At 55.3% G+C, this 62,916-nt stretch overlaps 5 protein-coding genes across 8 annotated transcripts in view; 3 read left to right on the top strand and 2 right to left on the bottom strand.

The window, feature by feature from the left end:
- The first annotated feature begins 6,477 nt into the window (after window positions 1-6,477).
- On the top strand, window positions 6,478-7,838 carry LOC138100453 (C5a anaphylatoxin chemotactic receptor 1-like). The gene is made up of 2 exons (XM_068998292.1): window positions 6,478-7,565; window positions 7,598-7,838. Exons 1-2 carry the CDS (start codon window positions 6,478-6,480, stop codon window positions 7,836-7,838), a joined length of 1,329 nt encoding a protein of 442 aa, XP_068854393.1.
- Window positions 7,839-21,973: 14,135 nt separating this feature from the next.
- On the top strand, window positions 21,974-26,019 carry LOC138100452 (leucine-rich repeat and fibronectin type III domain-containing protein 1-like protein). Its single transcript, XM_068998291.1, has 2 exons — window positions 21,974-23,394; window positions 25,566-26,019. Exons 1-2 carry the CDS (start codon window positions 21,974-21,976, stop codon window positions 26,017-26,019), a joined length of 1,875 nt encoding a protein of 624 aa, XP_068854392.1.
- A 7,107-nt stretch (window positions 26,020-33,126) lies between these two features.
- On the bottom strand, window positions 33,127-41,246 carry YIF1B (Yip1 interacting factor homolog B, membrane trafficking protein). Of its 4 annotated transcripts, none has more exons than XM_068998363.1 (9): window positions 41,190-41,246; window positions 40,853-41,109; window positions 40,622-40,726; window positions 37,577-37,655; window positions 36,718-36,775; window positions 36,451-36,606; window positions 36,282-36,375; window positions 33,680-33,722; window positions 33,127-33,392 (listed from the first exon to the last, which is right to left on the bottom strand). In XM_068998363.1, the coding sequence occupies exons 1-9, from the start codon at window positions 41,206-41,208 to the stop codon at window positions 33,235-33,237; spliced, it is 969 nt and encodes a 322-aa protein (XP_068854464.1). In that variant the 5' UTR covers window positions 41,209-41,246; the 3' UTR covers window positions 33,127-33,234. The 4 variants fall into 4 exon arrangements, with proteins under 4 accessions (XP_068854464.1, XP_068854466.1, XP_068854467.1 ...); XM_068998366.1 differs by lacking the exon at window positions 33,127-33,392 and adding an exon at window positions 33,416-33,558; XM_068998365.1 differs by lacking the exon at window positions 33,680-33,722 and having other exon boundaries at window positions 33,127-33,390.
- Window positions 41,247-45,754: 4,508 nt separating this feature from the next.
- LOC138100451 (potassium channel subfamily K member 6-like) lies at window positions 45,755-52,428 on the top strand. Its single transcript, XM_068998290.1, has 3 exons — window positions 45,755-45,926; window positions 49,238-49,633; window positions 52,211-52,428. Exons 1-3 carry the CDS (start codon window positions 45,755-45,757, stop codon window positions 52,426-52,428), a joined length of 786 nt encoding a protein of 261 aa, XP_068854391.1.
- Window positions 52,429-53,331: 903 nt separating this feature from the next.
- Window positions 53,332-62,916, bottom strand: part of LOC138100449 (latent-transforming growth factor beta-binding protein 4-like) — a 51,136-nt gene continuing 41,551 nt past the window's right edge. The window contains exons 24-28 of the mRNA XM_068998289.1: window positions 62,156-62,308; window positions 58,929-59,065; window positions 58,613-58,727; window positions 57,154-57,282; window positions 53,332-53,486 (exon numbers count right to left, since the gene is read on the bottom strand). Coding sequence (XP_068854390.1) covers window positions 53,332-53,486; window positions 57,154-57,282; window positions 58,613-58,727; window positions 58,929-59,065; window positions 62,156-62,308 — 689 coding nt within the window. The remainder of the gene's footprint in view (window positions 53,487-57,153; window positions 57,283-58,612; window positions 58,728-58,928; window positions 59,066-62,155; window positions 62,309-62,916) is intronic.

Raw genomic sequence — 62,916 nt, 5'->3', positions numbered from 1 at the left:
CTAAATCACCCCAACCCCCCCCCCCTAAATACCCACATTACCCCAAAATCACCCCAAAAAAACCCAAAATCATCCAAAATCTCCCCCCAAACCCCAAAATCACCCCCGGGACCCCTCGGATTCCTCCCCAAACCCCAAAATTGCCCAAAATCACCCCAACTTTTCCCCCCAGGACCCCCTCAAACCCCTCCAAAAAAACCCCAAAATTCCCCCTGGGTGCCCCAAAAACCCCAAAATTCCCCCCAAAAACCCCAAAATTCCCCTCAGGACCCCCCGGGTTCGGGTCAGTCCCTCCCCCTTCTCCTGGAGCTGCTGGAATGGCACAGCTGGGCACAGCTGGGCACACCTGGGCACACCTGGGGGCACCTGAGACACACCTGGGCACACCTGGGGGCACCTGAGATCACTTGGGATCACCTGGGCACATCTGGGCACACCTGGGGGCACCTGAGATCACTTGGGATCACCTGGGCACATCTGGGCACACCTGGGGGCACCTGAGACACACCTGGGCACACCTGGGCACATCTGGGCACACCTGGGGGCACCTGGGCACACCTGGGGACACAACTGGGCACAGCTGAGGGCACCTGAGCAAACCTGGGGCACACCTGGGGGCACCTGGGATCACCTGAGTTCACCTGGGGGTACCTGGGGCACAGCTGGGGGCACCTGGGCACACCTGGGCACACCTGGGCACACCTGGGCACACCTGGGCGCTGCTGCTTCGCTCTGGGGGGGTCCCTGAGGGGTCTCGGGGGCTCTTTTTGGGGTCTCGGGGGGTCTTTGGGGGCTGTGGCTGCCTGGAGCTGCTGGACTGACTCACCTGGGCACACCTGGGGGCACCTGAGACACACCTGGGCACACCTGGGCACACCTGGGAGCTGCTGCTCGCCTCGGGGCTCTCGCCTGGGCACACCTGGGGGCACCTGGGGGCACCTGGGGGCACCTGGGCACGGCTGCTTCGCTTTTGGGGGGATTCTTTGGGGGCTGTGGCTGCCTGGAGCTGCTGGACTGACTCACCTGGGCACACCTGGGCACACCTGGGGGCACCTGGGAGCTGCTGCTCGCCTCGGGGCTCTCACCTGGGCACACCTGGGGGCACCTGGGCACACCTGGGGGCACCTGGGCACGGCTGCTTCGCTTTTTGGGGTCTCTGGGGGAATCTTTGGGGGCTGTGGCTGCCTGGAGCTGCTGGACTGACTCACCTGGGCACACCTGGGCACACCTGGGGGCACCTGAGACACACCTGGGCACACCTGGGGGCACCTGGGATCACCTGAGTTCACCTGGGCACACCTGGGGGCTCACCTGTGCCCAGCTGGCAGCTGCTGCTCGCCCCGGGGCTCTCACCTGAGCTCACCTGGGCACACCTGAGCTCCCCTGTGCCCACCTGTGCCCAGCTGTGCCCAGCTGGCAGCAGCTGCCGGGTGCCCCGGGGCTCTCACCTGTGCCCACCTGGCTGTACCTGTGCCCACCTGAGCTCCCCTGTGCCCACCTGCATTAAACTCCTCCCGCCCCCGAGCGAGCCCGGGCCTGGTTTTGGGGCTGGGGGGGCTCCAGACTCACCTGGGGAGGGGTCAAAACCCACCTGGGGGGCACCTGGGGGACCCCAAATTCACCTGGGGGGCTCCAAATTCACCTGGGGGGCACCTGGGGGACCCCAAATTCACCTGGGGGGGGTCAAAACCCACCTGGGGGGCACCTGGGGGACCCCAAATTCACCTGGGGGGGGTCAAAACCCACCTGGGGGGCACTTGGGGGACCCCAAATTCACCTGGGGGGCACCTGGGGGACCCCAAATTCACCTGGGGGGCTCCAAATTCACCTGGGGGGCACCTGGGGGACCCCAAATTCACCTGGGGGGGGTCAAAACCCACCTGGGGGGCACCTGGGGGACCCCAAATTCACCTGGGGGACCCCAAATTCACCTGGGGGGCACCTGGGGGACCCCAAATTCACCTGGGGGGGGTCAAAACCCACCTGGGGGGCACCTGGGGGACCCCAAATTCACCTGGGCGGCACCTGGGGGACCCCAGACTCACTTGGGGGGCACCTGGGGGACCCCAGACTCACCTGGGGGGGGGGTCAAAACCCACCTGGGGGGCACCTGGGGGACCCCAAACTCACCTGGGGGGCCCCTGTGTGCCCCTCCCCCCCCCCCCGCAGGTAGGGCCCTTCCTGGATTTTGGGGGGGGGGGATGGGGGGGATCCCCTTTTCCCGGGATTTTGGGATTTTTTTGGGGGGGGGGTCTCCAGCCCCTCACTCCCCTCTCCTTCCCCCCCCCCCCCTTTTCTCTCTCTCCCCCCCACAGGAGGACCCAGCGACCCCCCCCAGGTGTGACCAGGGGGGACCCCAAAACCTCCCCGAGCCCCCCCAGGTGTGACCGGGACCGGGGGGGGGAACCCCAAAAAAACCCCCCCGGGGGGGCGGACCCCAAAAAATCCCCCGGGGGGGACCCCAAAAAACCCCAAAATCCCCCCGGGGGGGACCCCAAAAAACCCCCCCGGGGAGGACCCCAAAAAACCCCAAAAAGCCCACGGGGGGGACCCCAAAAAACCCAAAACCCCCCGGGGGGGACCCCAAAAAATCCCCCTGGGGGGACCCCAAAATTCCCGCCCCCCCCCCCCCGAAGGGGATTTTGGGGTCCCCCCCCCCCAAATTTGTCTTTGCCAAAATAAAAGTCCCGAAATGTCTCCGGCCTCGTCCTTGATTTTTGGGGTTTTTTACCTCCCCCCCCCCCCAAAATCCTAAATTTCGGGGTTTTTTCCCAAAAAAAGCTCAATTTTGGTTAATCCCACCCTCCCGAAAAAAACCCCCCACCAAATTTCGGGGTTTTTTCCCAAAAAAAAAAGCTTAATTTTGGTCCATGCCCCCCCCCCAAAAATACCCCAAATTTCGGGTATTTTCCTCAAAAAAAGCTCAATTTTGGTTAATCCGCCCCCCCAAAAAAAAAACCCCAAATTTCGGGTATTTTCCCCCGAAAACCCTCAATTTTAGTTAAACCTCACCCCCCAAAAAAACCCCCAATTTTTGTTTTTTCCCCCAAAAAAGCTCAATTTTACTTAAACCCCCCCCCCCCCAAAAAAAAAACCCCAAATTTCGGGTATTTTCCTCAAAAACCCCCTCAATTTTGTTTAAAACTTGCCTCAAAAAAACCTCCAAATTTCGGGTATTTTCCCCAAAAAAGCTCAATTTTGGTGAATCCCCCCCCCCAAAAAAACCCGCAAATTTCGGGTATTTTCCTCAAAAAAATCTCAATTTTGGTTAATTCCCCCCCCCCCAAAAAAACCCCAAATTTCGGGTATTTTTCCCCCCAAAAAAGCTCAATTTTAGTTAAACCCCCCCCCCAAAAAAAACCCCAGATTTCGGTTTTTTCCCCTAAAAAAGCTCAATTTTAGTTAAACCCTTCCCCTCAAAAAAATCCCCAAATTTCGGGTATTTTTCCCAAAAAAAGCGCTCAATTTTAGTTAAACCCCAGCACCAAAAAAAGCCCAAATTTCGGGGGTTTTTCCCCTCAAAAAAGGTGAATTTTAGTCCACCCCCCCCCCAAAAAAAAGCTCAAATTTCGGGTATTTTCCTCAAAAAAAAGCTCCATTTTGGTTAATCCCCCCCCCCCGGAAAACCCCAATTTCGGGTATTTTTTCCCCCCAAAAAACCTCAATTTTGGTTAAACCCCCCCTCAAAAAAAACCCCAAATTTCGGGGGTTTTTCCCCCCAAAAAGCTCAATTTTAGTCCACACCCCCCCCCCAAAAAAAACCCCAAATTTCGGCTATTTTCCCCAAAACCCCTCAATTTTAGTTAAACCCCCCCCAAAAAAACCCCAAATTTCGTGTTTTTCCCCCCAAACCCCCTCCATTTTATTTAACCCCCCCCAAATTTCGCAGTGGGGGGGTCCCTAAACCCCCCCTCCCCCCCCCCCCGGTTTTTTGGGGGTTCCCCCGCCCCCTCCGGCCCCTCCCCGCCCCCCCCTTTTTGGGATTTCCTGCTCCCCTCCCCCCCCCGGGATAAAACCGGGGGGGCCCCGCCCGGAGCGGCCGCGGCGGCTCCAGGTGAGGGGGGGGGGGGAAAGGGGTTTGGGGACCCCTCCCGGACCAATTTTGGGGGGTCCCAGCCCCATTTTGGGGGGGGTCTCGGCTCAAATTTGGGGGTTCCCGCTTCGTTTTTGGGCTCTTTTGGGGGGGGGGGGTTTTGCTCTCTGCTCTCCCCGGGGGGGGGGGTTTGGAGACCCGGAGACCCCCCCCCCTTCCGGCCTGGAATTTGGGGGGGGGGGGGTCTCCAGATCAGTTTGGGGGGGTCCCAGCCCGAATTTGGGGGGGCGCTCAGCCAAAATTTGGGCATTTCCAGCCCGAATTTGGGCATTTCCAGCCCGAATTTGGGCATTTCCAGCCCGAATTTGGGCGTTTCCAGCCCAGTTTTGGGGAGGTTTTGTTCTCCTGGGGGGGCTGAGGGGACCCCTCCCAGTCCGGCCCAGTTTAGGGGGGGTCTCCAGACCAGTTTGGGGGGTCCCAGCCCAATTTTTGGGTTCCCCAAACCCGTTTTTGGGGGGTTTCCAGCCCCGTTTTTGGGGCTTTCCAGCCCCGTTTTGTCCTCCTGGGGGGGGCTGAGGGGGCCCCTCCCAGTCCAGCCCAATTTTGGGGGATCCCAGCCCCATTTTGGGTGGTCTCAACCCAATTTTTGGGGTCTCTGCCCCGTTTTTGGGGGGTCTCACCCCCATTTTTGGGGTCTCTGCCCCAATTTGGGTGGTCTCAGCCCCATTTTTGGGGTTCCCAGCCGCATTTTGGGGTCTCTGCCCCGTTTTTGGGCGGTTCCAGCCCCATTTTTGGGGTTCCCAGCCGCATTTTGGGGTCTCTGCCCCATTTTTGGGCACCCAGCCCAATTTTTCGGTCTTTGCCCCATTTTTGGGGTTCCCAGCCCCGTTTTTGGGGTCTCTGCCCCATTTTGGGGTTCCCAGCCCCATTTTTGGGGTTCCCAGCCTCATTTTGGGTGGTCTCAGCCCAATTTTTGGGGGTCCCAGCCCCGTTTTTGGGGTCTCTGCCCCATTTTTGGGGGTCCCCACCCCGTGGGGGAAGGGTGGAGCTGCCCTTCCCCTCCCCCCGTTTCCTCTCCCAAATTCTTGCGCCATAGGGGGGGGAGGGAGGTGAGGAAACGCCACTTCCGGGGTGTCCGGGGAGGGGCCGGGACACCCCCAGGAGGGTGGGGACACCCAAAAATGGGGCTGGGGACCCCAAAAATGGGTCTGGAGACCTCAAAATGGGTCTGGAGACCCCAAAATGGGGCTGGAGACCTCAAAAATGGGGCTGGGGACCCCAAAAATGGGTCTGGAGACCCCAAAATGGGGCTGGAGACCTCAAAATGAGGCCAGGGACACCCAAAAATGGGGCTGGAGACCCCAAAAATGGGTCTGGGGACCCCAAAAATGACAGTGGGGACACCCAAAAATGGGTCTGGAGACCCCAAAATGGGGCTGGAGACCTCAAAATGGGGCTGGAGACCCCAAAAATGGGGCTGGAGACCCCCCAAGACACCTTGGTCACCTGGCGGGGTGGGGTTGGGGTCTTTTGGAAAGGTCTTTGCACCCCAAAATCCCCCTTGACCACCTGGACAGGTGAAAGCCCCACCTTGACCAAGGCGTGGTTGGGTTTGGCCACCTTTGGGAAGGTCCTTGACCACTTGGACAGGTGGGAGGTGGCCCTGACCAAGGCGTGGTTGGGTTTGGCCACCTTTGGAAGGTCCTTGACCACTTGGACAGGTGGGAGGTGGCCTTGAGCAAGTTGTGGTTGGGTCAAGGGGTCTTTTGGGAAGGTCCTTGACCACCTGGACAGGTGAAGGCCCCACCTTGACCAAGGCGTGGTTGGGTTTGGCCACCTTTGGAAGGTCCTTGACCACTTGGACAGGTGGGAGGTGGCCCTGACCAAGGCGTGGTTGGGTTTGGCCACCTTTGGGAAGGTCCTTGACCACCTGCACAGGTGGGAGGTGACCTTGAGCAAGCCATGGTTGGGTTTGGTCATCTTTGGAAGGTCCCAGGTGAAGACCCCCCACCTTGACCAAGCCATGGTCAGGTTTGGCCACCTTTGGGATGGTCCTTGACCACCTGCACAGGTGGGAGGTGGCCTTGACCAAGCCATGGTCGGGTTTGGTCACTTTTGGGAGGTCCTTGACCACCTGGACAGGTGAAGGCCCCACCCTGGGGTGGGTTCAGGGGTCTTTTGGGAGGTCCTTGACCAGGTGGCCTTGACCAAGCCATGGTCAGGTTTGGCCACCTTTGGGAGGTCCTTGACCACCTGCACAGGTGAAGGCCCCACCTTGACCAAGCCATGGTTGGGTTTGGCCACCTTTGGGATGGTCCTTGACCACCTGCACAGGTGAAGACCCCCCCCACCTTGACCAAGTCAGCTTTGGTCACCCAACCAACCCCTTGACCCCTTGACCACCACCCCGCCCCGCCCCGCCCGCAGGTGTCCCCGGCCTCGCCATGGCCGCGCTGCCCACGCCCTTCTCCTACACCTGGGACAGCAGCTGGAACGACCCCTGGAACGACCCCTGGAACAACACCGGCAACGACACCTGGAGTGACCTCTACGACCTGGACGTGGCCGAAGTGCCCCTCGGCCACCGCTTCGTCCTGGCCCTCTACGCCCTCATCTTCCTGCTGGGCGTCCTGGGCAACGGCGCCGTGCTCTGGGTGACCGTCACCGAGCTGCGCCGGACGGTCAACGGCGTCTGGTTCTTCCACCTGGCCCTGGCCGACCTCCTGAGCTGCCTGGCGCTGCCCTTCCTGGCGCTGCCGCTGACCACTGACCACCACTGGCCCTTGGGCCGCCTGGCCTGCAAGGTGCTGCCCTCGCTGACCGTGCTGGCCATGTTCGCCAGCGTCCTGGTGCTGACGGCCATCAGCGCCGACCGCTGCGCGCTGGTCACTCGGCCGGTGTGGTGCCACAACCGCCGCACGCCGGCGCTGGCCAGAGGGGCTTGCGCCGGGGCCTGGGCTCTGGCCGCGCTGCTGACCGTCCCCTCCTTCATCTTCCGCACCGTCCGCCTCGACCCCTTCTCGGCCAAGGCCACCTGCGTGCTGTCCTACGGCGCCGTCCGGCAGCACCAGCGCGGCACCGAGCTGACCACGGCCGTCATCCGCTTCCTCTGCGGCTTCCTGGGACCTTTCGTGGTCATCTCGGGCTGCTACGGCCTCCTCTTGAGCCGCGTGCGGGCGCGGGGGCTGGGCCGCTCCCAACGGGCCACCAGGACGGTGCTGGTGGTCATCGTCAGCTTCTTCGTGTGCTGGCTGCCCTACCACGTGGTGGGGCTGGTGCTGGCGGCCAGCGCGCCGGACACCGCGGCCTTCCGGGGCGCCCAGGCCGCCGACCCCGCCGTGGCCGGCCTGGCCTACGTCAACGGCTGCGTCAACCCGGTCATCTACCTGGCCATGGGGCGGGGCCTGGGCGCGCAGGTGAGGCGCTCGTGGCGGGCGCTGCTGCGGGGGGTGCTCAGCGATGACCCCCCCAGCACGGCCACGGACGGCCGGGGCCGGAGCGTGGCCACCACCGAGGAGGGCAGCGAGGCCGGGTGAGGGCGGGCGGCGTCGGCGGCGTCATCGTCATTGCCATCATCATCATCGTCGTCATCATCATTGTCATCATTGTTGTTATCATCATCGTCGTCGTCATCATCATCATCATCATCGTCATCATCATCATCATCGTCGTCATCATCATCGTCGTCATCATCATCATCGTCGTCGTCATCATCATCATCATCATCGTCATCATCATCATCGTCGTCGTCATCGTCGTCATCGTCGTTGTCGTCATCATTTTGGGGGTTCCACCACAGCGGTGAAAAAGGTGCGAGGGTGGGAGGAAGGTCAGGTTGTCGTCATCTTCATCGTCGTTGTGGTCGTTGTTGTTGTCTTCTTTGTCACCGTCATCATCTTCAACGTCATTGTCATCGTCTTCATCGTCATTGTTATCATCTTCATCATCACCATTGTCATCATCATCACCATCATTGTCATCATCTTCATCATCACCATGGTCATCATCATCACCATCATTGTCATCTCCATCATCATCCCATCATCTGCATCATCACCGTCGTCATCATCTTCATCATCATTGTCATCATCTTCATCATCACCATTGTCATCATCTTCATCACCATCGTTGTCATCTCCATCATCATCCTCATCATCTGCATCATCACCGTCGTCATCATCTTCATCACCATTGTCATCATCTTCATCATCACCATTGTCATCATCTTCATCACCATCGTTGTCATCTTCATCATCATCCTCATCATCTGCATCATCACCGTCGTCATCATCTTCATCATCATTGTCATCATCTTCATCGCCATCATCTTCGCCATCATCTTCGTCATCTTCATCATCACCACCATCATCCTCATCATCCTCATCCTCATCTTCATCATCGCCATCGTCATTTTGGGGGTTCCACCACAGCGGTGAAAAAGGGGTGTGAGGGTGGGAGGAAGGTGAAGATCATCATCATCTTCATCATCGTCGTCATTGTCATCATTGTCGTCATCTTCCTCATCATCGTCATCATCTTCATCCTCATCGTCATCATCTTCAGCATCCTCGTCCTCGTCATCTTCATCATCGTCACCGTCATTTTTGGGGTTCCACCACAGCGGCAGCGCTGGGGCGCGAGGGTGGGAGGAAGGTCACCTCGTCATCGTCATCATCCTCCTCCTCATCTTCTTCATCACCACCTCCTCCTCTTCCTCCTCATCTTCATCACCTCCTCCTCTTCCTCCTCATCTTCATCACCTCCTCCTCTTCCTCCTCATCTTCACCACCTCCTTCTCATCTTCCTCACCTCCTCATCTTCATCACCTCCTCCTCCTCATCTTCATCACCTTTTCCACATCTTCACTACCTCCTCCTCTTCCTCCTCATCTTCATCACCTCCTCTTCTTCTTCTTCGTCACTTCCTCCTCATCTTCTTCATCACCTCCTCATCTTCATCACCACCTCCTCCTCTTCTTCTTCACCTCCTCCTCCTCTTCATCAACTCCTCCTCATCTTCATGACCTCCTCATCTTCCTCACCTCCTCCTCATCTTCTTCTTCATCACCACCTCCTCCTCTTCATCAACTCCTCCTCATCTTCATGACCTCCTCATCTTCCTCACCTCCTCCTCATCTTCTTCTTCATCACCTCCTCATCTTCCTCACCTCCTCCTCCTCATCATCTTCTTCACCTCCTCATCTTCATCACCTTTTCCTCATCTTTTTCACCTCCTCCTCCTCATCTTCATCACCTTCTCCTCCTCATCTTCCTCCTCACCTCTTCCTCATCTTCATCATCTTTTCCTCATCTTCCTCACCTCCTCCTCCTCATCTTCCTCACCACCTCCTCCTCATCTTCTTCATCACCTCATCTTCATCACCTCCTCCTCTTCCTCCTCATCTTCCTCACCTCCTCCTCCTCATCTTCTTCATCACCTTTTCCTCCTCTTCCTCACCTCCTCCTCCTCACCTGGGGTCCCCCCCTCCCGTGTCCCCCCCCTCCCCCCTCAGGTGACCCCCCCCCCATCCCCGTGTCCCCCCCTCTTCCCCCCCCCAATAAATGCGGAACTGCCCCGCCCCCACTTCCCCATTTTTGGGGCTTTTTCGGGCGTTTTCGGGGCAGGAATTTCGCTGACTCAGCGGATCCGGGGCTGCCGCAGGAAACGTCCCGGAAAGGGGGGGAGGGGACAATGCGGGGGGGGGGGGGGGAGGGTGGGGACACTTGGGGACACTTGGGGACATTTGGGGACAATGGGGGGGGTGAGGGACACTTGGGGGACACTTGGGGATGGTTGGGGACACTTGGGGACAATGGGGGGACACTTGGGGGTGGTTGGGGACACTTGAGGGACACTTGGGGGACACTTGGGGACATTTGGGGACAATGGGGGGACACTTGGGGGTGGTTGGGGACACTTGAGGGACACTTGGGGGACACTTGGGGACATTTGGGGACAATGGGGGGGTGAGGGACACTTGGGGGACACTTGGGGATGGTTGGGGACACTTGGGGGACAATGGGGGACACTTGGGGATGGTTGGGGATGGTTGGGGACACTTGGGGGACACTTGGGGGACACTTGGGGATGGTTGGGGACACTTGAGGGACACTTGGGGGACACTTGGGGACATTTGGGGACAATGGGGGGGTGAGGGACACTTGGGGGACACTTGGGGATGGTTGGGGACACTTGGGGGACACTTGGGGACATTTGGGGACATTTGGGGACAATGGGGGGTGAGGGACACTTGGGGGACACTTGGGGATGGTTGGGGACACTTGGGGGACAATGGGGGACACTTGGGGGTGGTTGGGGATGGTTGGGGACACTTGGGGGACACTTGGGGGTGGTTTGGGACACTTGGGGACGTTTGGGGACACTTGGGGATGGTTGGGGACACTTGGGGACAGTGGGGGGGGTGGCCCTGGGGACAATGGGGGGGTGGGGGACACTTGGGGGACACTTGGGGACAGTGGGGGGACACTTGGGGACAATGGGGGGTGGGGGACACTTGGGGATGGTCGGGGACACTTGGGGGACACTTGGGGACGGTCGGGGACACTTGGGGGACACTTGGGGGACATTTGGGATGGTTGGGGACACTTGGGGACAATGGGGGGTGGCCCTGGGGACAAGGGGGGGGTGGGGGACACTTGGGGACACTTTGGGGACACTTGGGGGTGGTTTGGGACACTTGGGGGACACTTGGGGACAGTGGGGGGTGAGGGACACTTGGGGGACACTTGGGGATGGTTGGGGATGGTTGGGGACACTTGGGGGACACTTTGGGACAATGGGGGGGTGGCCCTGGGGACAATGGGGGGGTGGGGGACACTTGGGGGACACTTGGGGACAATGGGGGACACTTGGGGGTGGTTTGGGGCACTTGGGGACAGTTGGGGGACACTTGGGGACAATGGGGGGACACTTGGGGGACACTTGGGGGACAATGGGGGGACACTTGGGGATGGTTGGGGACACTTGGGGGACACTTGGGGACATTTGGGGACAATGGGGGGGTGAGGGACACTTGGGGGACACTTGGGGATGGTTGGGGACACTTGGGGGACACTTGGGATGGTTTGGGACACTTGGGGACAGTGGGGGGGGTGGCCCTGGGGACAATGGGGGGGTGGGGGACACTTGGGGGACACTTGGGGACAATGGGGGACACTTGGGGGTGGTTGGGGACATTTGGGGACACTTTGGGACACTTGGGGGACATTTGGGGGACACTTGGGGACACTTGGGGGCGGTTGGGGACACTTGGGGGACAATGGGGGGGACAGTGGGGGGGGGGCGGGTGGTGCTGGGAGTGGGAGCTGGGGCTGGGATTGATGGGATTGGTGGGAATGGGATGGAACCCGGGGATTCGGGGATTCCGGGATCCGGGGAATGGGATGGAACTCGGGGATCCGGGGATCCAGGGATTGGGATGGAATTCAGGGATTCAGGGATTCGGGGATCCAGGGATCCAGGAATTCAGGGACTGGGATGGAATTCAGGGATTCAGGGATTCAGGGATCCAGGAATTCAGGGATTGGGATGGAACTCAGGGATTCGGGGATTCGGGGATTCGGGGATTCAGGGATTGGGATGGAACTCAGGGATTCAGGGATTCGGGGATCCAGGAGTTCAGGGATTGGGATGGAACTCAGGGATTCGGGGACTGGGACGGAATTCAGGGACTGGGATGGAATTCAGGGATCCAGGGAATTCAGGGAGGAGTTGGACTCAGGGATTCAGGGATCCAGGAATTCAGGGATGGAACTCAGGAATTCAGGGATTCAGGGAATGGGATGGAACGCAAGGATTCAGGAATTCGGGGATCCAGGAACTCAGGGATCCAGGGAATTCAGGGATTCAGGGACTCAGGGATTCAAGGATTCAGGGAATGGGATGGAATTCAGAGATCCAGGGAATTCAGGAATTCGGGGATTCAGGGATGGAACTCAGGGATCCAGGACCTCAGGGATCCAGGGAATTCAGGGATCCAGGGATCCAGGAACTCAGGGATCCAGGGAATTCAGGAATTCGGGGATCCAGGAACTCAGGGATCCAGGGAATTCAGGAATTCGGGGATCCAGGAACTCAGGGATCCAGGGAACTCAGGGATCCAGGGAATTCAGGGATCCAGGGATTCAGGGAATTCAGGGAATTCAGGGATGGAACTCAGGGATCCAGGGAATTCAGGGATCCAGGGACTCAGGGAATTCAGGGATGGAACTCAGGGATCCAGGGAATTCAGGGATCCAGGGACTCAGGGAATTCAGGGATGGAACTCAGGGATCCAGGACCTCAGGGATCCAGGGAATTCAGAGATCCAGGGAATTCAGGGAAGTCAGGGATGGAACTCAGGGATCCGGGGAATTCAGGGATCCAGGAACTCAGGGAAGTCAGGGATGGAACTCAGGGATCCGGGGAATTCAGGGATCCAGGAACTCAGGGAATTCAGGGATGGAACTCAGGGATCCGGGGAATTCAGGGATCCAGGAACTCAGGGAAGTCAGGGATGGAACTCAGGGATCCAGGGAATTCAGGGATCCAGGGACTCAGGGAAGTCAGGGATGGAACTCAGGGATCCGGGGAATTCAGGGATCCAGGGAATTCAGGGAAGTCAGGGATGGAACTCAGGGATCCGGGGAATTCAGGGATCCAGGGAATTCAGGGAATTCAGGGATGGAACTCAGGGATCCGGGGAATTCAGGGATCCAGGCGGCCGAAATCCCAGGAAAAGCCCCATTCCCAAACCCCTGAAATTCCCAGCACGGCCCCTCCCCCCGCCCCTCCCCGCGGCCGCAGCGCGGGGGGAGGGGCGGGGGAGGGGGAGGGGCGGGGGCTCCTCCTCCTCCTCCTCTTCCTCCTCCTCCTCCTTTTCCTTCTTTTCCTGCTCCTCCTTTTCCTCCTTTTCCTGCTTTTCCAGCTTTTTTTTCCTCCTCCTCCTCCTCCTCCCGGGATCGCTCCCGGCCATGGAAGGCTCGGGACCCCCGGGGGGGGCGCGGGGGTCGCCGCCCCCCTGAAGCCACGGCGGGAAAGGTGAGTTTGGATCGGGGGGGGGAAAAAATCGGGAAAAGCTGGGATAATCCACCCCGAAAAAAAACCAAAAAAAACCCCAAAAAACAGGGATAAAACCGGGATAAAATCGGGAAAAAATCCGGGAAAAATCGGGATAAAATGGGGGCAAAATCGGAAAAAAAATCGGGATAAAGTGGGGGTAAAATCGGGAAAAAAAACGGGATAAAATCGGGATAAAACCGGGATAAAACCGGGATAAAACCGGGATAAACCGCATCCCCCCCCCGCCTTAATCCATCCCCCTCCCCGCTTTTCCAGCCGCGACCCCTCCCAAATTTTCCAGCTTTTTAACCCTTCCCTGGAAAAGCCCGAACGCGGCTCCCAATCCTTGGGATTTTTTTGGGGAGGATTTTGGGGTTTGTTTTTTTTTTTTTGGGGGGGGGGGGGGGTGGTTGGATTTTTGGGGTTTTTTTAGGGACCATTCCAACCCCATCCCATAAATCCGCCGTGTCATCGCCGCTTTTCCAGGTGTGGCTTTTCCAGGTGTGGCGCTTCCAGGTGTTCCCAAGGAACCATCCCCACCCTCCCTTCCCCCTCCCCCCCACCACCGCGGGATTTTCCCGAATTCCGGCGAATCCATGGAAAAACGCGATTTGAGGGGGGGGGGGGTTCCTATTTTTTTTTTTTTCCCGTTTTTTTTTCTTTTTCCCAGCGGTTTTTTTCCCGGTTTTTCCCCCCCGGGATGGCGCCCGGCACCTGCAATTCCCGATTTTTTTTCCCTGCCTTGCTCCAAGCAGGGCGCGTCCTTCCCGCGTTGCGGCGCCGCCGTTGGAATTCTGCTCCCGAAAAATCCTTGGGAAAAATCCCCTTTAAAAATCCCTCCCCAAATCCCACAAAAATCCCTTTTTTGGGGCGTTTTTTGGGGTTTTTTTTGGGTTTTTTTTCCAAGCCCTTTGGAAGAGCTCCGGGAACAAGGAGCGGCCGTGTCATTGAGGCCGATCCCGCCGGGAATCGCTTCCCGAGGAAAACCGGGATGGAAAAATGCAGCTTTTTCCCCAGGGAAAAAAAAAAAAAAAAAAAAAAATCCGATTTTTCCACTCCGAACCAACCCCAAAATTCCAACGTTTTCATTGTTTTTTTTTTTTTTTTTAATTGAATTTTCCCCGGGAATTCTGCAGCCCCGAGGGGGAAATTCCTGCTGGGGATCCCCCGGAAGAGCCTGAAAAATTCGCTTTTCTTCCCAAGAAAATCCCGGGTTTTTTATATTTTTTTCAGGGAAAAAAAAAAAAAAAAAAGGGATTTTGAAGGCGTTTTGACCTTTAAGGTGAGACATTCCAGGGATGCTCCATTTTTCCCCCCTGGATAATCGGAATTCTCCGGCACCTGGATGAGATTCCCCCTCCCCCTCTCCTTCACCCCCCTTTTCCTTATATAATTTAGGCCAAGAATTCCACATTTTTTCATCCCGGCAATGATTTTCCACGTTGGGAATCCAGGGATTTTAGTTGTGGTTTTTTGTTTGTTTTTTTTTTTTAAATTCCTGGATTCTCTGCTTCCAAAGGAATTTTCTCCCAAGGCCTTTGGGCCACACCTGGATTTTTGGGAATGTGCACCCGGCATTGGAGCTTTGGGGCTTGGAAAAGTGGGAGGAAAATCCCTTTTTCCACCTGGGAATGATCCCAAAATCGGTCAATCCCTGCTGGTTCTGGGATGGGTTTGGATTTGGGCCTGGATTTTAGGGAATTGCTGGGAATTTGGAATGGTTTGGGTGGGAAAAAGGGACCTTGAAAGGGGATCCCGTTCCCTGGGCAGGGAAAATGGAATCTGGGGAGGGAAGAGGAAGGAATTTTACTGGTTTGAACTGGGAAAATCCCACATTCCCAAGGTTTTGGGGCAAAACTCTTGGAATAAGGGTGGGTTGGAGGCTTTTCCCCCTCAAATGTTGGGATTTGGGCCTTGGCACTTCCCTCTTTCCCACTTTTCCCTCAGAAATCCTGGAATTTGAGCTTGGCCTACTCCAAATCCTCCTTTTTCCCATTAAATCCTGGAATTTTGGCCCTGGCAGATCCCAAATCCCCACTTTTTCCACTCCAAAACCTGGAATTTTGGGTTCAGCCCATCCTTCTTTCCTACTTTTCCCTCAGAAATCTTGGAATTTGACCTTGGCCTACTCCAAATCCTCCTTTTTCCCCCCAAATCCTGGAATTTTGGCCCTGACAGACCCCAAATCCCCACTTTTTCCACTCCAAAAACTTGGAGTTTTGGGTTCAGCCCATCCTTCTTTCCCACTTTTCCCTCAGAAATCTTGGAATTTTGGGCCTGGCCTACTCCAAATCCTCCTTTTCCCCCTCAAATCCCGGGATTTTTGAGCTTGGCCTCCTCCAAATCCTCCTTTTTCCTCTCAAATCTCCGGAGTTTTGGCTCAGCAAACCCTTCATTCCCAGTTTTCCCCTCAAATCTTGGAATTTTGGCCCTGGCACAGCCCAAATCCCCCCTTTTCCACTCCAAAAACTTGGAATTTTGGGCTCAGCCCATCCCTCTTTCCCACTTTTCCCTCAGAAATCTTGGAATTTTGGGTTTGGCCTACTCCAAATCCTCCTCCTTCCCCTCAAATCCCGGGATTGTGGCCCTGGCACAGCCCAAATCCCACTTTTCCCCCTCAGATCTCTGGGAAAGAGGGATGTGCCAGGCCCAAAATCCACTTTTTTGCACTCAAATCCCAGGAATTTTGAGCTTGGCCTCCTCCAAATCCCACTTTTCCCTCAGAAATCTTGGAATTTTGAGCTTGGCCTACTCCAAATCCTCCTTTTTCCCCTCAAATCTTGGAATTTTGGCCCTGACAGACCCCAAATCCCCCCTTTTCCCCTCCAAAAACTTGGAATTTTGGGTTCAGCCCATCCCTCTTTCCCACTTTTCCCTCAGAAATCTTGGAATTTTGGGTTTGACGTACTCCAAATCCTCCTTTTCCCCCTCAAATCCCGGGATTTTTGAGCTTGGCCTCCTCCAAATCCTCCTTTTCCCCCTCAAATCTCCGGAGTTTTGAATGAAGCAAACCCTTCATTCCCACTTTTCCCGTCAAATCTTGGAATTTTGGCCCTGACAGACCCTAAATCCCAGTTTTTCCACTCCAAAATCTTGGAATTTTGAGCTCAGCCCATCCCTCTTTCCCACTTTTCCCTCAGAAATGTTGGAATTTTGGGTTTGACCTACTCCAAATCCTCCTTTTTCCCCCTCAAATCTTGGAATTTTGGCCCTGGCACAGCCCAAATCCCACTTTTTCCACTCCAAAAACCTGGAATTTTGGGCTCAGCCCATCCCTCTTTCCCACTTTTCCCTCAGAAATCTTGGAATTTTGGGCTTGGCCTCCTCCAAATCCCAGTTTTCCCCTCAAATCTTGGAATCTGAGCTTGGCCTCCTCCAAATCCTCCTTTCCCTCTCAAATCCTGGGATTTTGGCCCCTTTTTTCCCACTTTTCCCCTCCAATCTTGGATTTTTTCCCAAATCCCGACGTTTTTCCTTGGAATTCTCCTGGAAAAGGGGAAAAGCCTCGTTCTCCTCCGCCTGGAGCAACGCCGGGGCCGGAAATTCCCAGGAATTGGGGAAAAAGGGAAATTCCCGGCGATTTCCGGGAATCCGCCCGGAGCTTTTGGGATTTGGGAGTTTTTCCTTCGTTTGGGATGAAGTTTTAATTAGTTTTGCTTTGCTTCTTTTCTCCTTTAATTACTGTTATTTCGGATCTTCTTCTTCCTAATTAACGGGAATTAATGATTCCTTTATTTCCTCTTTTCCGAGAGCTCTTTTAAGTTTGAAATCCTTTTTATTCCTATTTTAAATCTTGTAACGGGAGGATTGAAAGTCATTCATTTGAATTATTAAATTAAAAGTGAGGATTTAAACTCATTAATTATTATTATTATTATTAATTGATTCTTTTGCAATGATTAGTTTTACCTTTATTGGCCATTTTTATTTGGAAGGGATTCTCATTTTTGCCCTTTTTATTTGGGATTTATTCCCGCTCATTTCTCACGGTTCCACGTTGGAATTCGTATTTCCATATTTTATTTTGTCACTTTATTATTCTTTTCCATCCATTCGTGCTTCAAATTCTTTCTTTTATTTCTATTTTTCTTCATTTCTCATTTTAATTGTCATTATTTGACTTTTATTATTCTAATTTTTATTATTCTAATTTTTATTATTCTAATTTTTATTATTCCAATTTTTATTCTAATTTTTATTATTTTAATTGTCATTATTTTAATTTTATTTTAATTTTCTTTATTTTAATTTTCTTTATTTTGTCATTATTTTAATTTTCTTTATTTTAATCATTTTTATTTGACTTTTATTATTTTAATTTTCTTTATTTTAGTTTTCTTTATTTTAATTGTCATTATTTGACTTTTATTAGCTTAATTGTCATTATTTTAATTTTATTTCTTTTACTTTCATTATTTTAATTTTCTTTAATCGTCTTTATTTTACTTTTCTTATTTTAATTTTCATCATTTTAATTTTCTTGATATTAATTGTCATTATTTGACTTCTATTATTTTGATTTTCTTTATTCTAATCATCATTATTTTAATTGCCATTATTTGAATTTTCTTTGTCACTATTTGACTTCTATAAATTTAATTTTCTTTATTTTAATTCTCATTATTTTACTTTTGTTTTAATTTTCTTTATTTTAATTGTCATTACTTTTGTATTCATTTTCTTTATTTTAATTGTCATTATTTTATTTTTGTTTTAATTTTCTTTATTTTAATTGTCATTATTTTACTTTTGTATTAATTTTCTTTATTCTGTCATTATTTTACTTTTATTTTAATTTTCTCTATTTTAATTGTCATTATTTTACTTTTGGTTTAATTTTCTTTATTTTAATTGTCATTATTTTACTTTTGGTTTAATTTTCTTTATTTTAATCTTCATTATTTTAATTGCCATTCTTTTACTTCTCTTATTTTAATTTTTCTTCGTTTAATTTTCTTTATTTCCATTTTTTTTATTTCAATTTTCCTCATTTTAACCCTCAATATTTGCCTTCGATTATTTCCATTTTCCTTATTTTAACTCTCATTATTTTTTTTATCCTCATTATTTGCCTTCGATTATTTCCATTTTCTTTATTTCAATGTTCATGACTCGAATTTCTTCCGATTTTCATCGTTTTCATTGTCCTGACGTTGCTTTTATGCTGCGAAATTTTATGATTTCGTTTCCATTTCCATTTCCATCCGTTCTTTCCCCCGTTCCCAACCTTTTCTTCCCATTTGTTGAATTTCCTCCCTTTAACCTCAACATCTGGATTTTTATTTCTCCTTTCTTTCTCAATTCCCTCCCTTTTGGAATCGGAATTTTCCCTTCCTTCCCTTCATCCTTTTCATTCCAGCCCTTTCAAGTATTTTTAATTAAAAACTCACCATTCATGCATTTATTCATTTTGAATATTTTGATTTATTCTTGTTGCAATCAGAATTTGAAATTTGATTTCAATTTGATTTCAATTTGATTTCAATTCTAGTTCGATTTTAATTAAAATTTGCTTTACATTTTATTCCAATTTAAAGCCAATTCAGAACTTCCCCCGAATTTTAATGATTTTCTTTTCTTTTTAATTTTTTCCTTGATTTTTGGGTGGGTTTTTTCCCCCAATTTTGGATGGATTTCCCCCATTTTGGGTGGATTTTTTCCCAGCTTCAGCCCCAGCCCCACCTCTCATCCCGAGGCTCATCCCAAGATTTTTTTGGGGAGGATTTGAGGCTTTTCAGGGATTTTTTTTTCCAGTTGGGGTTGGGGTTGGAGCAGCTGCTTCTTCCGGGGGGGAAAAAGTGGGAAAACATCCCGAAAAAACCTCCAAAAAAAGTGGGAAAATCATCCAAAAAAAGCTCCAAAAAAGTGGGAAAACATCCCAAAAAAACCTCCAAAAAAAAGTGGGAAAATCATCCAAAAAAAACTCCAAAAAAAGTGGGAAAACATCCCAAAAAAACTCCAAAAAAAAGTGGGAAAATCATCCCCAAAAAACCCATGGAAAAGAGAAATGAAATTCTGACCAATCCATGGGAAAACATCCCAAAAAAACCTCCAAAAAAAGTGGGAAAATCATCCAAAAAAAGCTCCAAAGAAGTGGGAAAACATCCCAAAAAAACCTACAAAAAAAAGTGGGGAAATCATTCAAAAAAACCTCCAAAAAAAGTGGGAAAACATCCCCAAAAAACCCATGGAAAAGAGAAATGAAATTCTGACCAATCCATGGGAAAACATCCCAAAAAAACCTCCAAAAAAAAAAGTGGGAAAATCATCCCAAAAAATGTCCCAAAAAAAGTGGGAAAATCATCCCAAAAAAACCCCAAAAAGTGAGAAAATCATCCCAAAAAAGTCCCTTAAAAACCACGGGAAAATCATCCCAAAAAACCTAAAAAAAAAGTGGGAAAATCATCCCAAAATAAATCCCAAAAAGGTGGGAAAATCATCCCAAAAATCCTCAAAAAAAGAGTGGGAAAATCATCCCAAAAAAACCCATGGAAAAGAGAAATGAAATTCTGACCAATCCATGGGAAAACATCCCAAAAAACCCTCCAAAAAAATGGGAAAATCATCCCAAAAAATGTCCCAAAAAAAAGTGGGAAAATCATCCCCAAAAAGCTCCAAAAAGGTGGGAAAATCAGCCCAAAAAAACCCCAAAAAGTAGGAAAATCATCCCAAAAAAGTCCCTCCAAAAATGTGGGAAAATCATCCCAAAATAAATCCCAAAAAAAGTGGGAAAATCTTCGCAAAAAACCTCAAAAAAAAGTGGGAAAAATCATCCCCAAAAACCTCCAAAAATGTGGGAAAATCATCCCAAAAATCCTCCAAAAAAAAAAAGTGGGAAAATCATCCCAAAAAACCCCAAAAAGTGGGAAAATCATTCCCAAAATAAATCCCCAAAAGTGGGAAAATCATCCCAAAAAACCCCCAAAAAAGTGGGAAAATCATCCTGAAAAATCTCCAAAAAAAGTGGGAAAATGATTCCCAAAAAAACCCAAAAAAGTGGGAAAATCATCCCAAAAAACCCCCAAAAATGGAGGAAAATCATCCTGAAAAATCTCCAAAAAAAGTGGGAAAATCATCCCAAAATAAATCCCAAAAAGTGGGAAAATCATTCCCAAAAAATAAATCAAAAAATGGAGGAAAATCATCCCCAAAAAATCCAGAAAAAAGTGGGAAAATCATCCCAAAAAACCCCAAAAAGGTGGGAAAATCATCCCAAAAAACCCCAAAAAGGTGGGAAAATCATCCCCAAAAAACCCCAAAAATTGGGAAAATCATCCCAAACCCCCCCAGGAACAACCAAACCCCAAATTCCCTTTTTTGGGGGGTTTTTAACTTGGATTTCCCGGGATTTTGGGGCCGATTCCCCTCCCCCCCCGCTGGAATTTCCGGAATAATTCAATTTTGGGCAGAATCCCGAGGATTTTCTGCTCCTTTTCCCAGGTTTTTTTTTTGGAGGTTTCTTGGCCGGGGCCCAGATTTTGAGGAAAATTTGGGATGAGTGGAGCCAGGTTGGAAAAATTCCAGGGGGAAGGGAGGGGAAAAAAATGGGAATTCCGGCGGATTTGGGGACGCTGGGAGGAATTTTAGGGGGAATTCTGCTGATTTTTCCCAAATTAATCCACATTTTCCATGGAATTTTCCCATTTTTCCCAAATTAATCCCCATTTTCCATGGATTTCTCCCAATTTTTCCCAAATAAATCCACATTTCCATGGAATTTTCCCATTTTTTCCCTAATTCCTCCCCATTTCCATGGAATCCTCCCAATTTTTTCCCAAATAAATCCACATTTTCCTGGAATTTTCCCAATTTTTCCCAAATAAATCCACATTTCCATGGAATTTTCCCATTTTTTCCCTAATTCCTCCCCATTTCCATGGAATCCTCCCAATTTTTTCCCAAATAAATCCACATTTTCCATGGAATTTTCCCATTTTTCCCAAATAAATCCACATTTTCCTGGAATTTTCCCAATTTTTCCCAAATAAATCCACATTTCCATGGAATTCTCCCAATTTTTCCCTAATTCCTCCCCATTTCCATGGAATCCTCCCAATTTTTTCCCAAATAAATCCACATTTTCCTGGAATTCTCCCATTTTCCCCCAAATTAATCCCCAATTTCCATGGAATTCTCCCATTTTTTCCCAAATTAATCCCCATTTTCATGGAATTTTCCCATTTTTACCCAAATTCCTCCCCATTTTCCTGGATTTCTCCCATTTCTTCCCAAATTCCCCCCCATTTCCATGGAATTTTCCCATTTTTCCCTAACTAATCCCCACTTTCCATGGAATTCTCTCATTTTTTCCCAAATTCCACCCCATTTTCCACAGAATTCTCCCAGTTTTTCCTCTCGGGATGGAATCCTGAGCCTAAGCCCGGTTTTAACGCCCAAAACTCCGCCCATCCCCCCAAACCCCTCCCTAATTCCGCCGGATTTTCACCGATTTTCACCGATTTTTCACCAATTTTTCACCGATTTCCCCCTTTTTTCAGCCCAGGCTCGGGATTCTCCTCACAGCGGAGTTTCCTTCACCTCTCAGGATGGAATCTTGAACCTAAACCCGGTTTTAACCCCCAAAACTCCGCCCATCCCCCAAACCCCTCCCTAATTCCGCCGGATTTCCACATTTTCACCATTTTTCCTTCTCAGCTTTGGGTTTTTCCTCAGGATGGAGAAATTCCAGACATCTCTCAGGATGGAATTTTGAGCCTAAGCCCGGTTTTAACCCCCAAAACTCCGCCCATCCCCCCAAACCCCTCCCTAATTCCGCCGGATTTTCACCAATTTTCTCCAATTTTCACCGATTTTCCCCCCCGTTTTTCCCCCCCCCCCCCCCTTTTCCCAGCCCAGGCTCGGGAATCTCCCCCGCCGACGATGGAAAATCTCCTGCTCCCGCTCCTGATTTTCACCACCACGGCCGCCACGACTTCTTCTCCCCCTCCTCCTCCTCCTCCTCCTTGCCCCAAGCGCTGCTCGTGCCAGAACCTCTCGCCCTCCTTCACCATCCTGTGCACCAAGACCGGCCTCCTCTTCGTGCCGTCCGGCATCGACCGGCGCACGGCCGAGCTGCGCCTGATGGACAACTTCATCACCACGCTGCGCCGGCGCGACTTCGCCAACATGACGCAGCTGATCCACCTGACGCTGTCGCGCAACACCATCAGCCAGATCATGCCTTACGCCTTCTCCGACCTCAGGGGCCTCCACGCCCTCCACCTGGACAGCAACCGCCTGACGTCCATCGGCGAGGAGCACTTCAAGGGGTTGGTTAACCTCCGGCACTTAATTCTGAGCAACAACCAGCTGAGCTTCATCTCGCCCAGATCTTTGGATGATTTCCTGGAGACCATCGAGGATCTGGATTTGTCCTACAACAACCTGGTGGACGTGCCGTGGGCGACGGTGGCCAAGCTGTCCAACGTCAACACGGTGAGTTTGGATCACAACCTCATCGAGTTCGTTCCCGAGGGGATTTTCTCCAACCTGCACAAGCTGGCGCGGTTGGACATGACCTCCAACAAGCTCAAGAAGATCCCGCCGGATCCGCTCTTCTCCCGCATCCCCGTCTACGCCAAATCCAAAGGTTCCCCGCTGAGCTCGCTGGTGCTGAGCTTCGGCGGGAACCCTCTGCACTGCAACTGCGAGCTGGTCTGGCTGCGGCGCCTGACGCGGGAGGATGACCTGGAGACGTGCGCCTCGCCGCCGGAACTGATGGGAAAATACTTCTGGAGCATCCGGGAGGAGGAATTCGTCTGCGAGCCGCCCATGATCACCCACAGGACGCCCAAACTGGTGGCGGCCGCCGGCCAGAGCGCGTCGCTGAAGTGCAAAGCCGTGGGCGACCCCGATCCCTACGTGCGGTGGATCGCTCCCGACGGGAAGCTGGTGGCCAACACGTCGCGGACGGTCTCCTACGAGAACGGCACCTTGGACATCTTGGAAGCGGCGCCGGGGGACCAGGGCACGTTCACCTGCATCGCCTCCAACGCCGCCGGGGAGTCGACGGCGCCGGTGGAATTCCGGGTGACGCCGGACGCCAACGGCACCGAGTGCGAGGAGGAGGAGGGCGGCAAGAAAGGGACGGCGGGGCCGGAGCCGTCGGATATCCTGATTTCCGCCAAATCCAGCTTTTCCAACGATTCCAAGCTGGAGAAAGGGGACCGGGGCGGGGTGGTGGTGGCCGAGGTGACGGCGACGTCGGCGCTGATCCGGTGGCCGCCGCAGGAGCAGCTGGAAGGGCTCCGGATGTACCAGATCCAGTACAACAGCTCCGGGGATGAGATCCTGGTTTATAGGTGAGGATGGAACCCCTCCTGGGGGGGGGGAAAAAAAAAAGAGGGGAATTTGGGGATGGGAAGGGGTTGGAAAAGGGGGTGGGGAATATGGGGAAAGGGTTGGGAAAGGGGCGGGGAAGAGGGAAATGGGAAAAGGGTTGGGAAACGTGGAAAACTGGCTGAAGTCCATGGGAATGGGGTGAAATCCATGGGAATGGGGCTGAAATCCATGGGAATGGGGCTGAAATCCTTGGGAATAGGGGTGAAATCCATGGGAATAGGGGTGAAATCCATGGGAATGGGGTGAAATCCATGGGAATGGGGCTGAAGTCCATGGGAATGGGGTGAAATCCATGGGAATGGGGCTGAAATCCATGGGAATGGGGCTGAAATCCATGGGAATAGGGGTGAAATCCATGGGAATAGGGGTGAAATCCATGGGAATGGGGTGAAATCCATGGGAATGGGGGTGAAATCCATGGGAATGGGCTGAAATCCATGGGAATGGGGGTGAAATCCATGGGAATAGGGGTGAAATCCATGGGAATGGGGCTGAAATCCATGGGAATGGGGTGAAATCCATGGGAATGGGGCTGAAATCCATGGGAATGGGGTGAAATCCATGGGAATGGGGTGAAATCCATGGGAATGGGGCTGAAATCCATGGGAATGGGGTGAAATCCATGGGAATGGGGCTGAAATCCATGGGAATGGGGTGAAATCCATGGGAATAGGGGTGAAATCCATGGGAATGGGGCTGAAATCCATGGGAATGGGGGTGAAATCCATGGGAATGGGGCTGAAATCCATGGGAATGGGGCCGAAATCCATGGGAAAGGGATGAAATCCATGGGAATGGGGTGAAATCCATGGGAAAGGGATGAAATCCATGGGAATGGGGTGAAATCCATGGGAAAGGGATGAAATCCATGGAAATGGGGTGAAATCCATGGGAATGGGGCCGAAATCCATGGGAAAGGGATGAAATCCATGGGAATGGGATGAAATCCATGGAAAAAGGGGCCTAAAGCCATGGGAAAGGGCTGGAAATCCATGGAAGAAGGGGCTGAAATCCATGGAAAAAGGGCTGGAAATCCATGGGAAAAGGGGCTGGAAAAGAGGCTGAAAACCGTGGAAATTGGGCCGAAATCCATGGGAAAAAGGGCTGGAAAAGGGGCTGAAAAACCTGGGAAAAAAAGGGTGAAAACCATGGGAAAAAGGGGCTGGAAAAGGGGCTGAAATCCACGGAAAAGGGGCTGAAATCCATGGGAAAAGGGGATGGAAAAGGGCTGAAAACCATGGGAAAAGGGGCTGGAAATCCATGGGAAAAGGGGCTGGAAAAGGGGCTGAAATCCATGGAAAAAGGGCTGGAAAAGGGGCTGAAATCCATGGAAAAGGGGATGGAAAAGGGGCTGAAAACCATGGGAAAAAGGGCTGGAAAAGGGACTGAAAAACCTGGGGAAAAAAGGGTGAAAACCATGGGAAAAAGGGGCTGGAAAAGGGGCGGAAATCCATAGAAAATTGGGCTTAAATCCATGGGAAATAGGGCTGGAAAAGGGGCTGAAATCCATGGAAAAAGGGCTGGAAAAGGGGCTGAAATCCATGGAAAAGGGGCTGAAATCCATGGGAAAAGGGGCTGGAAAAGGGGCTGAAATCCATGGAAAAGGGGATGGAAAAGAGGCTGAAATCCACAAAAAAAGAGCTGAAACCCACGAAAAAAACGCTGAAATCCATGGAAAAAACGCTGAAATCCATGGAAAAAACGCTGAAATCCACCAAAAAACCGCTGAAATCCATGGAAAAAACGCTGAAATCCATGGAAAAAACGCTGAAATCCACCAAAAACCGCTGAAATCCATGGAAAAAACGCTGAAATCCATGGAAAAAGCGCTGAAATCCACCAAAAAAACGCTGAAATCCATGGAAAAAACGCTGAAATCCATGGAAAAACCACTGAAATCCATGGAAAAACCACTGAAATCCACCAAAAAAACGCTGAAATCCACCAAAAAAACGCTGAAATCCATGGAAAAAATGCTGAAATCCATGGAAAAAACACTGAAATCCATGGAAAAACCACTGAAATCCACCAAAAAAACGCTGAAATCCATGGAAAAAACGCTGAAATCCACCAAAAAACCGCTGACCCCCCTTTTCCCCCTTTTCCCCCTTTTCCCCCGGCCCCTTTCCAGGATGATCCCGGCCCCCAGCGCCTCCTTCTCGCTGTCGGACCTGGCGCCGGGCCGGGACTACGAGCTCTGCGTCCTGGCCGTGTTCTCGGACGCTCGGACGTCGCTGCCGGCCACGCGGCCGCTGGGCTGCTCCCGCTTCTCCACGCGGCCGGAATCGCGGCCGTGCCGCTCGCTGCAGGCGCAGTTCCTGGGCGGGACCATGATCATCGTCATCGGCGGCATCATCGTGGCCTCGGTGCTGGTGTTCATCTTCATCCTCCTGATGAAGTACAAGATCCACAACCACCACCCCAAATCCAAAGGGAAGTCCAACGTCTGCTCCCAGACCAACGGCTCCCAGAGCGGCTCCGTGGGCAGGTCCGGCTCCAAGCTGGGCGAGAGGAGGGGGAGCTGGAGCTTGGAGGGTTCCGGAGGGCTCGGGGAGAAAGGGGAAGGGGTGGAGGTGGGGTCGTGAGGAGGAGGAGGAGGAGGGAGGGAGGGAGAGGGGGGATGGAGAGTTGGGAATTGCTCCAAGGACACCTCTGGAGCTTCTGGGATGGCTCTGGGAGCTCCAGAACCGTTCCAAGGACACCTCTGGAGCTGTTTGGACACCTCTGGAGTTGCTCCAGGAGCTCTGGGAGCTCCAGAACCACTCCAAGGACACCTCCAGGAGCTCTGGAATCGCTCTGGGAGCTCCAGAACCGTTCCAAGGACACCTCTGGAGCCTCTGGGATCACTCTGGGAGCTCAGGGATGGCTCTGGGAGCTCCAGAACCGTTCCAAGGACACCTCTGGAGCCTCTGGGATGGCTCCAGGAGCTCTGGGAGCTCCAAAACCACTCCAAGGACACCTCTGGAGCCTCTGGAATTGCTCTGGGAGCTCTGGGTTGGCTCTGGGAGCTCCAGAACCATTCCAAGGACGCCTCTGGAGCCTCTGGGATCGCTCTGGGAGCTCTGGGATGGCTCTGGGATCGCTCCAGGAGCTCTGGGAGCTCCAGAATCACTCCAAGGACACCTCCAGGAGCTCTGGAATCGCTCTGGGAGCTCCAGAACCATTCCAAGGACACCTCTGGAGCCTCTGGGATTGCTCTGGGAGCTCTGGGATGGCTCTGGGATCGCTCCAGGAGCTCTGGGAGCTCCAGAACCATTCCAAGGACACCTCTGGAGCCTCTGGGATCACTCTGGGAGCTCCAGAACCATTCCAAGGACACCTCTGGAGCCTCTGGAATTGCTCTGGGAGCTCTGCAATGGTTCCAAGGACACCTCTAAAGCCTCTGGAGCTGCTCCAGGAGCTCTGGGAGCTCCAGAACCACTCCAAGGACACCTCTGGAGCTGCTTGGACACCTCTGGAATTGCTCCAGGACCTCTGGACCCTCTGGAATCGCTCCCAGAGCTCCAGAACCGTTCCAAGGACACCTCTGGAGCCTCTGGGATCACTCTGGGAGCTCTGGGATGGCTCTGGGATCGCTCCAGGAGCTCTGGGATCGCTCCAGGAGCCTCTGGAATCGCTCTGGGAGCTCCAGAACCACTCCAAGGACACCTCCGGAGCTGTTCGGACACCTCTGGAATCACTCCAGGACCTCCGGAGCCTCTGGGATTGCTCCAGGAGCTCCAGAACCATTCCAAGGACAACTCTGGAACCTCTGGAGCTGCTCCAGGAGCTCTGGGAGCTCCAGAACCACTCCAAGGACACCTCTGGAACCTCTGGGATCGCTCCAGGAGCTCTGGAATCGCTCCAGAAGCTCCAGAAGCACTCCAAGGACACCTCCAGGAGCTCTGGGATCGCTCCGGGAGCTCCAGAACCACTCCAGGGACACCTCTGGAACCTCTGGGATCACTCCAGGAGCTCTGGGATGGCTCTGGGAGCTCCAGAACCACTCCAAGAACACCTCTGGAGCTGCTTGGACACCTCTGGAATTGCTCCAGGAGCTCTGGAGCATCTGGGATCACTCCAGGAGCTCTGGGATCGCTCCGGGAGCTCCAGAACCACTCCAAGAACACCTCTGGAGCCTCTGGAGCTGCTCCAGGAGCTCTGGGATGGCTCCAGGAACTGTGGGATCGCTCCAGGAGCTCCAGAACCACTCCAAGGACACCTCTGGAGCGCTGGGATGGCTCTGGGAGCTCCAGAACCGATCCAAGGACACCTCCGGAGCTGTCTGGACACCTCTGGAATCGCTCCAGGAGCTCTGGGAGCTCCAGAGCCTCCAGAACCACTCCAAGAACCCGTCCAGAGCCTCTCCAGAACCGATCCAAGGACGCCTCCGGAGCTTTTCCAGCCCCTCCAGAAGCACCCGGACACCTCCGGAGTGGCTCCAAGGCCTCCAGAACCTCCAGAACCTTCTGGGACTGCTCCAGAACCTTCCAGAACCTCCTGGAACTGCTCCAGGGACTCCTCCAGAGCTTTTCCAACCCCTCCAGAACCTCCGGAGTTACCCCAGAACCGCTCCAGAACGGCGCCAGAACCGCTCCAGGAGCTTTTCCCGACGCATCCCGAACCCCCCAGAACCTCTGGAGCGGCTCCAAGGCCTCCAGAACCTCCCAGAACCTCCTGGAACTGCTCCAGAACCCCCTGGAAACTGCTCCAGAAGCTCCTGGGACAGCTCCAGAACCTTCCAGAACCTCCAGGAACTGCTCCAGAACCTCCTGGGACAACTCCAGAACCTTCGGAACTGCTCCAGAACCTCCAGGAACTGCTCAAGAACCTCCCAGAACCTCCTGGAATGGCTCCAGAACCTCCGGAGTTACCCCAGAACCTCCAGAGTTACCCCAGAACCTCCGGAGTTACCCCAGAACGGCTCCAGAACCGCTCCGGGAGCTTTTCCCGACGCATCCGGAACCCCCCAGAACCTCCTGGATCGGCTCCAGAACCTTCTGGAACGGCTCCAGAACCTCCGGAGTTACCCCAGAACGGCTCCAGAACGGCTCCGGGAGCTTTTCCCGACGCGTCCGGAACCCCCCAGAACCTCCGGAGTTACCCCAGAACCTCCTGGATCGGCTCCAGAACCTCCCAGAACCTTCTGGAACGGCTCCAGAACCTCCGGAGTTACCCCAGAACCTCTGGAGTTACCCCAGAACCTCCTGGATCGGCTCCAGAACCTTCTGGAACGGCTCCAGAACCTCCCAGAACCTCCTGGATCGGCTCCAGAACCTCCCAGAACCGCTCCGGAACAGCTCCCGGGATGCTCCAGAACGGCTCCAGAACCGCTCCGGGAGCTTTTCCCGACGCGTCCGGAACCCCCCAGAACCTCCGGAGTTACCCCAGAATCGCTCCAGAACCGCTCCCGGGATGCTCCAGAACAGCTCCAGAACCGCTCCCGGGATGCTCCAGAACGGCTCCAGAACGGCTCCAGAACCGCTCCGGGAGCTTTTCCCGATGCATCCGGAACCCCCCAGAACCTCCGGAGTTACCCCAGAACCTCCTGGATCAGCTCCAGAACCTCCCAGAACCCTCTGGAACGGCTCCAGAACCTCCCAGAACCTCCTGGATCGGCTCCAGAACCTCCTGGATCGGCTCCAGAACCTCCCAGAACCTTCTGGATCGGCTCCAGAACCTCCCAGAACGGCTCCGGAACCGCTCCCGGGATGCTCCAGAACCGCTCCGGAACGGCTCCGGGAGCTTTTCCTGACGCGTCCGGAACCCCCCAGAACCTCCGGAGTTACCCCAGAACCTCCTGGATCGGCTCCAGAACCTTCTGGAACGGCTCCAGAACCTCCCAGAACCTCCTGGATCGGCTCCAGAACCTTCTGGATCGGCTCCAGAACCTCCGGAGTTACCCCAGAACCTCCGGAGTTACCCCAGAACGGCTCCAGAACCACTCCCGGGGTCTCCAGAACCTCCCAGAACCGCTCCGGAACAGCTCCCGGGATGCTCCAGAACGGCTCCGGAACCGCTCCGGGAGCTTTTCCTGACGCATCCGGAACCCCCCAGAACCTCCTGGAACGGCTCCAGAACCTCCCAGAACCGCTCCGGAACAGCTCCCGGGATGCTCCAGAACGGCTCCAGAACGGCTCCGGGAGCTTTTCCCGACGCGTCCGGAACCCCCCAGAACCTCCGGAGTTACCCCAGAACCTTCTGGAACGGCTCCAGAACCTCCTGGATCGGCTCCAGAACCTTCTGGAACTGCTCAAGAACCTCCGGAGTTACCCCAGAACGGCTCCAGAACGGCTCTAGAACCGCTCCGGGAGCTTTTCCCGACGCGTCCAGAACCCCCCAGAACCTCCGGAGTTACCCCAGAACCTCCTGGATCGGCTCCAGAACCTCCCAGAACCTCCTGGATCGGCTCCAGAACCTCCTGGATCGGCTCCAGAACCGCTCCGGAACCGCTCCGGAACCGCTCCGGAACCGCTCCCGGGATGCTCCAGAACCGCTCCGGAACCGCTCCGGGAGCTTTTCCCGCCGCGTCCGGAACCCCCCGAAGCCCCGGAAGCTCCGGCCGCTCTCCCAGGACCCTCCGGACTCGTTCCAAGGCTTCCGGGCCCTCGGGAGCCGCTGCCGGGACTCCTCCGGCCTTGGATTTTAAGCTTCACTCTCGGTCTATTTTTAAGCTCAGATGGTTTCAAAGATATTTTTTTAGCTCCTCGTCCACGGAAATCCTTCGGGAATTTTCTTTGGGAATTTCGGATCCGGCCCCTTCCTCCCTCCCCTCCCCCTCCCCCGAGCCTGGGACTCGCAAAAGGGATTTTTTGGGGGGATTTTTGGGGGATTTTTTATTATTTTTTTAAATTTTTTTTTGAGTTTTCCTAAAATTTATTGGGAATTTTTGGGGAAGTTCTGGGGAATTTTTTGGGGATTTTTTAGGGATTTTTTTGGAGTTTTTGGAGGATTTTTTTGGATTTTTTGGGGATTTTTTTGGGATTTTTTTTATTTTTTTGGATTTTTTGGGGGGATTTTTTTTGATTTTTTGGGGATTTTTGGAGATTTTTTGGGGGATTTTTTTTTTTATTTTTTGGGATTTTTGGGTATTTTTTTGGATTTTTTGGGGATTTTTTGGGGGATTTTTTTTGGTATTTTAATGGATTTTTTGGGGATTTTTTTGGGATTTTTTTGGAATTTTCTGGGATTTTTTTTTGGATTTTTTTTGGAATGTTTAAAACATTATTTTGGAATTTTTTGGGGAATTTTTTGGGTTTTTTTCCCATAATGTTTAAAAAAGTTTTTGGAATATCTTTTGGAATTTTTTTTGGAATTTTTTTTGATTTTTTTTTTTTTTGAATATTTAAAATTTTTTTGGGGAAGTTTTTGGGATTTTTTTGGAACTTTTAAAATATTTTTGGATTTTTTTTGATTTTTTTTTTTTGAATGCTCAAATTTTTTTTTTTAAATTTTTTGGGGAAATTTTTTGGAATTTGTCGGGATTTTTTTTAATTTGTTGCTTTTTTTTTTTTGGAATTTTTTTTGAATTTTTCAGAATTTGTTTTTTTTGGAATTTTTAATATAAAAGTATTTATTTATTTATTTATTTATTTATTGGGGAGGAGTTTTTTGGAATTTTTTTGGAATTTGTTTTTTGGAATTTTTAATATTACTTTATTTATTTATTTATTTATTTATTGGGGGGGGGGAGAATTTTTTGGGGAGGATTTTTTGGGGATTTTTGGATTTTTGGGGGGATTTTTGGATTTTTTGGGGATTTTTTTCATCGTTGGTTTTTTTTTTTTTTTTCCCCCGGCGTTGGATCCGAGACTTTTTTTGGTAAAAAAAACAAAGAAAAAACAAAGAAAAAAAAACCAAAAAAAAAAAAGGGAAAAAAAGACAAAATAACACCAAAAAAAAACCCCAAAAAAAAAAAAGGGGAAAAAAAAAAAAAAGGAAAAAGAAGAAAATCCCGGGAATTTTTTTTCGGTTTCGAATCCAGCCGGGAATTCCCCGGAAACAAAAAAAAAGGGAAAAAAAAACGCTGGAATTCTTCATCGCTCCGAGGATTTGTTATAAAAATTCTTAATTTCGCAACTCCGAGTGGGTTTTTGGGGGGAATTCGGGGGGGTTTGGGGTGGGGAATTCCGAGAGAGCCTGGAAATGGTGGAGAAGGGGAAAAAATGGGGGGAAATGGGGGGAAAATGGGGAAAAAATGGGGGAAAATGGGGAAAAATTGAGGGAAAATGGGAAAAAATGAGGGAAAATGGGGGAAATGAGGAAAAATTAGGAAAAATGGGGGAAATGGGGGGAAATGGGGGAAATTTGAGGGAAAATGGGGGAAATGAGGAAAAATTGAGGGGGAAATGGGGAAAAATGAGGAAAAATGGGGGGAAAATGAGGGAAAAATGACCGAAAATGGGAAAAAATGGGAGGAAATGGGGGGAAATGAGGAAAAAATGGTGAAGAATGGGGGAAATGAGGAAAAATTAGGAAAAATGGGGGAAATGGGAAATGGAGAAAATTTGAGGGAAAAATGGGGAAAAAATGGGGGAAAATGGAGGAAAATTGAGGGAAAACGGGGGGAAATGGGGAAGAATGGGGGGAAAATGGGGGGGAATGGGGGAAAATAGGGAGAAATTGAGGGAAAAATGGGGGGAAATGAGGGAAAAATGAGAGAAAATGGGAAAAAATTGGGAGGAATGAGGAAAAAGGGGGGGAAATGGAGAAAAATGGGGGGAAAATGAGGAAAAATGGGGGGGAAACGGGGAAAAATTGAGGGAAAATGGGGGAGATGAGGAAAAATTGTGGGGGAAATGGGGAAAAATGGGGGGAATGGGAAAAATGAGGAAAAATGGGGGAAATGGGAAAAAACTGAGGGAAAATGAGGGAAAAATGGGGAAAATGGGGGAAAATGAGGGAAAAATGGGGGAAATAGAGAAAAAAGGGGGCGAAGGGAGGAAATGGGAAAAAAATGAAGGAAAAGGGGATTTGAGGAGTTCTGGGAATGGTGGTGAAGAGGATCTGATGAACTTTAGGGGGAAAATGGGGAAAAATGGGAGGGAAATGGGAAAAATAAGGGGGGGAAATGGGAAAAAAAGAGGGAAAATGGGAGAAAAATTGAAAAAAGTGGGGGAAAATGGGGAAAAAAAGCTCTTTGGGTGTTCCTTGGATCCATGGATGGGACATTCCAGGATTTTCCTGCAGCTCCAGCGGAATTCCAGGGATTCAGGTGGGTTTTTGGGGTCCCCAGGTGGAATTTTGGGACCCTCCGGTAGAATTTTGGGGCTCCCAGGTGGAATTTTGGGACCCTCCGGTGGAATTTTGGGGCTCCCAGGTGGAATTTTGGGACCCTCCGGTGGAATTTTGGGGCTCCCAGGTGGAATTCTGGGACCCTCAGGTGGAATTTTGGGACCCTCAGGTGGAATTTTGGGGCTCCCAGGTGGAATTTTGGGACTCCAGGCCCTCTGAGATTAAGGTAAAACCCCAAAATCCCCCAAAAAATCCCCCAAATTCCCCCAAAACTGAGGACGCAAAGACCCCAAACCCTCCCAGGGCAGCGTTTATTGAAGCCACCGCAACTCATGGGAATTTTGAGGGGAAAACTCAAGAATTTGGGGATTTTTTCCAGGATTTGGGACTCCAGGAGAATCTCCCCAACACCCAAACCCTCCGAAATTTGCGACAAACCCCCAAAACCCCCCCCAAAAATCAACACGAAGGCCCCAAACCCTCCTTGAATTCCATTTATTGGCGCGACGGAAACCGAGGGGAATTTCTGGGTGGGGAAAAGTCTGGAATTCCGGGATTTTTCCTGGGAATTTGGGGCGGATTCCCGCTCACCTGAGCAGGTGGAAGGTGAGCCAGTACATGAAGAGGGGCTGGGCAGCAGCGATGGCCATGGTCAGGTACATCCGCAGCTGGTTCTTGGCGCCGCGCACCAAAACCCCCTCGGCCGCCGCCTCCGAGAGCAGCTTCAGCCTCAGCGTCCGGATCTGGGGGAATTCGGGGGAAATTCGGGGTTTAGAACATTGGGATCGACTCCTAAGGGACTCAAAAGCCCAAAAATCCCACCAAAATCCCATTAAAAAGCCCCAAAATCTGCCCCAAAACCCCCTCGGCCGCTGCTTCCCAGAGCAGTTTCAGCCTCAGCGTCCGGATCTGGGGGAATTCGGGGGAAATTCGGGGTTTAGAACATTGGGATCGACTCCTAAGGGACTCAAAAGCCCAAAAATCCCACCAAAATCCCATTTAAAAGCCCCAAAATCTGCCCCAAAACCCCCTTGGCCGCCGACTCAGAGAGCAGCTTCAGCCTCAGCGTCCGGATCTGGGGGAATTCGGGGAAAATTTGGGATTTAGAACATTGGGGTCAGCCTTTTCCAGCTCCTCAGGTCCTCAAAATCCAAAAAAAAGCCCAAATTCCCACCAAAATCCCATTAAACAGCCCCAAAATCTGCCCCAAAACCCCCTCGGCTGCTGCTTCCCAGAGCAGCTTCAGCCTCAGCGTCCGGATCTGGGGGAATTCGGGGAAAATTTGGGATTTAGAACATTGGGATCAGCCTTTTCCAGCTCCTCAGGTCCTCAAAATCCAAAAAAAAGCCCAAATTCCCACCAAAATCCCATTAAAAAGCCCCAAAATCTGCCCCAAAACCCCCTCGGCTGCTGCTTCCCAGAGCAGCTTCAGCCTCAGCGTCCGGATCTGGGGGAATTCGGGGGAAATTCGGGGTTTAGAACATTGGGATCAACTCCTAAGGGCCTTAAAATCCAAAAAAAAGCCCAAATTCCCACCAAAATCCCATTAAACAGCCCCAAAATCTGCCCCAAAACCCCCTCGGCTGCTGCTTCCCAGAGCAGCTTCAGCCTCAGCGTCCGGATCTGGGGGAATTCGGGGGAAATTCGGGGTTTAGAACATTGGGATCAACTCCTAAGGGCCTTAAAATCCAAAAAAAAGCCCAAATTCCCACTAAAATCCCATTAAACAGCCCCAAAATCTGCCCCAAAACCCCCTCGGCTGCTGCTTCCCAGAGCAGCTTCAGCCTCAGCGTCCAGATCTGGGGGAATTCGGGGGAAATTTGGGATTTAGGATGTTAGGATCAGCTTTTTCCAGCTCCTCAAGTCCTCAAAAGCCCCAAAATCCCAAAAAAGTTCCACAGAAAAGTCCCAAAATCCCACAAAAACGCCACAAAAATCCCCCCCAAACCCCTCTTGGTCGAGGCCTCCCAGAGGAGCTTCAGCCTCAGCGTCCGGATCTGGGGGAATTCGGGGAAAATTCGGGGTTTAGAACATTGGGATCAGTCTTTTCCAGCTCCTCAGGTCCTCAAAATCCAAAAAAAAGCCCAAATTCCCACCAAAATCCCATTAAAAAGCCCCAAAATCTGCCCCAAAACCCCCTCGGCCGCTGCTTCCCAGAGCAGCTTCAGCCTCAGCGTCCGGATCTGGGGGAATTCGGGGGAAATTCGGGGTTTAGAACATTGGGATCAACTCCTATGGGCCTTAAAATCCAAAAAAAAGCCCAAAATCCCACCAAAATCCCATTAAAAAGCCCCAAAATCTGCCCCAAAACCCCCTCGGCCGCTGCTTCCCAGAGCAGCTTCAGCCTCAGCGTCCGGATCTGGGGGAATTCGGGGGAAATTCGGGGTTTAGAACATTGGGGTCAACACCTAAGGGACTTAAAATCCAAAAAAAAGCCCAAATTCCCACTAAAATCCCATTAAACAGCCCCAAAATCTGCCCCAAAACCCCCTTGGCCGCCGCCTCCGAGAGCAGCTTCAGCCTCAGCGTCCGGATCTGGGGGAATTCGGGGGAAATTTGGGATTTAGGATGTTAGGATCAGCTTTTTCCTGCTCCTCAAGTCCTCAAAAGCCCCAAAATCCCAAAAAAGTTCCACAGAAAAGTCCCAAAATCCCACAAAAACGCCACAAAAATCCCCCCCAAACCCCTCTTGGTCGAGGCCTCCCAGAGGAGTTTCAGCCTCAGCGTCCGGATCTGGGGGAATTTGGGAAAAATTTGGGATTTAAAACTTTGGGATGAACCTCTCAAGTCCTCAGAACCCCCAAAAATCCCCAAATTCCCACAAAACCCCCACAAAAATCCCCCAAAAAAGTCCTAAAATCCCTCAGAATCCGCCCCAAAACCCCCTCAGCTGCCGCCTCCCAGAGGAGTTTCAGCCTCAGCGTCCGGATCTGGGGGAATTTGGGAAAAATTTGGGATTTAAAACTTTGGGATGAACCTCTCAAGTCCTCAGAACCCCCAAAAATCCCCAAATTCCCACAAAACCCCCACAAAAATCCCCCAAAAAAGTCCTAAAATCCCTCAGAATCCACCCCAAAACCCCCTCGGCTGCTGCCCCTCCCAGAGGAGTTTCAGCCTCAGCGTCCGGATCTGGGGGAATTTGGGAAAAATTTGGGATTTAAAACTTTGGGATGAACCTCTCAAGTCCTCAGAACCCCCAAAAATCCCCAAATTCCCACAAAACCCCCACAAAAATCCCCCAAAAAAGTCCTAAAATCCCTCAGAATCCGCCCCCAATCCCCCTCATCCGCCGCCCCCTCGGCCGCCGCAATTTTTCTGAATTCCCTGGAATTTTGAGCCAATTCCTCGGGATTTTGGGATCTCAAGGAACTGAGGGGGGGGGTCCCCCCCAACCTCCCAAACCCCAAAAGTGAGACAAGACCCCTAAAATCCCCCCAAAACTGGAAGCAGAGCCCCCAAACCCTCTCCGAGCGTCGTTCCAAGGGCGCGACTTTTACAAATCCCCTGGGATTTTCAACAAATTCCTCGGAATTTTGGGACTCCCAAAGAATCCAACACAACCCCCCCCCCCCCCCACCCCAAAAAAACCCAAAACCCCCCCAAAAAAAAACAAAAAACCCCCAAAAAAACTCACCATAAACACGAAAATACTCAGACAACACCAACTCAAGGCCACGTAGTACCCGGGCCTACCCAGCACCAAGCCGGCCACCAGGCCTACGATCATCCTGAGGGGAAAACACCCAAAACCGTGGGATTTCACCCCAAAAAAAATGGGGGAAAACCCCTAAAAATCAGCTCACCCCACATATTTGTAGCCAGCGAAGGCCACGAGGTCGATGGAGGTCAGGTCTGTGGTGACGGTGACCAAATAAAGGCTCAGGAGGACGCTCAGAACTTCCAGGACCAGCCAGGCCAAGGCCGAGCTGGCCACCAAACCGAGGCTGTCTGGCGAAAATCTGGGAATTTCACCCCAAAAACATGTGGGATGGGAGAAGGATTTAGGGTCGGGGGTGAGGAGAAAGAGGGGGGAAAAAAAAAATTGGGGGAAAAAATGGGGTTTTTTGTACCTGTTTTGGGTGCCCAAAGCGAGGCCGGCCAGGAGGATGTAGGTGAGGAAGGCCATGGCTGTGAGGGGAAATTGGGGGGAATTTGGGGAATTTTAGGGGGGTTTTGGGAATTTTGGGGGGGGTTTTGGGAATTTTGGGGGTTGGAAGGGTGGGGAGGGGATTTGGGGTGGATTTGGAGAGGTTTGGGGTTTTTTGGGGTGTTTTTGGGGCATTTTAAGGGGGTTTTGGGCGAATGGGGGCTTGGGAATTTGGGTGTTTTAAGGCGGATTTTTTGGGAGATTTGAGAGGATTTTGGGGAGGATTTGGGGAATTTTGGGGGTTGGAAGGGTGGGGAGGGGATTTGGGGTGGATTTGGAGAGGTTTGGGGTTTTTTGGGGTGTTTTTGGGGCATTTTAAGGGGGTTTTGGGCAAATGGGGGCTTGGGAATTTGGGTGTTTTAAGGCGGATTTTTTGGGGGGATTTGAGAGGATTTTGGGGAGGATTTTGGGGGTTTCAAGGGGTTTGGGGGGTGTTGAGAGGGTGGGGAAGCGATTTGGGGTAGAACTGGGGGAATTTGGGGCATTTTAGAGGGGATTTTGAGGGAGTTCGGGGGGAGATTTGGGGATTTTTGGGGTGGATTCGGGAACTTTTGGGCATTTTAGGGGATCCCAAGAGGTTTGGGGGGGTCTTAAGAAGGAAGGGAGAGAATTTTGGGGGGGCGGGGGGGGGGCTGGGTTATTTTGGGGGAGTTTTGGGAGGGAATTTCGGGAGAATTTGGAGGGAATTTGGGGTTTTTTTGACTTTTGGGGTGTCCTGGGGGTTTTGGGGGTGGTTTTGGGGGGTTTTTGGGGGTTCCAGGGGGGTTTTTGGGGGTCCCTACCCGGGATATAAAGGTCAGGGGCGTTGACATCGAAGCGGGGGGCGACGGGGGCGTCCTGTTGGTACCGGACCTGCCAGTCCTGGGGGGCTGGGGGAGTGAGAAACACCCCAAAACCACCCCAAAATACCCCAAAACCACCCCAAAATACCCCCAAATACCCCCAAAACACCCCAAAACCACCCCAAAATACCCCAAATCACCCCACAATACCCCAAAACCACCCCAAAATCACCCCAAAACACCCCAAAATCACCCCAAAACCACCCCACATCACCCCAAAACACCCCAAAATACCCCAAAACCACCCCAAAATACCCCAAAACCCCCTAAAATACCCCAAAATACCCCAAATCACCCCACAATACCCCAAAACCACCCCAAAATAACCCCAAAACCACCCCAAAATACCCCAAAATCACCCCAAAACACCCCAAAATACCCCAAAACCACCCCAAAATACCCCAAATCACCCCAAAATACCCCAAAACCCCCTAAAATACCCCAAAACCACCCCAAAATCACTCCCCAAATACTCCAAAACCACCCCAAAATACCCCAAATCACCCCAAAACCACCCCAAAATACCCCAAAACCACCCCAAAACCACCCCAAAATACCCCAAATCACCCCAAAATACCCCAAAACCACCCCAAAATCACTCCCCAAATACTCCAAAACCACCCCAAAATCGCCCCAAAATCACCCCAAAATCCCTCAAACCCCCCTAAAATAACCCAGAGTATCCTCAGATCCCTCCAAAAAACCCCAAATTCCCCCCAAATCCAGCCCAAAACAAACCCCAAGCTGCTCCTAAAATACCCCAAATTGCCCCAAAATGGCCCCAAATTACCCCCAAACCCCCCCAGATACCCCCAAAACACCCAAAATACCCCAAAACTGCTCCTAAAATACCCCCAAATCCCCCAAATTCCCCCCAAATCCCCTGGGATCCCTCAAAATCCCAAACTTCCCCCAAATCACCCCAAAATCCCCCCAAAACAGCCCCAAATGCTCTCAAATCCCCCAAATCCACCCCGAAACCCCCCCAAAATCCCTCCAGGACCCTCCAAAACCCCCTCCCAGTGGCTCCCAGTAACCCTGAGCCCCCTCCCAGTAACCCTGAACCCCTCCCAGTTGCCCCCAGTAACCCTGAGCCCCCTCCCAGTGCCCTCCAGTAACCCTGAACCCCCTCCCAGTAACCCTGAACCCCCTCCCAGTAACCCTGAACCCCTCCCAGTCGCTCCCAGTAACCCTGAACCCGCTCCCAGTCGCTCCCAGTAACCCTGAACCCCCTCCCAGTCGCCCCCAGTGCCCTCCCAGTAACCCTGAACCCCCTCCCAGTCGCTCCCAGTCCCTGCCAGTCAACCTGAACCCCCTCCCAGTGCCCCCCAGACCCCCCAAAACCCCCTCAGTCCCCTCCCAGTTGCTCCCAGTTCCCTCCAGTAACCCTGAAGCCCCTCCCAGTCCCCCTGAACCCCCTCCCAGTCACCCCCAGTGCCCTCCCAGCAACCCTGAACCCGCTCCCAGTCCCTCCCAGTAACCCTGAACCCCCTCCCGGTGCCTCCCAGTGCCCCCCAGACCTCCCAAAACCCCCTCCCAGTGCCTCCCAGTCGCTCCCAGTCACCCTAAACCCTCTCCCAGTTGCTCCCACCCCCTCCCAGTCGCTCCCAGTGCCCTCCAGTAACCCTGAACCCGCTCCCAGTCACCCTGAACCCCCTCCCAGTCCCTTCCAGTAACCCTGAACCCCCTCCCAGTCCCCTCCAGTAACCCTGAAGCCCCTCCCAGTCCCCCTGAACCCCCTCCCAGTCGCCCCCAGTGCTCTCCCAATCGCTCCCAGTAACCCTGAACCCCCTCCCAGTCGCTCCCAGTGCCCTCCCAGTAACCCTGAACCCGCTCCCAGTCCCTCCCAGTGCCCTCCCAGTAACCCTGAACCCCTTCCCAGTCGCCCCCAGTCCCTCCCAGTCCCCCTGAACCCCCTCCCAGTCCCTCCCAGTCGCTCCTAGTCCCCCTGAACCCCTTCCCAGTCCCTCCCAGTGCCCTCCCAGTGCCCTCCCAATGCCCCTGAACCCCTTCCCAGTCCCTCCCAGTCCCCCTGAACCCCTTCCCAGTGCCCTCCCAGTAACCCTGAACCCCTTCCCAGTCCCTCCCAATGCCCCTGAACCCCTTCCCAGTCGCCCCCAGTCCCTCCCAGTCCCCCTGAACCCCTTCCCAGTCCCTCCCAGTCCCCCTGAACCCCTTCCCAGTCCCTCCCAGTGCCCTCCCAATGCCCCTGAACCCCTTCCCAGTCCCTCCCAGTCCCCCTGAACCCCTTCCCAGTGCCCTCCCAGTAACCCTGAACCCCTTCCCAGTCCCTCCCAATGCCCCTGAACCCCTTCCCAGTCGCCCCCAGTCCCTCCCAGTCCCCCTGAACCCCTTCCCAGTCCCTCCCAGTCCCCCTGAACCCCTTCCCAGTCCCTCCCAGTGCCCTCCCAGTGCCCTCCCAATGCCCCTGAACCCCCTCCCAGTCCCTCCCAGTAACCCTGAACCCCTTCCCAGCCGCCCCCAGTCCCACCCAGTCCCCCTGAACCCCTTCCCAGTCCCTCCCAGTCCCTCCCAGTAACCATGAACCCCTTCCCAGTCCCTCCCAGTCCCTCCCAGTGCCCTCCCAATGCCCCTGAACCCCCTCCCAGTCGCTCCCAGTAACCCTGAACCCCTTCCCAGTCGCCCCCAGTCCCTCCCAGTCCCCCTGAACCCCTTCCCAGTCCCTCCCAGTCCCTCCCAGTAACCCTGAACCCCTTCCCAGTCGCCCCCAGTGCCTCCCAGTCCCCCTGAACCCCTTCCCAGTCCCTCCCAGTGCCCTCCCAGTGCCCTCCCAATGCCCCTGAACCCCTTCCCAGTCCCTCCCAGTCCCCCTGAACCCCTTCCCAGTCGCCCCCAGTCCCTCCCAGTCCCCCTGAACCCCTTCCCAGTCCCTCCCAGTCCCTCCCAGTCCCTCCCAGTCCCCCTGAACCCCTTCCCAGTCCCTCCCAGCGCCCTCCCAGCGCCCTCCCAGTGCCCTCCCAGTACCTGATGCCCGAAGGGGAACACGAGCAGCCGCAGTTTCCTGCCCACGTACGCCGTGTCCACGGCGAAATAATACTTCAGCCTCGCCACGGGCACCCACCGCCCGAGCTGGGGGGCGACACCGAGCCCGTTCCCCCGGTTTTTCTCCGGTTTTTTGCCCGTTTTCCCCCGTTTTTCCCCCGTTTTTTCCCCGGTTTTTTCCCCGGTTTTCCTCCCCCCCCTTCCCCCACTCACGTTCTCCTCCACGATGTCCCGGCCGTGCGAGGCCAAGCTGCTGCCGTAGGCCGCGGCCAAAGTGGACACGGGCTCGGTCAGGAAGGCGCCGGGAGGAGGGAACGGCGATGAGGCGGAGGAGGAGGAGGAGGAGGAGGCCGAGGCCGAAGGAGGCGGCGGAGCCCCGAAACCGCGGCCCGGGGAAGCTCCGCTCGCGCTCGTATCCTCGAAGAGAGGCCGCGGATCGGCCAAGCGAGCGGGGCCGCGGCGTTTGGGGGCTGGGGAGGAGGGGGAAAAGGGAGGTTGGAGGGGGTTCGGAGCCCCAAAATTCCCTCACGGGACCCCCCCCGAAACTCACGGGGAGCGGCGGGGTCCATGGCGGCGGCGGCGGCGGCGGCGGCACTTCCGGGTTTGGCTACCGGGAGTCACGTGGGGGGAAAAGCGGGGTTGTGATTGGGTGAGAGGGCGGAAGTTGTTGGCGGGGAGAGGAAGTCGTGCCCGAAGTTAAGATGGCGGCGGCGTTAAGGTGGCTGTTGCCATGGTAACGCGGCGTGCGGCGGCCTAGTGACGGCTCGGAGTGTCCTCAGGATGCCACAAAAACATCCCCAAGGTGTCACCGGTGCCGTGGTGTCGCCAGGGGTGTCACGGATCCGGTAGGGTCCGTAGCGGAGGCACTTCCGGGTTTGGCTACCGGGAGTCACGTGGGGGGAAAGCGGAGTTGTGATTGGGTGAAAGAGCGGAAGTTGTTGGCGGGGAGAGGAAGTTGTGCCCGGAGTTAAGATGGCGGCCGTGCCACGCTGGTTGCCACGGTAACGGCGGGGTGCGCTTGGGCCTAGTGCCAGCCCAGGGTGTCCCCAGGACCGGGATGTTCCCGGGATGTCCCCAGGGTGTCCCCGGGGTGTCCCCAGGACCGGGATGTCCCCGGGATGTCCCCGGGATGTCCCCAGGGTGTCCCCAGGGTGTCCCCGGGGTGTCCCCAGGACCGGGATGTCCCCGGGATGTCCCCGGGATGTCCCCAGGGTGTCCCCAGGACCGGGATGTCCCCGGGGTGTCCCCAGTGCCACAATGTCATGGTCATGGTGATGGCCCCGGTGGCCATGGTGTCCCCAAAGTCTTGGAATCCCCAGGATGTCCCCATGGTGTCCCCATGGTGTCCCCAGGGATGTTCCCATGGCCATGGTGTCCCCATGGTGTCCCCAAAGCCGTGATGTCCCCTTGGTGTCCTTTGGTGTCCTTTGGTGTCCCCAAAGCTCTGATGTCCCCTTGGTGTCCCCAGGGAAGTCCCCAAAGCCGTGATGTCCCCATGGTGTCCCCATGGTGTCCCCAGGGATGTTCCCATGGCCATGGTGTCCCCATGGTGTCCCCAAAGCCGTGATGTCCCCAGGGATGTCCCCTTGGTGTCCTTTGGTGTCCTTTGGTGTCCCCAAAGCTCTGATGTCCCCATGGTGTCCCCAGGATGTCCCCATGATGTGTCCATGATGTCCCTGTGGTGTCCCTGTGGTGTCCCCAGGGATGTCCCCAAAGCTGTGGTGTCCCCATGGTGTCCTTTGATGTCCCTGTGGTGTCCCCAGGGTGTCCCCATGGTGTCCCCAAAGCCGTGGTGTCCCCTGTGGTGTCCCCTTGGTGTCCCCAGGATGTCCCCAGGATGTCCCCAAAGCCGTGGTGTCCCCAGGGTGTCCCCAAAGTGTCCCTTTGGTGTCCCCAGGATGTCCCATGGATGTCCCCAAGGTGTCCCCATGGATGTCCCCAGGGGTGTCCCCTTGGTGTCTCCAAAGTCTTGGCATCCCCAGGGATGTTCCCAAAGCCGTGGTGTCCCCTTGGTGTCCCCAGAGATGTCCCCTTGGTGTCCCCAGGGATGTTCCCATGGCCATGGTGTCCCCATGGTGTCCCCAAAGCCGTGGTGTCCCCAGGGATGTCCCCTTGGTGTCCCCTTGGTGTCCTTTGATGTCCCCATGGTGTCCCCATGATGTCCCCAGGATGTCCCCAAAGCCGTGGTGTCCCCAGGATGTCCCCTTGGTGTCCCCAGGATGTCCCCAAAGCCGTGATGTCCCCTTGGTGTCCCCTTGATGTCCCCACCCCATGGTGTCCCCCTTGATGTCCCCTTGATGTCCCATTGGTGTCCCCATGATCTCCCCATGGTGTCCCCTTGATGTCCCCACCCCAGGATGTCCCCTTTGATGTCCCCTTTGATGTCCCCACCCCTTGGTGTCCCCCTTGGTGTCCCCATGGTGTCCCCTTGATGTCCCATTGGTGTCCCCAGGATGTCCCCACCCCATGGTGTCCCCTTTGATGTCCCCTTTGATGTCCTCACCCCTTGGTGTCCCCTTGGTGTCCCCCTTGATGTCCCCTTGATGTCCCATTGGTGTCCCCATGATCTCCCCAGGGTGTCCCCTTGATGTCCCCTTTGATGTCCCCCTTGATGTCCCCTTTGATGTCCCCACCCCATGGTGTCCCCCTTGGTGTCCCCCTTGATGTCCCCTTGATGTCCCATTGGTGTCCCCATGGTCTCCCCACGGTGTCCCCTTTGATGTCCCCACCCCTTGGTGTCCCCATGGTGTCCCCTTTGATGTCCCCTTGATGTCCCATTGGTGTCCCCCTTGGTGTCCCCTTGGTGTCCCCTTGATGTCCCATTGGTGTCCCCATGGTCTCCCCACGGTGTCCCCTTGATGTCCCCACCCCTTGGTGTCCCCTTTGATGTCCCCACCCCTTGGTGTCCCCATGGTGTCCCCTTGATGTCCCCACCCCAGGGTGTCCCCTTTGATGTCCCCTTGATGTCCCCTTGATGTCCCCCTTGATGTCCCCACCCCATGGTGTCCCCTTTGATGTCCCCACCCCATGGTGTCCCCATGGTCTCCCCTTGGTGTCCCCCTTTGATGTCCCCTTTGATGTCCCCCTGATGTCCCCAAACCCCTCCCCCCCCAGCCCCTCCCCCACGCCCGGTGTCCGTCCGTCCGTTCCCGCCGGCCCCGGGGCGGCTCCGGCCTCGCGACGCTCCCGTGGGAGCCCCGTGAGAGCCCCGTGACCGCCCAGTTAACCCAGTATGGACTGCCCAGTCACACCAGTATCAGTCACACCAGTGCACCCAGCACGGGCCCTCCCAGTTAACCCAGTACGGGCCAGTATGGGCCAGTCACACCAGTATCAGTCACACCAGTGCACCCAGTACAGGCCCTCCCAGTTAACCCAGTATGGGCCAGTATGGGCCAGTCACACCAGTATGGACTGCCCAGTCACACCAGTGCACCCAGTACGGGCCCTCCCAGTTAACCCAGTATGGGCTGTCCCAGTTAACCCAGTACGGGCCAGTACGGGCCAGTCACACCAGTATCAGCCCCCCCAGTGAACCCAGTATGGGCTGTCCCAGTTAACCCAGTATGGGCCAGTTACACCAGTATCAGCCCCCCCAGTTAACCCAGTACGGACCATCCCAGTTAACCCAGTACTGGCCAGTTACACCAGTGTAGATTGTCCAGTTAACCCAGTATCAGCCCCCCCCAGTTACACCAGTATGAGCTCCCCTAGTTAACCCAGTACGGACCATCCCAGTTAACCCAGTACGGGCCAGTTACACCAGTGCGGTCTGCCCAGTCACACCAGTATCAACCATCCAGTTATCCCAGTATCCACCATCCCAGTTACTCCAGTATGAACTGTCCCGCTCATCCCAGTAACCCCTCCTCCCAGTCCCTCCCAGTCCCCCCCAGTTCCTCCCAGTCCCCCCCAGTTCCCCCAGTTCCCCCCGGGCTGGACGTTGTGGTTGGGGTAGGGGGGACCCCGGTCCCGCCACTGGGCGGGAACTGGGGGGAACTGGGAGGGACTGGGAGGGGGCACTGGGAGAACTGGGAGGGACTGGAATGAGCAGCAAGGGGGGGGGGGGAAATGGGAGGGACTGGGAGGAACTGGGAGCGACTGGGAGGGACTGGGATGAGCAGGAAGGGGGGGAATGGGAGGGACTGGGAGGGACTGGGAGGGACTGGGATGAGCAGAGGCGGCGGCGGGCGGGGGTCGGAGCGGGGCCGACACCGGTGAGGGGCGGGTGGGGGTCCCGGGGGGTCCTGGGGGTCGCTGAGGGGGTCCCGGGGGGTCTTTGAGGGGGTCCCGGGGGTCTTTGAGGGGTCCCGGGGCTCTTTAAGGGGGTCCCGGGGGTCCTTGAGGGGGTCCCGGGGGTCTTTGAGGGGTCCCGGGGGTCTTTGAGGGGTCCCGGGGGTCACTGAGGGGTCCCGGGGGTCTTTGAGGGGGTCCGGGGGTCCTTGAGGGGGTCCGGGGGTCCTTGAGGGGGTCCGGGGGTCTTTGAGGGGGTCCCGGGGGTCTCTGAGGGGGTCCCGGGGGTCTTTGAGGGGTCCCGGGGGTCTCTGAGGGGGTCCCGGGGGGTCTTTGAGGGGGTCTGGGGGTCTTTGAGGGGTCCCGGGGGTCCTTGAGGGGGTCCCGGGGGTCTTTGAGGGGTCCTGGGGGTCTTTGAGGGGGTCCCGGGGGTCTTTGAGGGGGTCCCGGGGGTCCTTGAGGGGGTCCGGGGGTCTTTAAGGGGGTACCGGGGGTCTTTAAGGGGGTCCCGGGGGTCCTTGAAGGGGTCCCGGGGGTCTTTAAGGGGGTCCCGGGGGTCTTTGAGGGGGTCCCGGGGGGTCCTTGAGGGGGTCCGGGGGTCTTTAAGGGGGTCCCGGGGGTCTTTGAGGGGGTCCGGGGGTCTTTGAGGGGTCCCGGGGGTCCTTAAGGGGGTCCTGGGGGTCACTGAGGGGTCCCGGGGGTCTTTGAGGGGGTCCCGGGGGGTCCTTGAAGGGGTCCCGGGGGTCTTTGGGGGGCTCCCGGGGGTCTTTGAGGGGGTCCCGGCAGTCACTGAGGGGTCCCGGAGGTCACTGAGGGGGTCTCGGGGGTCCTTGAGGGGGTCCTGGGGGTCGCTGAGGGGTCCCGGGGGTGAGGGGGGGGGCCATGGGGCGGGGGGCTCTGTTTTTGGGGGTCGCCTACGCGGGGTTGGTGCTTTTGGGGGTCCTGGGGCTGCGGGCGCTCGAGGGACCCCCCGGGACCCCCGGGACCCCCGAGGCCGGCGAGTGGGACGTGGCCAGCGCCCTCCTGTTCATCGTCACCCTCCTGACCACCGTGGGTGAGACCCCCGAGACCCCCGAGACCCCCGAGACCCCCAGGGCACCCCCAGGGGACCCCCACCCAATTCAGGACCCCCCCCCCCCCCCCCCCCCCCCCAGAACCCACCCAAGGTGTGGGGACTGCCAGGACCACCACGACCCCCGAGACCCCCTGGCACTCCAGGAGCCTCAAGACCCCCGAGACCCCCAAGACCCTCCAAGAACCCCCCCAGTTCCCCAAGACCCCCTTCCACCCCAAGACCCCCCCTGGACCCCCCAAGAACCCCAAGACCCCCCAAGACTCCCCCTGTTCCCCAAGACCCCCTTCCACCCCAGGACCTCCAAGACCTCCGAGACCCACCAGGACCCCGCAAGAACCCCAAGACCCCCCAAGACCCCCCAAGACCCCCAAGATACCCCCAGGACCCCCCAAGATACCCCAGGACCCCCATGACCCTCAAGACCCCCCAAGACCCCCGAGATCCCCCAGATCCCCAAGACCCCCAAGATACCCCAGGACCCCCCAAGACCCCTAAGACCCTCAAGACCTTCAAGACTCCCCAAGACCCCCAAGATACCCCCAGGACCCCCCAAGATACCCCAGGACCCCCATGACCCTCAAGACCCCCCAAGACCCCCTGAGATCCCCAAGACACCCCCCCCAAAACTCCCCCTGTTCCCCAAGACCCCCACCCACCCCAACCCCCCAAGACCTCCAAGACCCCCCAGGACCCCCCAAGATACCCCAGGACCCCCATGACCCTCAAGACCCCCCAAGACCCCCCGAGATCCCCAAGACCCCCCCCCCAAAACTCCCCCTGTTCCCCAAGACCCCCATCCACCCCAACCCCCCAAGACCTCCAAGACCCCCCAGGACCCCCCAAGAACCCCAAGACCCTCCAAGACCCCCCCTTCCACCCCAAGACCCCCGAGATCCCCCAGATCCCCAAGACTCCCCAAGACCCTCAAGACCCCCCAGGACCCCCTAAGATCCCCAGGACCCCCAAGACCCTCCAAGACCCCCCTTCCACCCCAGGACCCCCCAAGATACCCCTGAGAACCCCAAGACCCCCAAGACCCCCCAGGACCCCCCAAGATCCCCCAAGACCCCCCAAGATCCCCCAAGATTCCGAAGAACCCCGAGACTCCCAAGACCCTCCAAGACTCCCCTTCTACCCCAAGACCCCCCAAGACCCCCAAGATACCCCAGGACCCTCCAAGACCCCCCAGGACTCCACAAGATTCCCAAGACCCCCAAGACCCCCAAGACCCCCATCCACCCCAAGGCCCCCAAGCCCCCCCAAGACCCCCCAAGACCCCCCAAGACCCCCAAGACCCCCATCCACCCCAAGCCCCCCCAAGATCCCCAGGATCCCCCAAGACCCCCCAAGACCCCCAGGACCCCCCAAGACCCCCAAGACCCCCATCCACCCCAAGACCCCCCAAGACCCCCAGGACCCCCCAAGATACCCCAGGACCCTCCAAGACCCCCCAGGACTCCCCAAGATTCCCAAGACCCCCAAGACCCCCAAGACCCCCATCCACCCCAAGGCCCCCAAGCCCCCCCAAGACCCCCAGGACCCCCCAAGACCCCCAAGACCCCCATCCACCCCAAGCCCCCCCAAGACCCCCAGGATCCCCCAAGCCCCCCCAAGATCCCCAGGATCCCCCAAGACCCCCCAAGACCCCCAGGACCCCCCAAGATACCCCAGGACCCTCCAAGACCCCCCAGGACTCCCCAAGATTCCCAAGACCCCCAAGACCCCCAAGACCCCCATCCACCCCAAGGCCCCCAAGCCCCCCCAAGACCCCCAGGACCCCCCAAGACCCCCAAGACCCCCATCCACCCCAAGCCCCCCCAAGACCCCCAGGATCCCCCAAGCCCCCCCAAGATCCCCAGGATCCCCCAAGACCCCCCAAGACCCCCAGGACCCCCCAAGATACCCCAGGACCCTCCAAGACCCCCCTTCCACCCAAAGACCCCCCAAGACCCCCCAAGACCCCCAAGACCCCCCAAGACCCCCAAGACCCCCATCCACCCCAAGCCCCCCCAAGATCCCCAGGATCCCCCAAGACCCCCCAAGACCCCCAGGACCCCCCAAGACCCCCAAGACCCCCATCCACCCCAAGACCCCCCAAGACCCCCAGGACCCCCCAAGATACCCCAGGACCCTCCAAGACCCCCCAGGACTCCCCAAGATTCCCAAGACCCCCAAGACCCCCAAGACCCCCATCCACCCCAAGGCCCCCAAGCCCCCCCAAGACCCCCAGGACCCCCCAAGACCCCCAAGACCCCCATCCACCCCAAGCCCCCCCAAGACCCCCAGGATCCCCCAAGCCCCCCCAAGATCCCCAGGATCCCCCAAGACCCCCCAAGACCCCCAGGACCCCCCAAGATACCCCAGGACCCTCCAAGACCCCCCAGGACTCCCCAAGATTCCCAAGACCCCCAAGACCCCCAAGACCCCCCATCCACCCCAAGGCCCCCAAGCCCCCCCAAGACCTCCCTTCCACCCAAAGACCCCCCAAGACCCCCAGGACCCCCCAAGACCCCTCAAGACCCCCCAAGATCCCCCAAGACCCCCAGGACCCCCCAAGACCCCCCCAAGATGCCCCAAGACTCTCCTTCCACCCCAAGACCCCCCAAGACCCCCCAGGACTCCCCAAGATTCCCAAGACCCCCAAGACCCCCCAAGACCCCCAAGACCCCCCATCCACCCCAAGGCCCCCAAGCCCCCCCAAGACCCCCCTTCCACCCAAAGACCCCCCAAGACCCCCAAGCCCCCCAAAGACCCCCAGGATCCCCCAAGACCCCCCAAGACCCCCAGGACCCCCCAAGACCCCCAAGACCCCCATCCACCCCAAGACCCCCCAAGACCCCCAAGACCCCCCAAGACCCCCAGGACCCCCCAAGACCCCCCAAGATGCCCCAAGACCCCCCAAGATGCCCCAAGACCCCCCAGGACTCCCCAAGATTCCCAAGACCCCCAAGACCCCCCAAGACCCCCCAAGACCCCCCAGGACTCCCCAAGATTCCCAAGACCCCCAAGACCCCCCAAGACCCCCCAGGACTCCCCAAGATTCCCAAGACCCCCAAGACCCCCCAAGACCCCCAAGACCCCCCAGGACTCCCCAAGATTCCCAAGACCCCCAAGACCCCCCAAGACCCCCCAAGACCCCCCAGGACTCCCCAAGATTCCCAAGACCCCCAAGACCCCCCCATCCACCCCAAGCCCCCCCAAGCCCCCCAAACCCCCCAACCCCCCCCACCCCCCACCCCATGGGCGAGTCGAGGTCACCCCCTGACCCTCCCCGTGTCCCTCCCCCCAAGGCTACGGCTCGGTGACGCCGCTCTCGGCCGCCGGCAAATCCTTCTGCGCCGCCTACGCCGCCCTGGGGGTCCCGGCCACCATGTTCCTGCTGGCGGCCACCGCCCGCCGCCTCGGCGGTCCCCTGGCCCGGCGGCCCCGGGGCTACCTGCAGGCTCGTTGGGGCTACGGCCGGCGCGGCGCCGCCCGTGCCCACCTCCTGGGCCTGGTGGCCGCCGCCCTGGTGCTCCTGGTGCTCCTCCCGGCCGCCGCCTTCTACCTGGTGGAGCCCACCTGGACCTACCTGGACGCCGTCTATTTCTGCGTCATCTCCCTCTGCACCGTCGGCTTCGGCGACCTCGTGCCGGCCCGGCAAGCGCGGCAGCCGCTGAGGCAGCTCTACCAAGTGGCCGTGGCCGGTGAGTTTCGGGGCTTGCCGAGAGGCCTCTCGGGGGTTTGGGGGTTTTGGTTGAGGGTTGGGTTGGGTTTTGGTTGAGTTGAGTTGGGTTTTGGTTGGGTTGAGTTGGGGTTTTGGTTGGGTTGGGTTTGGTTGAGTTGGGTTTTGGTTGGGTTGAGTTGGGTTTTGGTTGGGTTGGGTTTGGTTGAGTTGGGTTGAGTTGGGTTTTGGTTGGGTTGAGTTGGGTTTTGGTTGGGTTGGGTTTGGTTGAGTTGGGTTGAGTTGGATTTTGGTTGAGTTGAGTTGGGTTTGGGTTGGGTTGGGTTGAGTTGAGTTGGGGTTTTAGGGTTTTGGATGGGTTTGGGTTGAGTTGAGTTGGATTTTGGTTGGATTTGGTTGGGTTGAGTTGGGTTTGGTTGAGTTGAGTTGGGGTTTTGGGGTTTTGGATGGGTTTGGGTTGAGTTGAGTTGGATTTTGATTGCGTTGAGTTGGGTTTTGGTTGGGTTGGGTTTTGGGGGTTTTGGATGGGTTTTGGTTGGGTTGGGTTGGGTTTTGATTGGGTTGAGTTGGGTTTGGTTGAGTTGAGTTGGGGTTTTGGGGTTTTGGATGGGTTTGGGTTGAGTTGAGTTGGGTTTTGATTGGGTTGAATTTGGTTTGGTTGGGTTTGGTTGAGTTGAGTTGGGGTTTTGCGGTTTTGGATGGGTTTGGGTTGAGTTGAGTTGGATTTTGGTTGGATTTGGTTGAGTTGAGTTGGGTTTGGTTGAATTGAGTTGGGGTTTTAGGGTTTTGGATGGGTTTGGGTTGAGTTGAGTTGGGTTTTGGTTGGGTTGGGTTTTGGTTGGGTTGAGTTGGGTTTGGTTGAGTTGAGGTTTTGGGGTTTTGGATGGGTTTTGATTGCGTTGAGTTGGGTTTTGGTTGAGTTGGGCTGGGTTTTGGAGGGCTTCCAGTGAGTTTTTGGGGGTTCGGATGGGTTTTGATTGGGTTGAGTTGGGTTTTGGGGTTTTGGATGGGTTTTGGTTGAGTTGAGTTGGGTTCGGTTGAGTTGGGTTTTGGTTGAGCTGGGTTTTGATTGAGTTAAGTTGGGTTTTTTGGGATTTTGGATGGGTTTTGATTGAGTTGAGTTTTTGGGGTTTTTGGATGGGTTTTGGTTGGGTTGGGTTGGGTTTTGATTGGGTTGAGTTGGGTTTAGGTTGAGTTGAGTTGGGTTATGGGGTTTTGGATGGGTTTGGGTGGAGTTTGGTTTTGGGGTTTTGGATGGGTTTTTTGTTGGGTTTTGGATGGGTTTTGGTTGAGTTGGGTTTTGGGATTTTGGATGGGTTTTGATTGAGTTGAGTTTTTGGGGTTTTTGGATGGGTTTGGGTGGAGTTGGGTTTTGGGATTTTGGATGGGTTTTGGTTGGGTTGGGTTTTGGATGGGTTTGGGTTGAGTTGGGTTTTGGGTTTTTGGATGGGTTTTGGTTGGGTTGGGTTTTTGGGATTTTGTTGGGTTCTGGATGGGTTCCAGTGGGTTCCAGTGGGTCCCGTTGGGTTCCGTTGTGTCCCATTGGGTTCCAGTGGGTTGAGTTGGGTCCCGATGGGTTCCGATGGGTCCCGATGGGTCCCAATGGGTTCCGTTGGGTCCTGTTGGGTCCCGATGGGTCCTGATGGGTCCTGATGGGTCCTGATGGGTTCCGTTGGGTCCTGTTGGGTCCTGATGGGTTCCATTGGGTCCTGATGTGTCCTGATGGGTCCTGATGACTCCCGTTGGCTCCTGATGGGTCCCAATGGGTTCTGTTGGGTTCCGATGGGTCACGTTGGGTCCCAATGGGTTCCGTTGGGTTCGGTTGGGTCACGTTGGGTCCCGATGGGTTCTGTTGGATTCCGTTGGGTCCCAATGGGTCCCGATGGGTCACGTTGGGTCCTGATGGGTCCTGACGGGTTCTGTTGGGTTCTGTTGGGTCCCAGTGAGTCCCGATGGCTCCTGATGGGTTCCGTTGGGTTCCGTTGGGTCCCGATGGGTCCTGATGGGTCCCAATGGGTTCTGTTGGGTTCTGTTGGCTCCCGATGGCTCCCGTTGGGTCCTGATGGCTCCCGTTGGGTTCTGTTGGGTCCTGATGGGTCACGTTGGGTCCCGATGGGTTCCGTTGGGTTCTGATGGGTTCTGTTGGGTCCCAATGGGTCCCGATGGGTTCCGTTGGGTCCTGATGGGTTCCGTTGGGTCCTGATGGGTCCCGATGGGTTCCGTTGGGTTCCATTGGGTCCCAATGGGTCCTGATGGGTTCCGTTGGGTTCTGTTGGGTCCTGATGGGTTCTGATGGGTTCTGTTGGGTCCTAATAGGTCACGTTGGGTTCCGTTAGGTTCCGTTGGGTCCCAATGGGTCCTGATGGCTCCCGTTGGGTTCTGTTGGGTCCCGATGGGTTCCGTTGGGTCCCGATGGGTTCCGTTGGGTTCTGATGGGTTCTGTTGGGTCCTGATGGGTCACGTTGGGTCCTGATTGGTTCCGTTGGGTTCCGTTGGGTCCTGATGGGTCACGTTGGCTCCCCTCGTGTCCCCTCGCGTCCCCTCGCGCCCCCTCGCGTCCCCGACGCCGCGCCGGGTCCCTCACGCCCCTCCCCCACAGTGTACCTGCTGCTGGGGGTCACGGGCGTCCTGCTGCTGGCCCAGACCTTCCGCCACGTGGCCGAGCTCCACGGCCTCCCCGGCGCCGCCGCGGCACCGGACGACGACGGCGCCAGCGCCGAGGAGGGGGCCGGCTTGTTGGAGGGGACGAGGGACGGGACCAAAGCAGCTCCGGGAGGGGGGCACGGGGCGGCGGGGGGGGGGGGCAGCAGCGGGTAGCGCCGGCGGGGGGGGGCACTGGGGATACTGGGGGGCACTGGGAGGGGACACTGGGAGGGGACTCCGCACAATAAAGGGTCCCCAAAGGCGCTTGGGGTCGACGGCTTCGTTCTGTGGGGTGGGGGGGGGGGTCAGTCCTGGGGGAGGGGGGTTCTCAGTTCCATGGGGGGGGGGTCTCGGTTTTGTGGGGAGGGGTCCCAGTAATACTGGGGGGGTCCCAGTTCCATGGGGGGGTGTCCCAGTTCCATGGGGGGGGGTCCCAATTCCATGGGGGGGGGGTCCCAGTTCCATGGGGGGGTCCCAATTCATGGGAGGGGGTCCCAGTTCCATGGGGGGGGTCCAATTCCATGGGGGGGTCCCAATTCCATGGGAGGGGGTCCCAATTCCATGGGGGGGGGGGGGTCCCAGTTCCATGGGGGGGGGGGGGGGTCCCAGTGCCAGGAGGGTCCCAAATTCCATGGGGGGGGCGGTCCCAATTCTGAGGGGGGGGTCCCAATTCTGGGGGGGTCCCAATCCCATGGGGGTGGGTCCCAATTCTGGGGGGGTCCCAATCCCATGGGGGGAGGTGTCCCAATTCTGGGGTGGTGGGGGGGGGGTCCCAACCCAGGAGGGCTCTTCCCCAACTCCCCCCCCCACCCCAAAACAAAATGAGGAGGGGCCAAACCCCTCCCCCCCAAAACAGCCTCATTTTCTAGAAAACCTTTATTCAGTAAAAATGAAGGGTGGGGGTCCCCAAATCCCCCCTCCCTTGGGTTGTGGGGGGGGGGGGTGGAGGGGCTGTAGGAGGAGGGGGGGAGGGGTCAGGATGAATCCCCCCCCCCCCCCCCAAAAAAAAAAATCCTTATATTTCTTTTGCTGGTTTTTATCTCCAAAAACGCCGCACAATAAATATGGGGAGGGGCTTCAGGCGCGGGGGGGGGGGGGGAGGGGGTCAGCGGGGGGGGGGGGTCCCGCACCGGGGGGGGTCCCGGGGGGGCACAGGCAGCGGAAGGAGCCGGCGGTGTTGAGGCAGCGGCCGGGGCGGCACGGGGGGGGCAGCGCCGAGCACTCGTCCACGTCTGGGGAAAAGGGGGGGAAATTTGGGGTGAAAAGGGGGGATTTGGGGGTCAATTGGGGGTTAAAGGGGGAAATTTGGGGTTAATTTAGGGTTAAAAGGGGGAGATTTGGGGTTTTTAGGGGAAATTTGGGGTTAATTTGGGGGTTAAAGGGGGAAATTTGGGGGAGTTTGGGGTTAAGGGGGGATTTGGGGTTAAAGGGGGGGGATTTGGGGTTAATTTGAGGTTAAAGGGGAAATTTGGGGTTAAAGGGGGGGAAATTTGGGGTTAATTTGGGGTTAAAGGGGGGGATTTGGGGTTAAAGGGGGGAATTTGGGGGTTAATGTGGGGTTAAAGGGGGAAATTTGGGGTTAAAGGGGGGAATTTGGGGTTAAAAAGGGGGGATTTTGGGGTCAATTGGGGTTAAAGGGGGGGATTTGGGGTTAAAGGGGGGATTTTGGGGTCAATTTGGGGTTAATGGGGGGATTTGGGGTTAAAAGGGGGGATTTTAGGGTTAAGGGGGGAATTTGGGGTTAATTTGGGTTAAAGGCGGGGATTTGGGGTTAAAAGGGGGATTTTGGGGTCAATTGGGGTTAAAGGGGGGGATTTGGGGTTAAAGGGGGGATTTGGGGTTAAAGGGGGGATTTTGGGGTCAATTTGGGGTTAAAGGGGGGGATTTGGGGTTAAAGGGGGGAATTTGGGGTCAATTTGGGGTTAAAAGGGGGAATTTGGGGTCAATTGGGGGTTAAAGGGGGGGGATTTGGGGTTAAAGGGGGGATTTTGGGGTCAATTGAGGGTTAAAGGGGGGGATTTGGGGTTAAAGGGGGGATTTTGGGGTCAATTTGGGGTTAAGGGGGGGATTTTGGGGTTAAAGGGGGGATTTTGGGGTCAATTTGGGGTTAAAGGGGGGGATTTTGGGGTTTAAAGGGGGAATTTGGCGTCAATTTGGGGTTAAAGGGGGGGATTTGGGGTTAAAGGGGGGAATTTGGGGTTAATGTGGGGTTAAAGGGGGAAATTTGGGCTTTTTAGGGGGAAATTTGCGGGGGATTTGGGGGGAAATTTGGGGTTAAAGGGGGGAAATTTGGGGTTAAAGGGGGGAAACTTCAGGTTTTAGGGGGAAATTTGGGGTTAATTTGGGGTTAAAGGGGGAAATTTGGGGGGAGTTTGGGGTTAAAGGGGGGGATTTGGGGTTTTTAGGGGAAATTTGGGGTTAAAAGGGGGGATTTGGGGTTTTTAGGGAGAAATTTGGGGTTAAAGGGAGGGATTTGGGGTTTAAAGGGGGGGAATTGGGGATTTTAGGGGGAGATTTGGGGGATATGGGGGAAATTTGGGGTTAATTTGGGGTTAAAGGGGGAGATTTGGGCTTAATTTGGGTTAAAGGGGAAATTTGGGGTTAATTTGGGGTTAAAGGGGGAAATTTGGGGTTAATTTGGGGTTAAGGGGGGGATTTGGGGTTAATTTGAGGTTAAAGGGGAAATTTGGGGTATTTAGGGGGAAATTTGGGGGTTTTTAGGGGGAAATTTGGGGTTAATTTGTGGTTAAAGGGGGGGATTTGGGGTTTTTAGGGGGAAATTTGGGGTTAAGGGGGGGATTTGGGGTTAAGGGGGGGAAATTTGGGGTTAAAGGGGGGGATTTGGGTTTTTAGGGGGAAATTTGGGGGGATTTGGGGTTAAAGGGGTTGAGTTTGGGTTTTAGGGGGAAATTTGGGGAGGATTTGGGGTTAAAGAGGGGGAAATTGGGTTTAAAGGGGGAAAATTTAGGGTTAAAAGTGGAAATTTGGGGGGATTTGGGGTTTTAGGGGGGCCCGGGGGGCTCTCAAGATTCAGGATTTTTCCCGGATTTTGGGGCTCTCAGGAATCGTTTTTTTCCCAGAGATTTTGGGGGAATCTCAGCGATTTTGGGGAGGGGTCTCGGGGGTTTTTTTTAGGGAGATTTCTCAGGATTTACGGTGTTTTCAGGGTTTTTCATCTCTCGAAATTTGGATTTTTTTTTTTTCAGGATTTGAGGTTTTTTTTCCCGGATTTTGGGGCTCTCAGGACTCGGGGTTTTTTTTCCCAGGGATTTTGGGGGAATCTCAGCGATTTTGGGGAGGGGTCTTGGGGGTTTTTTTTAGGGAGATTTCTCAGGATTTACGGTGTTTTCAGGGTTTTTCATCTCTCAAGATTTGGGGGTGTTTTTCAGGATTTGAGGTTTTTTTCCCGGATTTTGGGGCTCTCAGGACTCGGGGTTTTTTTCCCCGGGATTTTGGGGGAATCTGAGGAATTTTGGGGAGGGGTCTCGGGGTTTTTTTAGGGAGATTTCTCAGGATTTACGGTGTTTTCAGGGTTTTTCATCTCTCAAAATTTGGATTTTTTTTTTCAGGATTTGAGGTTTTTTTCCCCGGATTTTGGGGTTCTCAGGACTCGGGGTTTTTTCCCAGGGATTTTGGGGGAATCTCAGCGATTTTGGGGAGGGGTCTCGGGGTTTTTTTTTAGGGAGATTTCTCAGGATTTACGGTGTTTTCAGGGCTTTGGAGCTCCCAAGATTTGGGGTTTTTTTTCAGGATTTGAGGGTTTTTTCCCGGGATTTTGGGGCTCTCAGGACTCGGGGTTTTTTCCCAAGGATTTTGGGGAGGGGTCTCGGGGTTTTTTAGGGAGATTTCTCAGGATTTACGGTGTTTTCAGGGTTTTTCATCTCTCAAAATTTGGATTTTTTTTTTCAGGATTTGAGGTTTTTTTCCCGGATTTTGGGGCTCTCAGGACTCGGGGTTTTTTTCCCAGGGATTTTGGGGGAATCTCAGCGATTTTGGGGAGGGGTCTTGGGGGTTTTTTTTAGGGAGATTTCTCAGGATTTACGGTGTTTTCAGGGCTTTGCAGCTCTCAAAATTTGGGGGTTTTTTTTCAGGATTTGAGGTTTTTTTTCCCGGATTTTGGGGTTCTCAGGACTCGGGGTTTTTTTCCCAAGGATTTTGGGGAGGGGTCTCGGGGTTTTTTTGGGGGGAGTTTCTCAGGATTTACGGTGTTTTTCAGGGCTTTGGAGCTCTCAAGATTTGGGGGTTTTTTTCAGGATTTGAGGGTTTTTTCCCGGATTTTTCCGAGATTTTGGGGCTCTCAGGACTCGGGGTTTTTTCCCAGGGATTTTGGGGGAATCTCAGCAATTTTGGGGAGGGGTCTCGGGGGTTTTTTAGGGAGATTTCTCAGGATTTACGGTGTTTTCAGGGCTTTGGAGCTCCCAAGATTTGGGGGTTTTTTTCAGGATTTGAGGTTTTTTTCCCGGATTTTGGGGCTCTCAGGACTCGGGGTTTTTTTCCCAGGGATTTTGGGGGAATCTCAGCGATTTTGGGGAGGGGTCTCGGGGTTTTTTTTTTAGGGAGATTTCTCAGGATTTACGGTGTTTTCAGGGTTTTTCATCTCTCAAAATTTGGATTTTTTTTTTTCAGGATTTGAGGTTTTTTTCCCGGATTTTGGGGTTCTCAGGACTCGGGGTTTTTTTCCCAAGGATTTTGGGGAGGGGTCTCGGGGGTTTTTTTGGGGGAGTTTCTCAGGATTTACGGTGTTTTCAGGGTTTTTCATCTCTCAAAATTTGGATTTTTTTTTTTCAGGATTTGAGGTTTTTTTCCCGGATTTTGGGGTTCTCAGGACTCGGGGTTTTTTTCCCCGGGATTTTGGGGAGGGGTCTCGGGTTTTTTTTTTTTTTTGGGGAGGGGTCTCACCGAGGCAGTCGAGGCGGGCGGGGTCCAGGCGGAAGCCGGGGTCGCAGGCGCAGGTGAAGGCGTCGCCCACGCGGACGCAGCGCCCGTGGGTGCAGCCGCTCAGGACCCCGCACTGCTCGTCCTGCGCCCCTAAAGTGGGGAGGGGGCTTCAGACCGAAAAAAACACCCCAAAACCCACCCAAAGAACCCCAAAAAACCCCAAAAAACCACCCAAAGAACCCCAAAAAAACCCCAAAAAAACACCCAAAGAACCCCAAAAAACCACCCAAAGAACCTCAAAAAAAAACCCAAAAAACCACCCAAAGAACCCCAAAAAACCACTCAAAGAACCTCAAAAAAAACCCAAAAAATCACCAAAGAACCCCAAAAAACCCCAAAAAACCACCCAAAGAACCTCAAAAAACCCCAAAAAACCACCCAAAGAACCCCAAAAACCCCCAAAACCCACCCAAATAACTCCAAAAAACCCCCAAAACCAACCCAAAGAACCCCCAAAAAACCCCAAAAAACCACCCAAAGAACCCCAAAAAACCCCAAAAACCACCCAAAGAACCCCAAAAAACCACCCAAAGAACCCCAAAAAACCCCAAAAAACCACCCAAAGAACCTCAAAAAAAACCCAAAAAACCACCCAAAGAACCCCAAAAAACCACCCAAAGAACCTCAAAAAACCCCCAAAAACCACCCAAAGAACCTCAAAAAAAACCCCAAAACCCACCCAAAGAACCCTAAAAAACCCCAAAACCCACCCAAAGAACCCCAAAAAACCCCCAAAACCCACCCAAAGAACCCCAAAAAAACACAAAAACCACCCAAAGAACCTCAAAAAACCCCCAAAAACCACCCAAAGAACCCCAAAAACCCCCGAAATCTGAAAAAAACCCAACAAAATCCCCCCAAAAACCCCAAAAGCCTCTCAAAACCCCCCAAAAATCCCCGAACTCCCCCCAAACCCCCCCAAAATCCCCAAAAACTCCCCCAAAACCCCCAAAATCCCCAAAACTCCCCCCAAAACCCCCCAAAACTCCCCCAAAACCCTCTCAAAACCCCCCAAAATCCCCTAAACCCCCCAAAACCCCCAAAACTCCCCGAAAACCCCCCAAACCCCCCAAAAACTCCCCCCAAACCCCCAAAACTCCCCCCAAACCCCCCAAAACTCCCCCAAAACCATCTCAAAACCCCCCAAAAATCCCCGAACTCCCCCCAAAAAAACCCAAAACCCCCCCCAAAAACTCCCCCTAAACCCCCAAAACTCCCCCAAAACCCTCTCAAAACCCCCCAAAATCCCCGAACTGCCCCCAAAAAACCCCAAAACCCCCCCCAAAAACTCCCCCTAAACCCCCAAAACTCCCCCAAAACCCTCTCAAAACCCCCCAAAAATCCCCGAACTCCCCCCAAAACTCCCCAAAACCCCAAAACTCCCCCAAAACCCCCCCAAACCCCCCCCCCCAAACCTCACCTTCCTCCTCCTCCTCCTCCTCCTCGGGGGTCCCGAGCGCTTGGAAATCCCAGGGGGGGCCCCCGCGGGGGTCCGGGGGGGGCTCGGGGGGCTCAAATCGGGGTCCCCTCCCCCTCTGGGAGCCCAAAACTCCCCGGGGGGTCCCCAAAATCCTCGTAGCGAGGGGGGAGGGGGCGGCGGGGGAGGGGCGTAAAGGGAGGGGTCGCCCGCCCCTCCCCCACCCCGGGGGTCGTAGCCCAACCCCCCCAAACCCCCCCCGAAGGGGAAGGGGTCGGGCTGGGGGGGGTCGCAGCGCCCCAAAAAATTCCGGGGGGGCCCCCCCGTAGGGGAGGGGCCCGAATTGGGGGTGGGGGGGGAGGTGGGGGAGGGGAGGGGGGAAATTTGGGGAGGGGTCGTAGAGGGGGGGGGCGAAGTTGGGGGGTCTCAGGACGTTGCAGAGGAGCTCGAAGTCGTCTGGGGGGGGAGGGGAGAGAAAAGAGAGAGGGGGGGAGGGGGGCGCTGGGGGGGGGTGAACCCCGAAATTTGGGGAGGGGGGGGGTTGGGGGGGAGGGGGTTCCTAAATTGTGGGGGGTGGGGGAGGGGTCTGGAATAGGGGGGGGGGGGGTTTGGGGTGGGTTTGGGGGCGGATTTTGGGGGGATTTGGGGAGGATTTTGGGGATTTTGGGGGATTTTGGGGATTTGGGGGGGATTTTGGGGATTTTGGGGGGATTTTGGGGGGGTTTGGGGGGAAATTTGGGAGAATTTGGGGTGATTTGGGGGGAATTTGGGGGGATTTTGGGGAGGATTTGGGGGGATTTTGGGAGGATTTGGGGGGAATTTGGGGGGATTTGGGGGGATTTTGGGGGAATTTAGAGGGGTTTTGGGGGGAATTTTGGGGGATTTGGGGAGGATTTGGGGGGATTTGGGGGGGATTTTGGGATTTTAGAGGGGGATTTTGGGGAAATTTGGGAGAATTTGGGGGGATTTTGGGGGAATTTTAGGGAATTTTGGGGGAATTCGGGGGAATTTTCGGGGAATTTCGGGGAGATTTTGGGGGAATTGGGGGGGGGGGGAATTTGGGGGGAATTTTAGGGGATTTCAGGGAATTTTCGGGGGAATTTCGGGGGATTCCGGGCCCAATTCCCGCCCCCTCCCATCCCCAGTTTCCCCTCCCAGTGCTCCCAGTGCTCCCAGTACCCAAACTGGTCCCACTCCCTTCCCGCTCCCCGCCTCCCCCCGGTACCGGGGCTGAATTTGGGGGGATTTGGGGAGATTTAGCGGTAGATTTGGGGGATTGTGGGGATTTTGGGAGAATTCGGGGGATTTTGGGTGGATTTGGGAGATTTTGGGAGAATTTGGGGGGAATTCGGAGATTTTGGGGGAACTTCAGGGAATTCGGGCGGATTTTGGAGGAATTTGAGGGGATTTGGGGGGAATTCGGGGGAATTTCGGGGGAATTCGGGGGAATTTCGGGGGAATTTGGGGGAATTTGGGGGGAGATTTCGGGGGAATTTCGGGGGAATTTCGGGGGAATTTCGGGGAATTTCGGGGAGATTTTGGGAGAATTGGGGGGGGAATTTGGGGGGAATTTTAGGGGATTTCAGGGAATTTTCGGGGGAATTTCGGGGGATTCCGGGCCCAATTCCCGCCCCCTCCCATCCCCAGTTTCCCCTCCCAGTGCTCCCAGTGCTCCCAGTACCCAAACTGGTCCCACTCCCTTCTCTCTCCCCGCCTCCCCCCGGCACCGGGGCTGAATTTGGGGGGTCCCGGGGGTCTCACCGGAGTGGGGGGCGGGGCACAGCGCGCAGTCCATGCCCCACACCGGGGGCTCCCAGTGCTCCCAGTGCTCCCAGTGCTCCCAGTACCCAAACTGGTCCCACTCCCTTCTCGCTCCCCGCCTCCCCCCGGTACCGGGGCTGAATTTGGGGGGTCCCGGGGGGTCCCGGGGGTCTCACCGGAGTGGGGGGCGGGGCACAGCGCGCAGTCCATGCCCCACACCGGGGGGCTCCCAGTGCTCCCAGTGCTCCCAGTACCCAAACTGGTCCCACTCCCTTCTCTCTCCCCGCCTCCCCCCGGTACCGGGGCTGAATTTGGGGGAATTTAGGGGGAATTTAGGGGGATTTGGGGGGATTTGGGGAGATTTAGGGGTAGATTTGGGGGATTTTGGGAGAATTCGGGGGATTTTGGGTGGATTTGGGAGATTTTGGGAGAATTTGGGGGGAATTCGGAGATTTTGGGGGAACTTCAGGGAATTCGGGCGGATTTTGGAGGAATTTGAGGGGATTTGGGGGAATTTCGGGGGAATTTCAGGGGAATTTTCGGGGAATTTCGGGGAGATTTTGGGGGAATTGGGGGGGGGGGGGGGAATTTGGGGGGAATTTTAGGGGATTTCAGGGAATTTTCGGGGGAATTTCGGGGGATTCCGGGCCCAATTCCCGCCCCCTCCCATCCCCAGTTTCCCCTCCCAGTGCTCCCAGTGCTCCCAGTACCCAAACTGGTCCCACTCCCTTCTCTCTCTCCGCCTCCCCCCGGTACCGGGGCTGAATTTGGGGGGTCCCGGGGGTCTCACCGGAGTGGGGGGCGGGGCACAGCGCGCAGTCCATGCCCCCCACCGGAGGCTCCCAGTGCTCCCAGTGCTCCCAGTACCCAAACTGGTCCCACTCCCTTCTCTCTCCCCGCCTCCCCCCGGTACCGGGGCTGAATTTGGGGGAATTTAGGGGGAATTTAGGGGGATTTGGGGGGATTTGGGGAGATTTAGGGGTAGATTTGGGGGATTTTGGGAGAATTCGGGGGATTTTGGGTGGATTTGGGAGGTTTTGGGAGAATTTGGGGGGAATTCGGAGATTTTGGGGGAACTTCAGGGAATTCGGGCGGATTTTGGAGGAATTTGAGGGGATTTGGGGGGAATTTGGGGGAATTTCGGGGGAATTTGGGGGAATTTGGGGGGGGGGATTTCAGGGGAATTTCAGGGGAATTTTCGGGGAATTTCGGGGAGATTTTGGGGGAATTGGGGGGGGAATTTGGGGGGAATTTTAGGGGATTTCAGGGAATTTTCGGGGGAATTTCGGGGGATTCCGGGCCCAATTCCCGCCCCCTCCCATCCCCAGTTTCCCCTCCCAGTGCTCCCAGTGCTCCCAGTACCCAAACCGGTCCCACTCCCTTCTCTCTCCCCGCCTCCCCCCGGTACCGGGGCTGAATTTGGGGGGTCCCGGGGGTCTCACCGGAGTGGGGGGCGGGGCACAGCGCGCAGTCCATGCCCCACACCGGGGGCTCCCAGTGCTCCCAGTGCTCCCAGTGCTCCCAGTACCCAAACTGGTCCCACTCCCTTCCCGCTCCCCGCCTCCCCCCGGTACCGGGGCTGAATTTGGGGGGTCCCGGGGGGTCCCGGGGGTCTCACCGGAGTGGGGGGCGGGGCACAGCGCGCAGTCCATGCCCCACACCGGGGGCTCCCAGTGCTCCCAGTGCTCCCAGTGCTCCCAGTACCCAAACTGGTCCCACTCCCTTCTCTCTCCCCGCCTCCCCCCGGTACCGGGGCTGAATTTGGGGGGTCCCGGGGGGTCTCACCGGAGTGGGGGGCGGGGCACAGCGCGCAGTCCATGCCCCACGCCTGCCCGTACAGGCAGCAGCACTCGGTGTAGGTCACCTGCCCCGCCCGCCGCGGCCGCCCGCACACCAGGTCCGGCCCCACCTCCTGCCAGCACACGGCCACGGACCCCTCTGGGGGGGTGAAAATTGGGGTGGGGTCTTATTTGGGGGGTCGCGACCCCCAAAAGTTCAGCCCCGTTAATGGGAACCCCAAAAATCGCCGTTAATGGGGACCCCAAGTAACGCCCCCCACCCCAGGTCCGGCCCCACCTCCTGCCAGCACACGGCCACGGACCCCTCTGGGGGGGGGTTAAAATTGGGGTGGGGTCTTATTTGGGGGGTCGCGACCCCCAAAAGTGCAGCCCCGTTAATGGGAACCCCAAAAATCGCCGTTATTGGGGACCCCAAAAATCGCCCCCCACCCCAGGGGTGGTCCCAGCTCCTCCCAGCACACGGCCACGGACCCCTCTGGGGGGGTTAAAATTGGGGTGGGGGTCTTATTTGGGGGGTCGCGACCCCCAAAAGTGCAGCCCCGTTAATGGGAACCCCAAAAATCGCCGTTAATGGGACCCCCAAAAATCGCCGTTAATGGGGACCCCAAGTAACGCCCCCCACCCCAGGTCCGGCCCCACCTCCTGCCAGCACACGGCCACGGACCCCTCTGGGGGGGTTAAAATTGGGGTGGGGTCTTATTTGGGGGGTCGCGACCCCCAAAAGTTCAGCCCCGTAAATGGGAACCC

The sequence above is a fragment of the Aphelocoma coerulescens genome, chromosome 34, assembly GCF_041296385.1.
Source record: "Aphelocoma coerulescens isolate FSJ_1873_10779 chromosome 34, UR_Acoe_1.0, whole genome shotgun sequence".
NCBI lineage: Eukaryota > Metazoa > Chordata > Aves > Passeriformes > Corvidae > Aphelocoma > Aphelocoma coerulescens.
This window is presented reverse-complemented; position numbering and strand designations above follow the sequence as displayed.

Coding starts and splice junctions, on each gene's coding strand:
- YIF1B (XM_068998363.1), bottom strand. Junction 36,607..36,717: donor GCTTTGGGCACCCAAAACAG/GTACAAAAAACC, acceptor TGAAATTCCCAG/ATTTTCGCCAGACAGCCTCG. Junction 33,393..33,679: donor GCTCTCTGAGTCGGCGGCCA/AGGGGGTTTTGG, acceptor CCGAATTCCCCC/AGATCCGGACGCTGAGGCTG.
- LOC138100453 (XM_068998292.1), top strand. CDS start 6,478: ATGGCCGCGCTGCCCACGCCCTTCTCCTACACCTGGGACAGCAGCTGG. Junction 7,566..7,597: donor GAGGAGGGCAGCGAGGCCGG/GTGAGGGCGGGC, acceptor CGGCGTCATCGT/CATTGCCATCATCATCATCG.
- LOC138100452 (XM_068998291.1), top strand. CDS start 21,974: ATGGAAAATCTCCTGCTCCCGCTCCTGATTTTCACCACCACGGCCGCC. Junction 23,395..25,565: donor GATGAGATCCTGGTTTATAG/GTGAGGATGGAA, acceptor GCCCCTTTCCAG/GATGATCCCGGCCCCCAGCG.
- LOC138100451 (XM_068998290.1), top strand. CDS start 45,755: ATGGGGCGGGGGGCTCTGTTTTTGGGGGTCGCCTACGCGGGGTTGGTG. Junction 45,927..49,237: donor CACCCTCCTGACCACCGTGG/GTGAGACCCCCG, acceptor CCTCCCCCCAAG/GCTACGGCTCGGTGACGCCG. Junction 49,634..52,210: donor CTACCAAGTGGCCGTGGCCG/GTGAGTTTCGGG, acceptor CCTCCCCCACAG/TGTACCTGCTGCTGGGGGTC.